The sequence below is a fragment of the Schistocerca gregaria genome, unplaced genomic scaffold (assembly GCF_023897955.1).
Source record: "Schistocerca gregaria isolate iqSchGreg1 unplaced genomic scaffold, iqSchGreg1.2 ptg000280l, whole genome shotgun sequence".
In the NCBI taxonomy this organism is placed as follows: Eukaryota; Metazoa; Arthropoda; class Insecta; order Orthoptera; family Acrididae; genus Schistocerca; species Schistocerca gregaria.
Window position 1 is genome coordinate 314,104 of NW_026061773.1, and position 72,089 is coordinate 386,192.

The following is a 72,089-nucleotide window of genomic DNA, read 5'->3' on the forward strand; positions in this document are numbered from 1 at the left end:
GAAACGAGGACTAGCAGCCGAGTTGCACGGGAGAATGTGAAAAGTGTTCATATGTATTAAAAACCTGAGAAATCCGTTCGTTTTCGTCATTTGTTATCGAATCGACTCGAAGCCAAATCGTCACATTGGTCGCTCTCCTCTCTGAAACGGTTGTACTTATCGTCTGCATAGCTATGTCGCGTGCTGCGGTATGCGGAGACACTAAAATCACCATAGTGGAACACAGATGAAGCTTCTAAGTTGATGTAATAGCCAGTAAGAAGTAGTACAATTCAAGTTTTAGGTATCGATTATTGACTTTTTAGCTGGCTTTGGTGCCTTGGTCATGAGCTATGTCCTTAAGATTCAGCATGAAAGGAGGACTAGCAGCCGAGTTGCATGGGAGAATGTGAAAAGTGTTCATTGTAGTAAAAACCTGAGAAATCCGTCCGTTTTCGTCATTTGTTATCGAATCAACTTGAAGCCAGATCGTCACATTGGCCGCTCTTCTCTCTGAAACGGTTGTACTTATCGTCTGCAAAGCTATGTCGCGTGCTGCGGAATGCGGAGACACTAAAAGCACCATAGTAGAACACAGATTAAGCTTCTAAGTTGATGTAATAGCCAGTAAGGAGTAGTACAATTCACGTTTTAGGTATCGAATATTGACTTTTTAGATGGCTTTGGTGCCTTGGACATGAGCTAGGACCTTAAGACTCTGCATGAAAGGAGGACTAGCAGCCGAGTTGCACGGGAGGATGCGAAAAGTGTTCATATGTAGTAAAAACCTGAGAAATCCGTCCGTTTTCGTAATTTATTATCGAATCGACTTAAAGCAGTGCGTCACATTGGCCGCTCTTCTCTCTGAAACGGTTGTACTTATCGTCTGCAAAGCTATGTCGCGTGCTGCGGTATGCGGAGACACTGAAAGCACCATAGTAGAACACAGATGAAGCTTCAAAGTTAATGTAATAGCCAGTAAGAAGTAGTACAATTCAAGATTTAGGTATCGATTATTAACTTTTTTGCTAGCTTTGGTGCCTTGGACATGAGCTAGGACATTACGATTCTGCTTAAAAGGAGGACTAGCAGCCGAGTTGCACGGGAGAATGTAAATAGTGTTCATATGTAGTAAAAACCTGAGAAATCCGTCCGTTTTCGTCATTTGTTATCGAATCGACTTAAAGCCAGATCATCACATTGGCCCCTCTCCTCTCTGAAACGGTTGTACTTATCGTCTGCAAAGCTATGTCGCATGCTGCAGTATGCGGAGACACTAAAAGCACCATAGTAGAACACAGATGAAGCTTCTATGTTGATGTGATAGCCAGTGAGAAGTAGTACAATTCAAGTTTTAGGTATCGATTATTGACTTTGTAGCTGGCTTTGGTGCCTTGGACATGAGCTAGGACCTTAATATTCTGCATGAAAGGAGGACTAGCAGCCGAGTTGCACGGGAGAAAGTAAAAATTGTTCATATGTAGTAGAAAACTGAGAAATCCGTCCGCTTTCGTCATTTGTTATCGAATCGACTTAAAGCCAGATCGTTACATTGGCCGCTCTTCTCTCTGAAACGGTTGTACTTATCGTCTGCAAAGCTATGTCGTGTGCTGCGGTATGCGGAGATACATAAAGCACCATAGTAGAACACAGATGAAGCTTCTAAGTTGATGGAATAGCCAGTAAGAAGTAGTACAATTCAAGATTTAGGTATCGATTATTGACTTTTTACCCTTCTTTGGTGCCTTGGACATGAGCTGGGGCCTTAAGATTCTGCATGAAACGAGGACCAGCAGCCGAGTTGCACGGGAGAATGTGAAAAGTGTTCATATGTATTAAAAACCTGAGAAATCTGTTCGTTTTCGTCATTTGTTATCGAGTCGACTCAAAGTCAAATCGTCACATTGGTCGCTCTCCTCTCTGAAACGGTTGTACTTATCGTCTGCAAAGCTATGTCGCGTGCTGCGGTATGCGGAGACACTAAAATCACCATAGTAGAACACAGATGAAGCTTCTATGTTGATGTAATAGCCAGTAAGAAGTAGTACAATTCAAGATTTAGGTATCGATTATTGACTTTTTTGCTGGCTTTGGTGCCTTGGACATGAGCTAGGACCTTACGATTCTGCATGAAAGAAGGACTAGCAGCCGAGTTGCACGGGAGAAAGTAAAAATTGTTCATATGTCGTAGAAAACTGAGAGATCCGTCCGTTTTCGTCATTTGTTATCGAATCGACTTAAAGCCAGATCGTTACATTGGCCGCTCTTCTCTCTGAAACGGTTGTACTTATCGTCTGCAAAGCTATGTCGTGTGCTGCGGTATGCGGAGATACATAAAGCACCATAGTAGAACACAGATGAAGCTTCTAAGTTGATGTAATAGCCAGTAAGAAGTAGTACAATTCAAGATTTAGGTATCGATTATTGACTTTTTACCCTTCTTTGGTGCCTTGGACATGAGCTGGGGCCTTAAGATTCTGCATGAAACGAGGACTAGCAGCCGAGTTGCACGGGAGGATGCGAAAAGTGTTCCTATGTAGTAAAAACCTGAGAAATCCGTCCGTTTTCGTAATTTATTATCGAATCGACTTAAAGCAGTGCGTCACATTGGCCGCTCTTCTCTCTGAAACGGTTGTACTTATCGTCTGCAAAGCTATGTCGCGTGCTGCGGTATGCGGAGACACTAAAATCACCATAGTGGAACACAGATGAAGCTTCTAAGTTGATGTAATAGCCAGTAAGAAGTAGTACAATTCAAGTTTTAGGTATCGATTATTGACTTTGTAGCTGGCTTTGGTGCCTTGGTCATGAGCTATGTCCTTAAGATTCAGCATGAAAGGAGGACTAGCAGCCGAGTTGCATGGGAGAATGTGAAAAGTGTTCATATGTAGTAAAAACCTGAGAAATCCGTCCGTTTTCGGCATTTGTTATCGAATCAACTTGAAGCCAGATCGTCACATTGGCCGCTCTTCTCTCTGAAACGGTTGTACTTATCGTCTGCAAAGCTATGTCGCGTGCTGCGGAATGCGGAGACACTAAAAGCACCATAGTAGAACACAGATTAAGCTTCTAAGTTGATGTAATAGCCAGTAAGGAGTAGTACAATTAACGTTTTAGGTATCGAATATTGATTTTTAGATGGCTTTGGTGCCTTGGACATGAGCTAGGACCTTAAGACTCTGCATGAAAGGAGGACTAGCAGCCGAGTTGCACGGGAGGATGCGAAAAGTGTTCAAATGTAGTAAAAACCTGAGAAATCCGTCCGTTTTCGTAATTTATTATCGAATCGACTTAAAGCAGTGCGTCACATTGGCCGCTCTTCTCTCTGAAACGGTTGTACTTATCGTCTGCAAAGCTATGTCGCGTGCTGCGGTATGCGGAGACACTAAAAGCACCATAGTAGAACACAGATGAAGCTTCAAAGTTAATGTAATAGCCAGTAAGGAGTAGTACAATTCAAGATTTAGGTATCGATTATTAACTTTTTTGCTAGCTTTGGTGCCTTGGACATGAGCTAGGACATTACGATTCTGCATAAAAGGAGGACTAGCAGCCGAGTTGCACGGGAGAATGTAAATAGTGTTCATATGTAGTAAAAACCTGAGAAATCCGTCCGTTTTCGTCATTTGTTATCGAATCGACTTAATGCCAGATCATCACATTGGCCCCTCTCCTCTCTGAAACGGTTGTCCTTATCGTCTGCAAAGCTATGTCGTGTGCTGCGGTATGCGGAGATACATAAAGCACCATAGTAGAACACAGATGAAGCTTCTAAGTTGATGTAATAGCCAGTAAGAAATAGTACAATTCAAGATTTAGGTATCGATTATTGACTTTTTACCCTTCTTTGGTGCCTTGGACATGAGCTGGGGCCTTAAGATTCTGCATGAAACGAGGACTAGCAGCCGAGTTGCACGGGAGAATGTGAAAAGTGTTCATATGTATTAAAAAGCTGAGAAATCCGTTCGTTTTCGTCATTTGTTATCGAATCGACTCAAAGCCAAATCGTCACATTGGTCGCTCTCCTCTCTGAAACGGTTGTACTTATCGTCTGCAAAGCTATGTCGCGTGCTGCGGTATGCGGAGACACTAAAATCACCATAGTGGAACACAGATGAAGCTTCTAAGTTGATGTAATAGCCAGTAAGAAGTAGTACAATTCAAGTTTTAGGTATCGATTATTGACTTTGTAGCTGGCTTTGGTGCCTTGGTCATGAGCTATGTCCTTAAGATTCAGCATGAAAGGAGGACTAGCAGCCGAGTTGCATGGGAGAATGTGAAAAGTGTTCATATGTAGTAAAAACCTGAGAAATCCGTCCGTTTTCGTCATTTGTTATCGAATCAACTTGAAGCCAGATCGTCACATTGGCCGCTCTTCTCTCTGAAACGGTTGTACTTATCGTCTGCAAAGCTATGTCGCGTGCTGCGGAATGCGGAGACACTAAAAGCACCATAGTAGAACACAGATTAAGCTTCTAAGTTGATGTAATAGCCAGTAAGGAGTAGTACAATTAACGTTTTAGGTATCGATTATTGACTTTTTAGATGGCTTTGGTGCCTTGGACATGAGCTAGGACCTTAAGACTCTGCATGAAAGGAGGACTAGCAGCCGAGTTGCACGGGAGGATGCGAAAAGTGTTCATATGTAGTAAAAACCTGAGAAATCCGTCCGTTTTCGTAATTTATTATCGAATCGACTTAAAGCAGTGCGTCACATTGGCCGCTCTTCTCTCTGAAACGGTTGTACTTATCGTCTGCAAAGCTATGTCGCGTGCTGCGATATGCGGAGACACTAAAAGCACCATAGTAGAACACAGATGAAGCTTCAAAGTTAATGTAATAGCCAGTAAGAAGTAGTACAATTCAAGATTTAGGTATCGATTATTAACTTTTTTGCTAGCTTTGGTGCCTTGGACATGAGCTAGGACATTACGATTCTGCATAAAAGGAGGACTAGCAGCCGAGTTGCACGGGAGAATGTAAATAGTGTTCATATGTAGTAAAAACCTGAGAAATCCGTCTGTTTTCGTCATTTGTTATCGAATCGACTTAAAGCCAGATCATCACATTGGCCCCTCTCCTCTCTGAAACGGTTGTACTTATCGTCTGCAAAGCTATGTCGCGTGCTGCAGTATGCGGAGACACTAAAAGCACCATAGTAGAATACAGATGAAGCTTCTAAGTTGATGTGATAGCCAGTGAGAAGTAGTACAATTCAAGTTTTAGGTATCGATTATTGACTTTGTAGCTGGCTTTGGTGCCTTGGACATGAGCTAGGACCTTAATATTCTGCATGAAAGGAGGACTAGTAGCAGCGTTGCACGGGAGTATGTGAAAAGTGTTCATATGTAGTGAAAACCTGAGGAATCCGTCCGTTTTCGTCATTTGTTACCGAATCAACTTGAAGCCTGATCGTCACATTGGCCGCTCTTCTCTCTGAAACGGTTGTACTTATCGTCTGCAAAGCTATGTCGCGTGCTGCGGTATGCGGAGACACTAAAAGCACCATAGTAGAACACAGATTAAGCTTCTAAGTTGATGTAATAGCCAGTAAGGAGTAGTACAATTCAAGTTTTAGGTATCGAATATTGAGCTTTTAGCTGGCTTTCGTGCCCTGGACATGAGCTAGGACCTTAAGATTCTGCATGAAAGGAAGACTAGCAGCCGAGTTGCACGGGAGGATGCGAAAAGTGTTCATATGTAGTAAAAACCTGAGAAATCCGTCCGTTTTCGTAATTTATTATCGAATCGACTTAAAGCAGTGCGTCACATTGGCCGCTCTTCTCTCTGAAACGGTTGTACTTATCGTCTGCAAAGCTATGTCGCGTGCTGCGGTATGCGGAGACACTAAAATCACCATAGTGGAACACAGATGAAGCTTCTAAGTTGATGTAATAGCCAGTAAGAAGTAGTACAATTCAAGTTTTAGGTATCGATTATTGACTTTGTAGCTGGCTTTGGTGCCTTGGTCATGAGCTATGTCCTTAAGATTCAGCATGAAAGGAGGACTAGCAGCCGAGTTGCATGGGAGAATGTGAAAAGTGTTCATATGTAGTAAAAACCTGAGAAATCCGTCCGTTTTCGTCATTTGTTATCGAATCAACTTGAAGCCAGATCGTCACATTGGCCGCTCTTCTCTCTGAAACGGTTGTACTTATCGTCTGCAAAGCTATGTCGCGTGCTGCGGAATGCGGAGACACTAAAAGCACCATAGTAGAACACAGATTAAGCTTCTAAGTTGATGTAATAGCCAGTAAGGAGTAGTACAATTAACGTTTTAGGTATCGAATATTGATTTTTAGATGGCTTTGGTGCCTTGGACATGAGCTAGGACCTTAAGACTCTGCATGAAAGGAGGACTAGCAGCCGAGTTGCACGGGAGGATGCGAAAAGTGTTCATATGTAGTAAAAACCTGAGAAATCCGTCCGTTTTCGTAATTTATTATCGAATCGACTTAAAGCAGTGCGTCACATTGGCCGCTCTTCTCTCTGAAACGGTTGTACTTATCGTCTGCAAAGCTATGTCGCGTGCTGCGGTATGCGGAGACACTAAAAGCACCATAGTAGAACACAGATGAAGCTTCAAAGTTAATGTAATAGCCAGTAAGAAGTAGTACAATTCAAGATTTAGGTATCGATTATTAACTTTTTTGCTAGCTTTGGTGCCTTGGACATGAGCTAGGACATTACGATTCTGCATAAAAGGAGGACTAGCAGCCGAGTTGCACGGGAGAATGTAAATAGTGTTCATATGTAGTAAAAACCTGAGAAATCCGTCCGTTTTCGTCATTTGTTATCGAATCGACTTAATGCCAGATCATCACATTGGCCCCTCTCCTCTCTGAAACGGTTGTACTTATCGTCTGCAAAGCTATGTCGTGTGCTGCGGTATGCGGAGATACATAAAGCACCATAGTAGAACACAGATGAAGCTTCTAAGTTGATGTAATAGCCAGTAAGAAGTAGTACAATTCAAGATTTAGGTATCGATTATTGACTTTTTACCCTTCTTTGGTGCCTTGGACATGAGCTGGGGCCTTAAGATTCTGCATGAAACGAGGACTAGCAGCCGAGTTGCACGGGAGAATGTGAAAAGTGTTCATATGTATTAAAAAGCTGAGAAATCCGTTCGTTTTCGTCATTTGTTATCGAATCGACTCAAAGCCAAATCGTCACATTGGTCGCTCTCCTCTCTGAAACGGTTGTACTTATCGTCTGCAAAGCTATGTCGCGTGCTGCGGTATGCGGAGACACTAAAATCACCATAGTGGAACACAGATGAAGCTTCTAAGTTGATGTAATAGCCAGTAAGAAGTAGTACAATTCAAGTTTTAGGTATCGATTATTGACTTTGTAGCTGGCTTTGGTGCCTTGGTCATGAGCTATGTCCTTAAGATTCAGCATGAAAGGAGGACTAGCAGCCGAGTTGCATGGGAGAATGTGAAAAGTGTTCATATGTAGTAAAAACCTGAGAAATCCGTCCGTTTTCGTCATTTGTTATCGAATCAACTTGAAGCCAGATCGTCACATTGGCCGCTCTTCTCTCTGAAACGGTTGTACTTATCGTCTGCAAAGCTATGTCGCGTGCTGCGGAATGCGGAGACACTAAAAGCACCATAGTAGAACACAGATTAAGCTTCTAAGTTGATGTAATAGCCAGTAAGGAGTAGTACAATTAACGTTTTAGGTATCGAATATTGACTTTTTAGATGGCTTTGGTGCCTTGGACATGAGCTAGGACCTTAAGACTCTGCATGAAAGGAGGACTAGCAGCCGAGTTGCACGGGAGGATGCGAAAAGTGTTCATATGTAGTAAAAACCTGAGGAATCCGTCCGTTTTCGTAATTTATTATCGAATCGACTTAAAGCAGTGCGTCACATTGGCCGCTCTTCTCTCTGAAACGGTTGTACTTATCGTCTGCAAAGCTATGTCGCGTGCTGCGATATGCGGAGACACTAAAAGCACCATAGTAGAACACAGATGAAGCTTCAAAGTTAATGTAATAGCCAGTAAGAAGTAGTACAATTCAAGATTTAGGTATCGATTATTAACTTTTTTGCTAGCTTTGGTGCCTTGGACATGAGCTAGGACATTACGATTCTGCATAAAAGGAGGACTAGCAGCCGAGTTGCACGGGAGAATGTAAATAGTGTTCATATGTAGTAAAAACCTGAGAAATCCGTCTGTTTTCGTCATTTGTTATCGAATCGACTTAAAGCCAGATCATCACATTGGCCCCTCTCCTCTCTGAAACGGTTGTACTTATCGTCTGCAAAGCTATGTCGCGTGCTGCAGTATGCGGAGACACTAAAAGCACCATAGTAGAATACAGATGAAGCTTCTAAGTTGATGTGATAGCCAGTGAGAAGTAGTACAATTCAAGTTTTAGGTATCGATTATTGACTTTGTAGCTGGCTTTGGTGCCTTGGACATGAGCTAGGACCTTAATATTCTGCATGAAAGGAGGACTAGTAGCAGAGTTGCACGGGAGTATGTGAAAAGTGTTCATATGTAGTGAAAACCTGAGGAATCCGTCCGTTTTCGTCATTTGTTACCGAATCAACTTGAAGCCTGATCGTCACATTGGCCGCTCTTCTCTCTGAAACGGTTGTACTTATCGTCTGCAAAGCTATGTCGCGTGCTGCGGTATGCGGAGACACTAAAAGCACCATAGTAGAACACAGATGAAGCTTCTAAGTTGATGTAATAGCCAGTAAGGAGTAGTACAATTCAAGTTTTAGGTATCGAATATTGAGCTTTTAGCTGGCTTTCGTGCCCTGGACATGAGCTAGGACCTTAAGATTCTGCATGAAAGGAAGACTAGCAGCCGAGTTGCACGGGAGGATGCGAAAAGTGTTCATATGTAGTAAAAACCTGAGAAATCCGTCCGTTTTCGTAATTTATTATCGAATCGACTTAAAGCAGTGCGTCACATTGGCCGCTCTTCTCTCTGAAACGGTTGTACTTATCGTCTGCAAATCTATGTCGCGTGCTGCGGTATGCGGAGACACTAAAAGCACCATAGTAGAAAACAGATGAAGCTTCAAAGTTGATGTAATAGCCAGTAAGAAGTAGTACAATTCAAGATTTAGGTATCGATTATTGACTTTTTTGCTGGATTTGGTGCCTTGGTCAAGAGCTAGGACCTTACGATTCTGCATGAAAGGAGGACTAGCAGCCGAGTTGCACGGGAGAATGTAAAAAGTGTTCGTATGTAGTAAAAACCTAAGGAATCCGTCCGTTTTCGTCATTTGTTATCGAATCGACTTAAAGCCAGATCGTCACATTGGCCCATCTCCTCGCTGAAACGGTTGTACTTATCGTCTGCAAAGCTATGTAGCGTGCTGCGGAATGCGGAGACACTAAAAGCACCATAGTAGAACACAGATTAAGCTTCTAAGTTGATGTAATAGCCAGTAAGAAGTAGTACAATTCAAGTTTTAGGTATCGATTATTGACTTTTTAGCTGGCTTTGGTGCCTTGGCTATGAGCTAGGACTTTACGATTCTGCATGAAAGGAGGACTAGCAGCCGGGTTGCATGGGAGAATGTGAAAAGTGTTCATATGTAGTAAAAACCTGAGAAATCCGTCCGTTTTCGTCATTTGTTATCGAATCGACTTAAAGCCAGATCGTCACATTGGCCCCTCTTCTCTCTGAAACGGTTGTACGTATCGTCTGCAAAGCTATGTAGCGTGCTGTAGTATGCGGAGACACTAAAAGCACCATAGTATAACACAGATTAAGCTTCTAAGTTGATGTAATAGCCAGTAAGAAGTAGTACAATTCAAGTTTTAGGTATCGATTATTGACTGTTTAGCTGGCTTTGGTGCCTTGGATATGAGCTAGGACCTTAAGATTCCGCATGAAAGGAGGACTAGCAGCCGCGTTGCACGGGAGTATGTGAAAAGTGTTCATATGTAGTAAAAACCTGAGAACTCCGTCCATTTTCGTCATTTTTTTTTGAATCGACTTAAAGCCAGATCGTCACATTGGCCGCTCTACTCTCTGAAACGGTTGTACTTATCGTCTGCACAGCTATGTCGCCTGCTGCGGTATGCGGAGACACTAAAAGCACCATAGTAGAACACAGATTAAGCTTCTAAGTTGATGTAATAGCAAGTAAGAAGTAGTACAATTCAAGTTTTAGGTATCGATTATTGACTTTTTCGCTGGCTTTGGTGCATTGGACATGAGCTAGGACCTTAAGATTCTGCATGAAAGGAGGACTAGCAGCCGAGTTGCACGGGAGGATGCGAAAAGTGTACATATGTAGTAAAAACGTGAGGAATCCGTCCGTTTTCGTAATTTATTATCGAATCGACTTCAAGCAGTGCGTCACATTGGCCGCTCTTCTCTCTGAAACGGTTGTACTTATCGTCTGCAAAGCTATGTCGCGTGCAGCAGTATGCGGAGACACTAAAAGCACCATAGTAGAACACAGATGAAGCTTCTAAGTTGATGTGATAGCCAGTAAGGAGTAGTACAATTCAAGTTTTAGGTGTCGAATATTGACTTTTTAGCTGGCTTTGGTACCTTGGACATGAGCTAGGACCGTAAGATTCTGCATGAAAGGAGGACTAGCAGCCGAGTTGCACGGGAGGATGCGAAAAGTGTTCATATGTAGTAAGAACCTGAGAAATCCGTCCGTTTTCGTAATTTATTATCGAATCGACTTAAACCAGTGCGTCACATTGGCCGCTCTTCTCTCTGAAACGGTTGTACTTAACGTCTGCAAAGCTATGTCGCGTGCTGCGGTATGCGGAGACACTAAAAGCACCATAGTAGAACACAGATTAAGCTTCTAAGTTGATGTAATACCCAGTAAGAAGTAGTACAATTCAAGTTTTAGGTATCGATTATTGACTTTTTAGCTGGCTTTGGTGCCTTGGACATGAGCTAGGACCTAATGATTCTGCATGAAAGGAGGACTAGCAGCCGAGTTGCATGGGAGAATGTGAAAAGTGTTCATATGTAGTAATAACCTGAGAAATCCGTCCGTTTTCGTCATTTGTTATCAATCGACTTAAAGCCAGATCGTCACATTGGCCGCTCTTCTCTGTGAAACGGTTGTACTTATCGTTTGCAAAGCTGTGACGCGTGCTGCGGGATGCGGAGACACTGAAAGCACCATAGTAGAACACAGATGAAGCTTCAAAGTTGATGTAATAGCCAGTAAGAAGTAGTACAATTCAAGATTTAGGGATCGATTATTGACTTTTTAGCTGGCTTTGGTGCCTTGGATATGAGCTAGGACCTTAAGATTCGGCATGAAAGGAGGACTAGCAGCCGAGTTGCACGGGAGGATGCGAAAAGTGTTCATATGTAGTAAAAACCTGAGAAATCCGTCCGTTTTCGTAATTAATTATCGAATCGACATAAAGCAGTGCGTCACATTGGCCGCTCTTCTCTCTGAAACGGTTGTACTTATCGTCTGCAAAGCTATGTCGCGTGCTGCGGTATGCGGAGACACTAAAAGCACCATAGTAGAACAAAGATTAAGCTTCTACGTTGATGTAATAGCCAGTAAGAAGTAGTACAACTCAAGTTTTAGGTATCGATTATTGACTTTGTAGCTGGCTTTGGTGCCTTGGACATGAGCTAGGACCTTAAGATTCCGCATGAAAGGAGGACTAGCAGCCGCGTTGCACGGGAGTATGTGAAAAGTGTTCATATGTAGTAAAAACCTGAGAAATCCGTCCATTTTCGTCATTTGTTATCGAATCAACTTAAAGCCAGATCGTCACATTGGCCGCTCGTCTATCTGAAACGGTTGTACTTATCGTCTGCACAGCTATGTCGCGTGCTGCGGTATGCGGAGACACTAAAAGCACCATAGTAGAACACAGATGAAGCTTCTATGTTGATGTAATAGCCAGTAAGAAGCAGTACAATTCAAGTTTTAGGTATCGATTGTTGACTTTTTAGCTGGCTTTGGTGCCTTTGGCATGAGCTAGGTCCTTATGATTCTGCATGAAAGGAGGACTAGCAGCCGAGTTGCATGGGAGAATGTGAAAAGTGTTCATATGTAGTAAAAACCTGAGAAATCCATCCGTTTTCGTCATTTGTTATCGAATCGACTTAAAGCCAGATCGTCACATTGGCCGCTCTTCTCTCTGAAACGGTTGTACTTATCGTCTGCAAAGCTATGTCGCGTGCTGCGGTATGCGGAGACACTAAAAGCACCATAGTAGAACACAGATTAAGCTTCTAAGTTGATGTAATAGCCAGTAAGAAGTAGTACAATTCAAGTTTTTGGTATCGATTATGGACTTTTTGCTGGCTTTGGTGCCTTGGACATGAGCTAGGACCTTAAGATTCTGCATGAAAGGAGGACTAGCAGCTGCGTTGGACGGGAGTATGTGAAAAGTGTTCATATGTAGTAAAAACCTGAGAAATCCGTCCATTTTAGTCATTTGTTATCGAATCGACTTAAAGCAGGATCGTCACCTTGGCCCCTCTTCTCTCTGAAACGGTTGTACTTATCGTCTGCAAAGCTATGTCGCGTGCTGCGGTATGCGGAGTCACTAAAATCACCATAGCGGAACACAGATGAAGCCTCTAAGTTGATGTAATAGCCAGTAAGAAGTAGTACAATTCAAGTTTTAGGTATCGATTATTGACTTTTTAGCTGGCTTTAGTGCCTTGGACATGAGCCAGGACCTTAAGATTCTGCATGATAGGAGGACTAGCAGCCGAGTTGCACGGGAGTACGTGAAAAGTGTTTATATGTAGTAAAAACCTGAGAAATCCGTCCATTTTCGTCATTTGTTATCGAATCGACTTAAAGCCAGATCGTCACATTGGCCGCTCTTCTCTCTGAAACGGTTGTACTTATCGTCTGCAAAGCTATGTCGCGTGCTGCGGTATGCGGAGACACTAAAATCACCATAAATGAACACAGATGAAGCTTCTAAATTGATGTAATAGCCAGTAAGAAGTAGTACAATTCAAGTTTTAGGTAACGATTATTGACTTTGTAGCTGGCTTTGGTGCCTTGGACATGAGCTAGGACCTTAAGATTCTGCATGAAAGGAGGACTAGCAGCCGAGTTGAACGGGAGAATGCGAAAAGTGTTCATGTGTAGTAAAAACCTGAGAAATCATTCCGTTTTCGCAATTTATTATCGAATCGACTTAAAGCCAGATCGTCACATTGGCCGCTCTTCTCTCTGAAACGGTTGTACTTATCGTCTGCAAAGCTATGTCGCGTGCTGCGGTATGCGGAGACACTAAAATCACCATAGTGGAACACAGATGAAGCTTCTAAGTTGATGTAATAGCCAGTAAGAAGTAGTACAATTCAAGTTTTAGGTATCGATTATTGACTTTTTAGCTGGCCTTGGTGACTTGGACATGAGCTAGGACCTTAAGATTCTGCATAAAAGGAGGACTAGCAGCTGCGCTGTACGGGAGTATGTGAAAAGTGTTCATATGTAGTAAAAACCTGAGAAATCCGTCCATTTTCGTCATTTGTTATCGAATCGACTTAAAGCCAGATCGTCACATTGGCCGCTCTTCTCTCTGAAACGGTTGTACTTATCGTCTGCAAAGCTATGTCGCGTGCTGCGGAATGCGGAGACACTAAAATCACCATAGTGGAACACAGATGAAGCTTCTAAGTTGATGTAATAGCCAGTAAGAAGTAGTACAATTCAAGTTTAAGTATCGATTATTTACTTTTTAGCTGGCTTTGGTGCCTTGGACATGAGCTATGTCCTTAAGATTCTCCATGAAAGGAGGCCTAGCAGCCGAGTTGCATGGGAGAATGTGAAAAGTGTTCATATGTAGTAAAAACCTGAGAAATCCGTCCGTTTTCGTAATTTATTATCGAATCGCCTTAAAGCAGTGCGTCACATTGGCCGCTCATCTCTCTGAAACGGTTGTACTTATCGTCTGCAAAGCTATGTCGTGTGCTGCGGTATGCGGAGACACTAAAAGCACCATAGTAGAACACAGATAAAGCTTCTAAGTTGATGTAATAGCCAGTAAGGAGTAGTACAATTCAAGTTTTAGGTATCGATTATTGACTTTTTAGCTGGCTTTGGTGCCTTGGACATGAACTATGTCCTTAAGATTCTGCATGAAAGGAGGACTAGCAGCCGAGTTGCATGGGAGAATTTGGAAAGTGTTCATATGTAGTAAAAATCTGAGAAGTCCGTCCGTTATCGTCATTTGTTATCGAATCAACTTGAAACCAGATCGTCACATTGCACGCTCTTCTCTCTGAAACGGATGTACGTATCGTCTGCAAAGCTATGTCGCGTGCTGCGGTATGCGGAGACACTAAAAGCACCATAGTAGAACACAGATGAAGCTTCTAAGTTGATGTAATAGCCAGTAAGGAGTAGTACAATTCAAGTTTTAGGTATCGATTGTTGACTTTGTAGCTGGCTTTGGTGCCTTGGACATGAGCTAGGACCTTAAGATTCCGCATGAAAGGAGGACTAGCAGCCGCGTTGCACGGGAGTATGTGAAAAGTGTTCATATGTAGTAAAAACCTGAGAAATCCGTCCTTTTTCGTCATTTGTTATCGAATCGACTTAAAGCCAGATCGTCACATTGGCCCCTCTTCTCTCTGAAACGGTTGTACTTATCGTCTGCAAAGCTATGTCGCGTGCTGCGGTATGCGGAGTCACTAAAATCACCATAGCGGAACACAGATGAAGCCTCTAAGTTGATGTAATAGCCAGTAAGAAGTAGTACAATTCAAGTTTTAGGTATCGATTATTGACTTTTTAGCTGGCTTTGGTGCCTTGGACATGAGCTAGGACCTTAAGATTCTGCATGATAGGAGGACTAGCAGCCGAGTTGCACGGGAGTACGTGAAAAGTGTTTATATGTAGTAAAAACCTGAGAAATCCGTCCATTTTCGTCATTTGTTATCGAATCGACTTAAAGCCAGATCGTCACATTGGCCGCTCTTCTCTCTGAAACGGTTGTACTTATCGTCTGCAAAGCTATGTCGTGTGCTGCGGTATGCGGAGACACTAAAAGCACCATAGTAGAACACAGATAAAGCTTCTAAGTTGATGTAATAGCCAGTAAGGAGTAGTACAATTCAAGTTTTAGGTATCGATTATTGACTTTTTAGCTGGCTTTGGTGCCTTGGACATGAACTATGTCCTTAAGATTCTGCATGAAAGGAGGACTAGCAGCCGAGTTGCATGGGAGAATTTGGAAAGTGTTCATATGTAGTAAAAATCTGAGAAGTCCGTCCGTTATCGTCATTTGTTATCGAATCAACTTGAAACCAGATCGTCACATTGCAAGCTCTTCTCTCTGAAACGGATGTACGTATCGTCTGCAAAGCTATGTCGCGTGCTGCGGTATGCGGAGACACTAAAAGCACCATAGTAGAACACAGATGAAGCTTCTAAGTTGATGTAATAGCCAGTAAGGAGTAGTACAATTCAAGTTTTAGGTATCGAATAAAGAATTTTTAGCTGGCTTTGGTGCCTTGGACATGAGCTAGGACCTTACGATTCTGCATGAAAGGAGGACTAGCAGCCGAGTTGCACGGGAGAATGCGAAAAGTTTTCATATGTATTAAAAACCTGAGAAATCCGTCCGTTTTCGTAATTTATTATCGAATCGACTTAAAGCAGTGCGTCACATTGGCCGCTCTTCTCTCTGAAACGGTTGTACTTATCGTCTGCAAAGCTATGTCGCGTGCTGCGGTATGCGGAGACACTAAAAGCACCATAGTAGAACACAGATTAAGCTTCTAAGTTGTAATAGCCAGTAAGAAGTAGTACAATTCAAGTTTTAGGTATCGATTATTGACTTTTTAGCTGGCTTTGGTGCCTTGGCTATGAGCTAGGACTTTACGATTCTGCATGAAGGGAGGACTAGCAGCCGGGTTGCATGGGAGAATGTGAAAAGTGTTCATATGTAGTAAAAACCTGAGAAATCCGTCCGTTTTCGTCATTTGTTATCGAATCGACTTAAAGCCAGATCGTCACATTGGCCCCTCTTCTCTCTGAAACGGTTGTACGTATCGTCTGCAAAGCTATGTAGCGTGCTGTAGTATGCGGAGACACTAAAAGCACCATTGTATAACACAGATTAAGCTTCTAAGTTGATGTAATAGCCAGTAAGAAGTAGTACAATTCAAGTTTTAGGTATCGATTATTGACTGTATAGCTGGCTTTGGTGCCTTGGATATGAGCTAGGACCTTAAGATTCCGCATGAAAGGAGGACTAGCAGCCGCGTTGCACGGGAGTATGTGAAAAGTGTTCATATGTAGTAAAAACCTGAGAACACCATCCATTTTCGTCATTTTTTTTTGAATCGACTTAAAGCCAGATCGTCACATTGGCCGCTCTACTCTCTGAAACGGTTGTACTTATCGTCTGCACAGCTATGTCGCCTGCTGCGGTATACGGAGACACTAAAAGCACCATAGTAGAACACAGATTAAGCTTCTAAGTTGATGTAATAGCAAGTAAGAAGTAGTACAATTCAAGTTTTAGGTATCGATTATTGACTTTTTCGCTGGCTTTGGTGCATTGGACATGAGCTAGGACCTTAAGATTCTGCATGAAAGGAGGACTAGCAGCCGAGTTGCACGGGAGGATGCGAAAAGTGTACATATGTAGTAAAAACGTGAGGAATCCGTCCGTTTTCGTAATTTATTATCGAATCGACTTCAAGCAGTGCGTCACATTGGCCGCTCTTCTCTCTGAAACGGTTGTACTTATCGTCTGCAAAGCTATGTCGCGTGCTGCGGTATGCGGAGTCACTAAAATCACCATAGCGGAACACAGATGAAGCCTCTAAGTTGATGTAATAGCCAGTAAGAAGTAGTACAATTCAAGTTTTAGGTATCGATTATTGACTTTTTAGCTGGCTTTGGTGCCTTGGACATGAGCTAGGACCTTAAGATTCTGCATGATAGGAGGACTAGCAGCCGAGTTGCACGGGAGTACGTGAAAAGTGTTTATATGTAGTAAAAACCTGAGAAATCCGTCCATTTTCGTCATTTGTTATCGAATCGACTTAAAGCCAGATCGTCACATTGGCCGCTCTTCTCTCTGAAACGGTTGTACTTATCGTCTGCAAAGCTATGTCGTGTGCTGCGGTATGCGGAGACACTAAAAGCACCATAGTAGAACACAGATAAAGCTTCTAAGTTGATGTAATAGCCAGTAAGGAGTAGTACAATTCAAGTTTTAGGTATCGATTATTGACTTTTTAGCTGGCTTTGGTGCCTTGGACATGAACTATGTCCTTAAGATTCTGCATGAAAGGAGGACTAGCAGCCGAGTTGCATGGGAGAATTTGGAAAGTGTTCATATGTAGTAAAAATCTGAGAAGTCCGTCCGTTATCGTCATTTGTTATCGAATCAACTTGAAACCAGATCGTCACATTGCAAGCTCTTCTCTCTGAAACGGATGTACGTATCGTCTGCAAAGCTATGTCGCGTGCTGCGGTATGCGGAGACACTAAAAGCACCATAGTAGAACACAGATGAAGCTTCTAAGTTGATGTAATAGCCAGTAAGGAGTAGTACAATTCAAGTTTTAGGTATCGAATAAAGAATTTTTAGCTGGCTTTGGTGCCTTGGACATGAGCTAGGACCTTACGATTCTGCATGAAAGGAGGACTAGCAGCCGAGTTGCACGGGAGAATGCGAAAAGTTTTCATATGTAGTAAAAACCTGAGAAATCCGTCCGTTTTCGTAATTTATTATCGAATCGACTTAAAGCAGTGCGTCACATTGGCCGCTCTTCTCTCTGAAACGGTTGTACTTATCGTCTGCAAAGCTATGTCGCGTGCTGCGGTATGCGGAGACACTAAAAGCACCATAGTAGAACACAGATTAAGCTTCTAAGTTGTAATAGCCAGTAAGAAGTAGTACAATTCAAGTTTTAGGTATCGATTATTGACTTTTTAGCTGGCTTTGGTGCCTTGGCTATGAGCTAGGACTTTACGATTCTGCATGAAAGGAGGACTAGCAGCCGGGTTGCATGGGAGAATGTGAAAAGTGTTCATATGTAGTAAAAACCTGAGAAATCCGTCCGTTTTCGTCATTTGTTATCGAATCGACTTAAAGCCAGATCGTCACATTGGCCCCTCTTCTCTCTGAAACGGTTGTACGTATCGTCTGCAAAGCTATGTAGCGTGCTGTAGTATGCGGAGACACTAAAAGCACCATTGTATAACACAGATTAAGCTTCTAAGTTGATGTAATAGCCAGTAAGAAGTAGTACAATTCAAGTTTTAGGTATCGATTAATGACTGTATAGCTGGCTTTGGTGCCTTGGATATGAGCTAGGACCTTAAGATTCCGCATGAAAGGAGGACTAGCAGCCGCGTTGCACGGGAGTATGTGAAAAGTGTTCATATGTAGTAAAAACCTGAGAACACCGTCCATTTTCGTCATTTTTTTTTGAATCGACTTAAAGCCAGATCGTCACATTGGCCGCTCTACTCTCTGAAACGGTTGTACTTATCGTCTGCACAGCTATGTCGCCTGCTGCGGTATGCGGAGACACTAAAAGCACCATAGTAGAACACAGATTAAGCTTCTAAGTTGATGTAATAGCAAGTAAGAAGTAGTACAATTCAAGTTTTAGGTATCGATTATTGACTTTTTCGCTGGCTTTGGTGCATTGGACATGAGCTAGGACCTTAAGATTCTGCATGAAAGGAGGACTAGCAGCCGAGTTGCACGGGAGGATGCGAAAAGTGTACATATGTAGTAAAAACGTGAGGAATCCGTCCGTTTTCGTAATTTATTATCGAATCGACTTCAAGCAGTGCGTCACATTGGCCGCTCTTCTCTCTGAAACGGTTGTACTTATCGTCTGCAAAGCTATGTCGCGTGCAGCAGTATGCGGAGACACTAAAAGCACCATAGTAGAACACAGATGAAGCTTCTAAGTTGATGTGATAGCCAGTAAGGAGTAGTACAATTCAAGTTTTAGGTGTCGAATATTGACTTTTTAGCTGGCTTTGGTGCCTTGGACATGAGCTAGGACCGTAAGATTCTGCATGAAAGGAGGACTAGCAGCCGAGTTGCACGGGAGGATGCGAAAAGTGTTCATATGTAGTAAGAACCTGAGAAATCCGTCCGTTTTCGTATTTTATTATCGAATCGACTTAAACCAGTGCGTCACATTGGCCGCTCTTCTCTCTGAAACGGTTGTACTTATTGTCTGCAAAGCTATGTCGCGTGCTGCGGTATGCGGAGACACTAAAAGCACCATAGTAGAACACAGATTAAGCTTCTAAGTTGATGTAATACCCAGTAAGAAGTAGTACAATTCAAGTTTTAGGTATCGATTATTGACTTTTTAGCTGGCTTTGGTGCCTTGGACATGAGCTAGGACCTAATGATTCTGCATGAAAGGAGGACTAGCAGCCGAGTTGCATGGGAGAATGTGAAAAGTGTTCATATGTAGTAATAACCTGAGAAATCCGTCCGTTTTCGTCATTTGTTATCAATCGACTTACAGCCAGATCGTCACATTGGCCGCTCTTCTCTGTGAAACGGTTGTACTTATCGTTTGCAAAGCTATGACGCGTGCTGCGGGATGCGGAGACACTAAAAGCACCATAGTAGGACACAGATGAAGCTTCTAAGATGATGAAATAGCCAGTAAGAATTAGTACAATACCAGTTTTAGGTATCGATTATTGACTTTTTAGCAGGCTTTGGTGCCTTGGACATGAGCTAGGACCTTAAGATTCTGCATGAAAGGAGGACTAGCAGCCGAGATGCACGGGAGAATGTGAAAAGTGTTCATATGTAGTAAAAACCTGAGAAATCCGTCCGTTTTCGTCATTTGTTATCGAATCGACTTAAAGCCAGGTCGTCACATTGTCCGCTCTTCTCTCTGAAACGGTTGTACATATCGTCTGCAAAGCTATGTCACGTGTTGCGGTATGTGGAGACTCTAAAAGCACCATAGTAGAACACAGATGATGCTTGTAAGTTGATGTAATAGCCAGTAAGAACTAGTACAACTCAAGTTCTAGGTATCGATTATTGACTTTTTAGCTGGCTTTGGTGCCTTGGACATGAGCTAGCACCATAAGATTGTGCATGAAAGGAGGTCTAGCAGCCGAGTTGCACGGGAGAATGTGAAAAGTGTTCATATGTAGTAGAAACCGGAGAAATCCGTCCGTTTTCGTCATTTGTTATCGAATCGACTTAAAGCCAGATCGTCACATTGGCCACTCTTCTCTCTGAAACGGTTGTACTTTTCGTCTGCAAAGCTATGTCGCGTGCTGCGATATGCGGGGACACTAAAATCACCATAGTAGAACATTGATGAAGCTTCTAAGTTGATGTAATAGCTAGTAAGAATTAGTACAATACCAGATTTAGGCATCGATTATTGACTTTTTAGCTGGATTTGGTGCCTTGGACATGAGCTAGGACCTTAAGATTCTGCATGTAAGGAGGACTAGCAGCCGAATTGCACGCGAGATTGTGAAAAGTGTTCATATGTAGTAAAAACCTGAGAAATCCGTCTGTATTCGTAATTAATTATCGAATCGTCATAAAGCAGTGCGTCACATTGGCCGCTCTTCTCTCTGAAACGGTTGTACTTATCGTCTGCAAAGCTATGTCGCGTGCTGCGGTATGCGGAGACACTAAAAGCACCATAGTAGAACAAAGATTAAGCTTCTACGTTGATGTAATAGCCAGTAAGAAGTAGTACAACTCAAGTTTTAGGTATCGATTATTGACTTTGTAGCTGGCTTTGGTGCCTTGGACATGAGCTAGGACCTTAAGATTCCGCATGAAAGGAGGACTAGCAGCCGCGTTGCACGGGAGTATGTGAAAAGTGTTCATATGTAGTAAAAACCTGAGAAATCCGTCCATTTTCGTCATTTGTTATCGAATCAACTTAAAGCCAGATCGTCACATTGGCCGCTCTTCTCTCTGAAACGGTTGTACTTATCGTCTGCACAGCTATGTCGCGTGCTGCGGTATGCGGAGACACTAAAAGCACCATAGTAGAACACAGATGAAGCTTCTATGTTGATGTAATAGCCAGTAAGAAGCAGTACAATTCAAGTTTTAGGTATCGATTGTTGACTTTTTAGCTGGCTTTGGTGCCTTTGGCATGAGCTAGGTCCTTATGATTCTGCATGAAAGGAGGACTAGCAGCCGAGTTGCATGGGAGAATGTGAAAAGTGTTCATATGTAGTAAAAACCTGAGAAATCCATCCGTTTTCGTCATTTGTTATCGAATCGACTTAAAGCCAGATCGTCACATTGGCCGCTCTTCTCTCTGAAACGGTTGTACTTATCGTCTGCAAAGCTATGTCGCGTGCTGCGGTATGCGGAGACACTAAAAGCACCATAGTGGAACACAGATTAAGCTTCTAAGTTGATGTAATAGCCAGTAAGAAGTAGTACAATTCAAGTTTTTGGTATCGATTATGGACATTTTGCTGGCTTTGGTGCCTTGGACATGAGCTAGGACCTTAAGATTCTGCATGAAAGGAGGACTAGCAGCTGCGTTGGACGGGAGTATGTGAAAAGTGTTCATATGTAGTAAAAACCTGAGAAATCCGTCCATTTTAGTCATTTGTTATCGAATCGACTTAAAGCCAGATCGTCACATTGGCCCCTCTTCTCTCTGAAACGGTTGTACTTATCGTCTGCAAAGCTATGTCGCGTGCTGCGGTATGCGGAGTCACTAAAATCACCATAGCGGAACACAGATGAAGCCTCTAAGTTGATGTAATAGCCAGTAAGAAGTAGTACAATTCAAGTTTTAGGTATCGATTATTGACTTTTTAGCTGGCTTTGGTGCCTTGGACATGAGCCAGGACCTTAAGATTCTGCATGATAGGAGGACTAGCAGCCGAGTTGCACGGGAGTACGTGAAAAGTGTTTATATGTAGTAAAAACCTGAGAAATCCGTCCATTTTCGTCATTTGTTATCGAATCGACTTAAAGCCAGATCGTCACATTGGCCGCTCTTCTCTCTGAAACGGTTGTACTTATCGTCTGCAAAGCTATGTCGTGTGCTGCGGTATGCGGAGACACTAAAAGCACCATAGTAGAACACAGATAAAGCTTCTAAGTTGATGTAATAGCCAGTAAGGAGTAGTACAATTCAAGTTTTAGGTATCGATTATTGACTTTTTAGCTGGCTTTGGTGCCTTGGACATGAACTATGTCCTTAAGATTCTGCATGAAAGGAGGACTAGCAGCCGAGTTGCATGGGAGAATTTGGAAAGTGTTCATATGTAGTAAAAATCTGAGAAGTCCGTCCGTTATCGTCATTTGTTATCGAATCAACTTGAAACCAGATCGTCACATTGCAAGCTCTTCTCTCTGAAACGGATGTACGTATCGTCTGCAAAGCTATGTCGCGTGCTGCGGTATGCGGAGACACTAAAAGCACCATAGTAGAACACAGATGAAGCTTCTAAGTTGATGCAATAGCCAGTAAGGAGTAGTACAATTCAAGTTTTAGGTATCGAATAAAGAATTTTTAGCTGGCTTTGGTGCCTTGGACATGAGCTAGGACCTTACGATTCTGCATGAAAGGAGGACTAGCAGCCGAGTTGCACGGGAGAATGCGAAAAGTTTTCATATGTAGTAAAAACCTGAGAAATCCGTCCGTTTTCGTAATTTATTATCGAATCGACTTAAAGCAGTGCGTCACATTGGCCGCTCTTCTCTCTGAAACGGTTGTACTTATCGTCTGCAAAGCTATGTCGCGTGCTGCGGTATGCGGAGACACTAAAAGCACCATAGTAGAACACAGATTAAGCTTCTAAGTTGTAATAGCCAGTAAGAAGTAGTACAATTCAAGTTTTAGGTATCGATTATTGACTTTTTAGCTGGCTTTGGTGCCTTGGCTATGAGCTAGGACTTTACGATTCTGCATGAAAGGAGGACTAGCAGCCGGGTTGCATGGGAGAATGTGAAAAGTGTTCATATGTAGTAAAAACCTGAGAAATCCGTCCGTTTTCGTCATTTGTTATCGAATCGACTTAAAGCCAGATCGTCACATTGGCCCCTCTTCTCTCTGAAACGGTTGTACGTATCGTCTGCAAAGCTATGTAGCGTGCTGTAGTATGCGGAGACACTAAAAGCACCATTGTATAACACAGATTAAGCTTCTAAGTTGATGTAATAGCCAGTAAGAAGTAGTACAATTCAAGTTTTAGGTATCGATTATTGACTGTATAGCTGGCTTTGGTGCCTTGGATATGAGCTAGGACCTTAAGATTCCGCATGAAAGGAGGACTAGCAGCCGCGTTGCACGGGAGTATGTGAAAAGTGTTCATATGTAGTAAAAACCTGAGAACACCGTCCATTTTCGTCATTTTTTTTTGAATCGACTTAAAGCCAGATCGTCACATTGGCCGCTCTACTCTCTGAAACGGTTGTACTTATCGTCTGCACAGCTATGTCGCCTGCTGCGGTATGCGGAGACACTAAAAGCACCATAGTAGAACACAGATTAAGCTTCTAAGTTGATGTAATAGCAAGTAAGAAGTAGTACAATTCAAGTTTTAGGTATCGATTCTTGACTTTTTCGCTGGCTTTGGTGCATTGGACATGAGCTAGGACCTTAAGATTCTGCATGAAAGGAGGACTAGCAGCCGAGTTGCACGGGAGGATGCGAAAAGTGTACATATGTAGTAAAAACGTGAGGAATCCGTCCGTTTTCGTAATTTATTATCGAATCGACTTCAAGCAGTGCGTCACATTGGCCGCTCTTCTCTCTGAAACGGTTGTACTTATCGTCTGCAAAGCTATGTCGCGTGCAGCAGTATGCGGAGACACTAAAAGCACCATAGTAGAACACAGATGAAGCTTCTAAGTTGATGTGATAGCCAGTAAGGAGTAGTACAATTCAAGTTTTAGGTGTCGAATATTGACTTTTTAGCTGGCTTTGGTGCCTTGGACATGAGCTAGGACCGTAAGATTCTGCATGAAAGGAGGACTAGCAGCCGAGTTGCACGGGAGGATGCGAAAAGTGTTCATATGTAGTAAGAACCTGAGAAATCCGTCCGTTTTCGTATTTTATTATCGAATCGACTTAAACCAGTGCGTCACATTGGCCGCTCTTCTCTCTGAAACGGTTGTACTTATTGTCTGCAAAGCTATGTCGCGTGCTGCGGTATGCGGAGACACTAAAAGCACCATAGTAGAACACAGATTAAGCTTCTAAGTTGATGTAATACCCAGTAAGAAGTAGTACAATTCAAGTTTTAGGTATCGATTATTGACTTTTTAGCTGGCTTTGGTGCCTTGGACATGAGCTAGGACCTAATGATTCTGCATGAAAGGAGGACTAGCAGCCGAGTTGCATGGGAGAATGTGAAAAGTGTTCATATGTAGTAATAACCTGAGAAATCCGTCCGTTTTCGTCATTTGTTATCAATCGACTTAAAGCCAGATCGTCACATTGGCCGCTCTTCTCTGTGAAACGGTTGTACTTATCGTTTGCAAAGCTATGACGCGTGCTGCGGGATGCGGAGACACTAAAAGCACCATAGTAGGACACAGATGAAGCTTCTAAGATGATGAAATAGCCAGTAAGAATTAGTACAATACCAGTTTTAGGTATCGATTATTGACTTTTTAGCAGGCTTTGGTGCCTTGGACATGAGCTAGGACCTTAAGATTCTGCATGAAAGGAGGACTAGCAGCCGAGTTGCACGGGAGAATGTGAAAAGTGTTCATATGTAGTAAAAACCTGAGAAATCCGTCCGTTTTCGTCATTTGTTATCGAATCGACTTAAAGCCAGGTCGTCACATTGTCCGCTCTTCTCTCTGAAACGGTTGTACATATCGTCTGCAAAGCTATGTCACGTGTTGCGGTATGTGGAGACTCTAAAAGCACCATAGTAGAACACAGATGATGCTTGTAAGTTGATGTAATAGCCAGTAAGAACTAGTACAACTCAAGTTCTAGGTATCGATTATTGACTTTTTAGCTGGCTTTGGTGCCTTGGACATGAGCTAGCACCATAAGATTGTGCATGAAAGGAGGTCTAGCAGCCGAGTTGCACGGGAGAATGTGAAAAGTGTTCATATGTAGTAGAAACCGGAGAAATCCGTCCGTTTTCGTCATTTGTTATCGAATCGACTTAAAGCCAGATCGTCACATTGGCCACTCTTCTCTCTGAAACGGTTGTACTTTTCGTCTGCAAAGCTATGTCGCGTGCTGCGATATGCGGGGACACTAAAATCACCATAGTAGAACATTGATGAAGCTTCTAAGTTGATGTAATAGCTAGTAAGAATTAGTACAATACCAGATTTAGGCATCGATTATTGACTTTTTAGCTGGATTTGGTGCCTTGGACATGAGCTAGGACCTTAAGATTCTGCATGTAAGGAGGACTAGCAGCCGAATTGCACGCGAGATTGTGAAAAGTGTTCATATGTAGTAAAAACCTGAGAAATCCGTCTGTATTCGTAATTAATTATCGAATCGTCATAAAGCAGTGCGTCACATTGGCCGCTCTTCTCTCTGAAACGGTTGTACTTATCGTCTGCAAAGCTATGTCGCGTGCTGCGGTATGCGGAGACACTAAAAGCACCATAGTAGAACAAAGATTAAGCTTCTACGTTGATGTAATAGCCAGTAAGAAGTAGTACAACTCAAGTTTTAGGTATCGATTATTGACTTTGTAGCTGGCTTTGGTGCCTTGGACATGAGCTAGGACCTTAAGATTCCGCATGAAAGGAGGACTAGCAGCCGCGTTGCACGGGAGTATGTGAAAAGTGTTCATATGTAGTAAAAACCTGAGAAATCCGTCCATTTTCGTCATTTGTTATCGAATCAACTTAAAGCCAGATCGTCACATTGGCCGCTCTTCTCTCTGAAACGGTTGTACTTATCGTCTGCACAGCTATGTCGCGTGCTGCGGTATGCGGAGACACTAAAAGCACCATAGTAGAACACAGATGAAGCTTCTATGTTGATGTAATAGCCAGTAAGAAGCAGTACAATTCAAGTTTTAGGTATCGATTGTTGACTTTTTAGCTGGCTTTGGTGCCTTTGGCATGAGCTAGGTCCTTATGATTCTGCATGAAAGGAGGACTAGCAGCCGAGTTGCATGGGAGAATGTGAAAAGTGTTCATATGTAGTAAAAACCTGAGAAATCCATCCGTTTTCGTCATTTGTTATCGAATCGACTTAAAGCCAGATCGTCACATTGGCCGCTCTTCTCTCTGAAACGGTTGTACTTATCGTCTGCAAAGCTATGTCGCGTGCTGCGGTATGCGGAGACACTAAAAGCACCATAGTGGAACACAGATTAAGCTTCTAAGTTGATGTAATAGCCAGTAAGAAGTAGTACAATTCAAGTTTTTGGTATCGATTATGGACTTTTTGCTGGCTTTGGTGCCTTGGACATGAGCTAGGACCTTAAGATTCTGCATGAAAGGAGGACTAGCAGCTGCGTTGGACGGGAGTATGTGAAAAGTGTTCATATGTAGTAAAAACCTGAGAAATCCGTCCATTTTAGTCATTTGTTATCGAATCGACTTAAAGCCAGATCGTCACATTGGCCCCTCTTCTCTCTGAAACGGTTGTACTTATCGTCTGCAAAGCTATGTCGCGTGCTGATGTATGCGGAGTCACTAAAATCACCATAGCGGAACACAGATGAAGCCTCTAAGTTGATGTAATAGCCAGTAAGAAGTAGTACAATTCAAGTTTTAGGTATCGATTATTGACTTTTTAGCTGGCTTTGGTGCCTTGGACATGAGCCAGGACCTTAAGATTCTGCATGATAGGAGGACTAGCAGCCGAGTTGCACGGGAGTACGTGAAAAGTGTTTATATGTAGTAAAAACCTGAGAAATCCGTCCATTTTCGTCATTTGTTATCGAATCGACTTAAAGCCAGATCGTCACATTGGCCGCTCTTCTCTCTGAAACGGTTGTACTTATCGTCTGCAAAGCTATGTCGCGTGCTGCGGAATGCGGAGACACTAAAATCACCATAGTGGAACACAGATGAAGCTTCTAAGTTGATGTAATAGCCAGTAAGAAGTAGTACAATTCAAGTTTAAGTATCGATTATTTACTTTTTAGCTGGCTTTGGTGCCTTGGACATGAGCTATGTCCTTAAGATTCTCCATGAAAGGAGGCCTAGCAGCCGAGTTGCATGGGAGAATGTGAAAAGTGTTCATATGTAGTAAAAACCTGAGAAATCCGTCCGTTTTCGTAATTTATTATCGAATCGCCTTAAAGCAGTGCGTCACATTGGCCGCTCATCTCTCTGAAACGGTTGTACTTATCGTCTGCAAAGCTATGTCGTGTGCTGCGGTATGCGGAGACACTAAAAGCACCATAGTAGAACACAGATAAAGCTTCTAAGTTGATGTAATAGCCAGTAAGGAGTAGTACAATTCAAGTTTTAGGTATCGATTATTGACTTTTTAGCTGGCTTTGGTGCCTTGGACATGAACTATGTCCTTAAGATTCTGCATGAAAGGAGGACTAGCAGCCGAGTTGCACGGGAGTATGTGAAAAGTGTTTATATGTAGTAAAAACCTGAGAAATCCGTCCATTTTCGTCATTTGTTATCGAATCGACTTAAAGCCAGATCGTCACATTGGCCGCTCTTCTCTCTGAAACGGTTGTACTTATCGTCTGCAAAGCTATGTCGTGTGCTGCGGTATGCGGAGACACTAAAAGCACCATAGTAGAACACAGATGAAGCTTCTAAGTTGATGTAACAGCCAGTAAGGAGTAGTACAATTCAAGTTTTAGGTATCGATTGTTGACTTTGTAGCTGGCTTTGGTGCCTTGGACATGAGCTAGGACCTTAAGATTCCGCATGAAAGGAGGACTAGCAGCCGCGTTGCACGGGAGTATGTGAAAAGTGTTCATATGTAGTAAAAACCTGAGAAATCCGTCCATTTTCGTCATTTGTTATCGAATCGACTTAAAGCCAGATCGTCACATTGGCCCCTCTTCTCTCTGAAACGGTTGTACTTATCGTCTGCAAAGCTATGTCGCGTGCTGCGGTATGCGGAGTCACTAAAATCACCATAGCGGAACACAGATGAAGCCTCTAAGTTGATGTAATAGCCAGTAAGAAGTAGTACAATTCAAGTTTTAGGTATCGATTATTGACTTTTTAGCTGGCTTTGGTGCCTTTGACATGAGCTAGGACCTTAAGATTCTGCATGATAGGAGGACTAGCAGCCGAGTTGCACGGGAGTACGTGAAAAGTGTTTATATGTAGTAAAAACCTGAGAAATCCGTCCATTTTCGTCATTTGTTATCGAATCGACTTAAAGCCAGATCGTCACATTGGCCGCTCTTCTCTCTGAAACGGTTGTACTTATCGTCTGCAAAGCTATGTCGTGTGCTGCGGTATGCGGAGACACTAAAAGCACCATAGTAGAACACAGATAAAGCTTCTAAGTTGATGTAATAGCCAGTAAGGAGTAGTACAATTCAAGTTTTAGGTATCGATTATTGACTTTTTAGCTGGCTTTGGTGCCTTGGACATGAACTATGTCCTTAAGATTCTGCATGAAAGGAGGACTAGCAGCCGAGTTGCATGGGAGAATTTGGAAAGTGTTCATATGTAGTAAAAATCTGAGAAGTCCGTCCGTTATCGTCATTTGTTATCGAATCAACTTGAAACCAGATCGTCACATTGCAAGCTCTTCTCTCTGAAACGGATGTACGTATCGTCTGCAAAGCTATGTCGCGTGCTGCGGTATGCGGAGACACTAAAAGCACCATAGTAGAACACAGATGAAGCTTCTAAGTTGATGTAATAGCCAGTAAGGAGTAGTACAATTCAAGTTTTAGGTATCGAATAAAGAATTTTTAGCTGGCTTTGGTGCCTTGGACATGAGCTAGGACCTTACGATTCTGCATGAAAGGAGGACTAGCAGCCGAGTTGCACGGGAGAATGCGAAAAGTTTTCATATGTAGTAAAAACCTGAGAAATCCGTCCGTTTTCGTAATTTATTATCGAATCGACTTAAAGCAGTGCGTCACATTGGCCGCTCTTCTCTCTGAAACGGTTGTACTTATCGTCTGCAAAGCTATGTCGCGTGCTGCGGTATGCGGAGACACTAAAAGCACCATAGTAGAACACAGATTAAGCTTCTAAGTTGTAATAGCCAGTAAGAAGTAGTACAATTCAAGTTTTAGGTATCGATTATTGACTTTTTAGCTGGCTTTGGTGAATTGGCTATGAGCTAGGACTTTACGATTCTGCATGAAAGGAGGACTAGCAGCCGGGTTGCATGGGAGAATGTGAAAAGTGTTCATATGTAGTAAAAACATGAGAAATCCGTCCGTTTTCGTCATTTGTTATCGAATCGACTTAAAGCCAGATCGTCACATTGGCCCCTCTTCTCTCTGAAACGGTTGTACGTATCGTCTGCAAAGCTATGTAGCGTGCTGTAGTATGCGGAGACACTAAAAGCACCATAGTATAACACAGATTAAGCTTCTAAGTTGATGTAATAGCCAGTAAGAAGTAGTACAATTCAAGTTTTAGGTATCGATTATTGACTGTTTAGCTGGCTTTGGTGCCTTGGATATGAGCTAGGACCTTAAGATTCCGCATGAAAGGAGGACTAGCAGCCGCGTTGCACGGGAGTATGTGAAAAGTGTTCATATGTAGTAAAAACCTGAGAACTCCGTCCATTTTCGTCATTTTTTTTTGAATCGACTTAAAGCCAGATCGTCACATTGGCCGCTCTACTCTCTGAAACGGTTGTACTTATCGTCTGCACAGCTATGTCGCCTGCTGCGGTATGCGGAGACACTAAAAGCACCATAGTAGAACACAGATTAAGCTTCTAAGTTGATGTAATAGCCAGTAAGGAGTAGTACAATTCAAGTTTTAGGTATCGATTGTTGACTTTGTAGCTGGCTTTGGTGCCTTGGACATGAGCTAGGACCTTAAGATTCCGCATGAAAGGAGGACTAGCAGCCGCGTTGCTCGGGAGTATGTGAAAAGTGTTCATATGTAGTAAAAACCTGAGAAATCCGTCCATTTTCGTCATTTGTTATCGAATCGACTTAAAGCCAGATCGTCACATTGGCCCCTCTTCTCTCTGAAACGGTTGTACTTATCGTCTGCAAAGCTATGTCGCGTGCTGCGGTATGCGGAGTCACTAAAATCACCATAGCGGAACACAGATGAAGCCTCTAAGTTGATGTAATAGCCAGTAAGAAGTAGAACAATTCAAGTTTTAGGTATCGATTATTGACTTTTTAGCTGGCTTTGGTGCCTTTGACATGAGCTAGGACCTTAAGATTCTGCATGATAGGAGGACTAGCAGCCGAGTTGCACGGGAGTACGTGAAAAGTGTTTATATGTAGTAAAAACCTGAGAAATCCGTCCATTTTCGTCATTTGTTATCGAATCGACTTAAAGCCAGATCGTCACATTGGCCGCTCTTCTCTCTGAAACGGTTGTACTTATCGTCTGCAAAGCTATGTCGTGTGCTGCGGTATGCGGAGACACTAAAAGCACCATAGTAGAACACAGATAAAGCTTCTAAGTTGATGTAATAGCCAGTAAGGAGTAGTACAATTCAAGTTTTAGGTATCGATTATTGACTTTTTAGCTGGCTTTGGTGCCTTGGACATGAACTATGTCCTTAAGATTCTGCATGAAAGGAGGACTAGCAGCCGAGTTGCATGGGAGAATTTGGAAAGTGTTCATATGTAGTAAAAATCTGAGAAGTCCGTCCGTTATCGTCATTTGTTATCGAATCAACTTGAAACCAGATCGTCACATTGCAAGCTCTTCTCTCTGAAACGGATGTACGTATCGTCTGCAAAGCTATGTCGCGTGCTGCGGTATGCGGAGACACTAAAAGCACCATAGTAGAACACAGATGAAGCTTCTAAGTTGATGTAATAGCCAGTAAGGAGTAGTACAATTCAAGTTTTAGGTATCGAATAAAGAATTTTTAGCTGGCTTTGGTGCCTTGGACATGAGCTAGGACCTTACGATTCTGCATGAAAGGAGGACTAGCAGCCGAGTTGCACGGGAGAATGCGAAAAGTTTTCATATGTAGTAAAAACCTGAGAAATCCGTCCGTTTTCGTAATTTATTATCGAATCGACTTAAAGCAGTGCGTCACATTGGCCGCTCTTCTCTCTGAAACGGTTGTACTTATCGTCTGCAAAGCTATGTCGCGTGCTGCGGTATGCGGAGACACTAAAAGCACCATAGTAGAACACAGATTAAGCTTCTAAGTTGTAATAGCCAGTAAGAAGTAGTACAATTCAAGTTTTAGGTATCGATTATTGACTTTTTAGCTGGCTTTGGTGAATTGGCTATGAGCTAGGACTTTACGATTCTGCATGAAAGGAGGACTAGCAGCCGGGTTGCATGGGAGAATGTGAAAAGTGTTCATATGTAGTAAAAACATGAGAAATCCGTCCGTTTTCGTCATTTGTTATCGAATCGACTTAAAGCCAGATCGTCACATTGGCCCCTCTTCTCTCTGAAACGGTTGTACGTATCGTCTGCAAAGCTATGTAGCGTGCTGTAGTATGCGGAGACACTAAAAGCACCATAGTATAACACAGATTAAGCTTCTAAGTTGATGTAATAGCCAGTAAGAAGTAGTACAATTCAAGTTTTAGGTATCGATTATTGACTGTTTAGCTGGCTTTGGTGCCTTGGATATGAGCTATGACCTTAAGATTCCGCATGAAAGGAGGACTAGCAGCCGAGTTGCACGGGAGGATGCGAAAAGTGTACATATGTAGTAAAAACGTGAGGAATCCGTCCGTTTTCGTAATTTATTATCGAATCGAATTCAAGCAGTGCGTCACATTTTCCGCTCTTCTCTCTGAAACGGTTGTACTTATCGTCTGCAAAGCTATGTCGCGTGCAGCAGTATGCGGAGACACTAAAAGCACCATAGTAGAACACAGATGAAGCTTCTAAGTTGATGTGATAGCCAGTAAGGAGTAGTACAATTCAAGTTTTAGGTGTCGAATATTGACATTTTAGCTGGCTTTTGTGCCTTGGACATGAGCTAGGACCGTAAGATTCTGCATGAAAGGAGGACTAGCAGCTGAGTTGCACGGGAGGATGCGAAAAGTGTTCATATGTAGTAAGAACCTGAGAAATCCGTCCGTTTTCGTAATTTATTATCGAATCGACTTAAACCAGTGCGTCACATTGGCCGCTCTTCTCTCTGAAACGGTTGTACTTATTGTCTGCAAAGCTATGTCGCGTGCTGCGGTATGCGGAGACACTAAAAGCACCATAGTAGAACACAGATTAAGCTTCTAAGTTGATGTAATACCCAGTAAGAAGTAGTACAATTCAAGTTTTAGGTATCGATTATTGACTTTTTAGCTGGCTTTGGTGCCTTGGACATGAGCTAGGACCTAATGATTCTGCATGAAAGGAGGACTAGCAGCCGAGTTGCATGGGAGAATGTGAAAAGTGTTCATATGTAGTAATAACCTGAGAAATCCGTCCGTTTTCGTCATTTGTTATCAATCGACTTAAAGCCAGATCGTCACATTGGCCGCTCTTCTCTGTGAAACGGTTGTACTTATCGTTTGCAAAGCTATGACGCGTGCTGCGGGATGCGGAGACACTGAAAGCACCATAGTAGAACACAGATGAAGCTTCAAAGTTGATGTAATAGCCAGTAAGAAGTAGTACAATTCAAGATTTAGGTATCGATTATTGACTTTTTAGCTGGCTTTGGTGCCTTGGATATGAGCTAGGACCTTAAGATTCGGCATGAAAGGAGGACTAGCAGCCGAGTTGCACGGGAGGATGCGAAAAGTGTTCATATGTAGTAAAAACCTGAGAAATCCGTCCGTTTTCGTAATTAATTATCGAATCGACATAAAGCAGTGCGTCACATTGGCCGCTCTTCTCTCTGAAACGGTTGTACTTATCGTCTGCAAAGCTATGTCGCGTGCTGCGGTATGCGGAGACACTAAAAGCACCATAGTAGAACAAAGATTAAGCTTCTACGTTGATGTAATAGCCAGTAAGAAGTAGTACAACTCAAGTTTTAGGTATCGATTATTGACTTTGTAGCTGGCTTTGGTGCCTTGGACATGAGCTAGGACCTTAAGATTCCGCATGAAAGGAGGACTAGCAGCCGCGTTGCACGGGAGTATGTGAAAAGTGTTCATATGTAGTAAAAACCTGAGAAATCCGTCCATTTTCGTCATTTGTTATCGAATCAACTTAAAGCCAGATCGTCACATTGGCCGCTCTTCTCTCTGAAACGGTTGTACTTATCGTCTGCACAGCTATGTCGCGTGCTGCGGTATGCGGAGACACTAAAAGCACCATAGTAGAACACAGATGAAGCTTCTATGTTGATGTAATAGCCAGTAAGAAGCAGTACAATTCAAGTTTTAGGTATCGATTGTTGACTTTTTAGCTGGCTTTGGTGCCTTTGGCATGAGCTAGGTCCTTATGATTCTGCATGAAAGGAGGACTAGCAGCCGAGTTGCATGGGAGAATGTGAAAAGTGTTCATATGTAGTAAAAACCTGAGAAATCCATCCGTTTTCGTCATTTGTTATCGAATCGACTTAAAGCCAGATCGTCACATTGGCCGCTCTTCTCTCTGAAACGGTTGTACTTATCGTCTGCAAAGCTATGTCGCGTGCTGCGGTATGCGGAGACACTAAAAGCACCATAGTGGAACACAGATTAAGCTTCTAAGTTGATGTAATAGCCAGTAAGAAGTAGTACAATTCAAGTTTTTGGTATCGATTATGGACTTTTTGCTGGCTTTGGTGCCTTGGACATGAGCTAGGACCTTAAGATTCTGCATGAAAGGAGGACTAGCAGCTGCGTTGGACGGGAGTATGTGAAAAGTGTTCATATGTAGTAAAAACCTGAGAAATCCGTCCATTTTAGTCATTTGTTATCGAATCGACTTAAAGCCAGATCGTCACATTGGCCCCTCTTCTCTCTGAAACGGTTGTACTTATCGTCTGCAAAGCTATGTCGCGTGCTGCGGTATGCGGAGACACTAAAATCACCATAAATGAACACATATGAAGCTTCTAAATTGATGTAATAGCCAGTAAGAAGTAGTACAATTCAAGTTTTAGGTAACGATTATTGACTTTGTAGCTGGCTTTGGTGCCTTGGACATGAGCTAGGACCTTAAGATTCTGCATGAAAGGAGGACTAGCAGCCGAGTTGAACGGGAGAATGCGAAAAGTGTTCATGTGTAGTAAAAACCTGAGAAATCATTCCGTTTTCGCAGTTTATTATCGAATCGACTTAAAGCCAGATCGTCACATTGGCCGCTCTTCTCTCTGAAACGGTTGTACTTATCGTCTGCAAAGCTATGTCGCGTGCTGCGGTATGCGGAGACACTAAAATCACCATAGTGGAACACAGATGAAGCTTCTAAGTTGATGTAATAGCCAGTAAGAAGTAGTACAATTCAAGTTTTAGGTATCGATTATTGACTTTTTAGCTGGCCTTGGTGCCTTGGACATGAGCTAGGACCTTAAGATTCTGCATAAAAGGAGGACTAGCAGCTGCGCTGTACGGGAGTATGTGAAAAGTGTTCATATGTAGTAAAAACCTGAGAAATCCGTCCATTTTCGTCATTTGTTATCGAATCGACTTAAAGCCAGATCGTCACATTGGCCGCTCTTCTCTCTGAAACGGTTGTACTTATCGTCTGCAAAGCTATGTCGCGTGCTGCGGAATGCGGAGACACTAAAATCACCATAGTGGAACACAGATGAAGCTTCTAAGTTGATGTAATAGCCAGTAAGAAGTAGTACAATTCAAGTTTAAGTATCGATTATTTACTTTTTAGCTGGCTTTGGTGCCTTGGACATGAGCTATGTCCTTAAGATTCTCCATGAAAGGAGGCCTAGCAGCCGAGTTGCATGGGAGAATGTGAAAAGTGTTCATATGTAGTAAAAACCTGAGAAATCCGTCCGTTTTCGTAATTTATTATCGAATCGCTTTAAAGCAGTGCGTCACATTGGCCGCTCATCTCTCTGAAACGGTTGTACTTATCGTCTGCAAAGCTATGTCGTGTGCTGCGGTATGCGGAGACACTAAAAGCACCATAGTAGAACACAGATAAAGCTTCTAAGTTGATGTAATAGCCAGTAAGGAGTAGTACAATTCAAGTTTTAGGTATCGATTATTGACTTTTTAGCTGGCTTTGGTGCCTTGGACATGAACTATGTCCTTAAGATTCTGCATGAAAGGAGGACTAGCAGCCGAGTTGCATGGGAGAATTTGGAAAGTGTTCATATGTAGTAAAAATCTGAGAAGTCCGTCCGTTATCGTCATTTGTTATCGAATCAACTTGAAACCAGATCGTCACATTGCACGCTCTTCTCTCTGAAACGGATGTACGTATCGTCTGCAAAGCTATGTCGCGTGCTGCGGTATGCGGAGACACTAAAAGCACCATAGTAGAACACAGATGAAGCTTCTAAGTTGATGTAATAGCCAGTAAGGAGTAGTACAATTCAAGTTTTAGGTATCGATTGTTGACTTTGTAGCTGGCTTTGGTGCCTTGGACATGAGCTAGGACCTTAAGATTCCGCATGAAAGGAGGACTAGCAGCCGCGTTGCACGGGAGTATGTGAAAAGTGTTCATATGTAGTAAAAACCTGAGAAATCCGTCCATTTTCGTCATTTGTTATCGAATCGACTTAAAGCCAGATCGTCACATTGGCCGCTCTTCTCTCTGAAACGGTTGTACTTATCGTCTGCAAAGCTATGTCGTGTGCTGCGGTATGCGGAGACACTAAAAGCACCATAGTAGAACACAGATAAAGCTTCTAAGTTGATGTAATAGCCAGTAAGGAGTAGTGCAATTCAAGTTTTAGGTATCGATTATTGACTTTTTAGCTGGCTTTGGTGCCTTTGACATGAACTATGTCCTTAAGATTCTGCATGAAAGGAGGACTAGCAGCCGAGTTGCATAGGAGAATTTGGAAAGTGTTCATATGTAGTAAAAATCTGAGTAGTCCGTCCGTTATCGTCATTTGTTATCGAATCAACTTGAAACCAGATCGTCACATTGCAAGCTCTTCTCTCTGAAACGGATGTACGTATCGTCTGCAAAGCTATGTCGCGTGCTGCGGTATGCGGAGACACTAAAAGCACCATAGTAGAACACAGATGAAGCTTCTAAGTTGATGTAATAGCCAGTAAGGAGTAGTACAATTCAAGTTTTAGGTATCGAATAAAGAATTTTTAGCTGGCTTTGGTGCCTTGGACATGAGCTAGGACCTTACGAGTCTGCATGAAAGGAGGACTAGCAGCCGAGTTGCACGGGAGAATGCGAAAAGTTTTCATATGTAGTAAAAACCTGAGAAATCCGTCCGTTTTCGTAATTTATTATCGAATCGACTTAAAGCAGTGCGTCACATTGGCCGCTCTTCTCTCTGAAACGGTTGTACTTATCGTCTGCAAAGCTATGTCGCGTGCTGCGGTATGCGGAGACACTAAAAGCACCATAGTAGAACACAGATTAAGCTTCTAAGTTGTAATAGCCAGTAAGAAGTAGTACAATTCAAGTTTTAGGTATCGATTATTGACTTTTTAGCTGGCTTTTGTGCCTTGGACATGAGCTAGGACCTTATGATTCCGCATGGAAGGAGGACTAGCAGCCGAGTTGCATGGGAGAATGTGAAAAGAGTTCATATGTAGTAAAAACCTGAGAAATCCGTCCGTTTTCGTCATTTGTTATCGAATCGACTTAAAGCCAGGTCGTTACATTGGCCGCTCTTCTCTCTGAAACGGTTGTACTTATCGTCTGCAAAGCTATGTCGCGTGCTGCGGTATGCGGAGACACTAAAATCACCATAGTAGAACACAGATGAAGCTTCTATGTTGATGTAATAGCCAGTAAGAAGTAGTACAATTCAAGATTTAGGTATCGATTATTGACTTTTTTGCTGGCTTTGGTGCCTTGGACATGAGCTAGGACCTTACGATTCTGCATGAAAGAAGGACTAGCAGCCGAGTTGCACGGGAGAAAGTAAAAATTGTTCATATGTAGTAGAAAACTGAGAAATCCGTCCGTTTTCGTCATTTGTTATCGAATCGACTTAAAGCCAGATCGTTACATTGGCCGCTCTTCTCTCTGAAACGGTTGTACTTATCGTCTGCAAAGCTATGTCGTGTGCTGCGGTATGCGGAGATACATAAAGCAACATAGTAGAACACAGATGAAGCTTCTAAGTTGATGTAATAGCCAGTAAGAAGTAGTACAATTCAAGATTTAGGTATCGATTATTGACTTTTTACCCTTCTTTGGTGCCTTGGACATGAGCTGGGGCCTTAAGATTCTGCATGAAACGAGGACTAGCAGCCGAGTTGCACGGGAGAATGTGAAAAGTGTTCATATGTATTAAAAACCTGAGAAATCCGTTCGTTTTCGTCATTTGTTATCGAATCGACTCAAAGCCAAATCGTCACATTGGTCGCTCTCCTCTCTGAAACGGTTGTACTTATCGTCTGCAAAGCTATGTCGCGTGCTGCGGTATGCGGAGACACTAAAATCACCATAGTGGAACACAGATGAAGCTTCTAAGTTGATGTAATAGCCAGTAAGAAGTAGTACAATTCAAGTTTTAGGTATCGATTATTGACTTTTTAGCTGGCTTTGGTGCCTTGGTCATGAGCTATGTCCTTAAGATTCAGCATGAAAGGAGGACTAGCAGCCGAGTTGCATGGGAGAATGTGAAAAGTGTTCATATGTAGTAAAAACCTGAGAAATCCGTCCGTTTTCGTCATTTGTTATCGAATCAACTTGAAGCCAGATCGTCACGTTGGCCGCTCTTCTCTCTGAAACGGTTGTACTTATCGTCTGCAAAGCTATGTCGCGTGCTGCGGAATGCGGAGACACTAAAAGCACCATAGTAGAACACAGATTAAGCTTCTAAGTTGATGTAATAGCCAGTAAGGAGTAGTACAATTAACGTTTTAGGTATCGAATATTGACTTTTTAGATGGCTTTGGTGCCTTGGAATTGAGCTAGGACCTTAAGACTCTGCATGAAAGGAGGACTAGCAGCCGAGTTGCACGGGAGGATGCGAAAAGTGTTCATATGTAGTAAAAACCTGAGAAATCCGTCCGTTTTCGTAATTTATTATCGAATCGACTTAAAGCAGTGCGTCACATTGGCCGCTCTTCTCTCTGAAACGGTTGTACTTATCGTCTGCAAAGCTACGTCGCGTGCTGCGGTATGCGGAGACACTAAAAGCACCATAGTAGAACACAGATGAAGCTTCAAAGTTAATGTAATAGCCAGTAAGAAGTAGTACAATTCAAGATTTAGGTATCGATTATTAACTTTTTTGCTAGCTTTGGTGCCTTGGACATGAGCTAGGACATTACGATTCTGCATAAAAGGAGGACTAGCAGCCGAGTTGCACGGGAGAATGTAAATAGTGTTCATATGTAGTAAAAACCAGAGAAATCCGTCCGTTTTCGTCATTTGTTATCGAATCGACTTAAAGCCAGATCATCACATTGGCCCCTCTCCTCTCTGAAACGGTTGTACTTATCGTCTGCAAAGCTATGTCGCGTGCTGCAGTATGCGGAGACACTAAAATCACCATAGTAGAACACAGATGAAGCTTCTATGTTGATGTGATAGCCAGTGAGAAGTTGTACAATTCAAGTTTTAGGTATCGATTATTGACTTTGTAGCTGGCTTTGGTGCCTTGGACATGAGCTAGGACCTTAATATTCTGCATGAAAGGAGGACTAGCAGCCGAGTTGCACGGGAGAAAGTAAAAATTGTTCATATGTAGTAGAAAACTGAGAAATCCGTCCGTTTTCGTCATTTGTTATCGAATCGACTTAAAGCCAGATCGTTACATTGGCCGCTCTTCTCTCTGAAACGGTTGTACTTATCGTCTGCAAAGCTATGTCGTGTGCTGCGGTATGCGGAGATACATAAAGCACCATAGTAGAACACAGATGAAGCTTCTAAGTTGATGTAATAGCCAGTAAGAAGTAGTACAATTCAAGATTTAGGTATCGATTATTGACTTTTTACACTTCTTTGGTGCCTTGGACATGAGCTGGGGCCTTAAGATTCTGCATGAAACGAGGACTAGCAGCCGAGTTGCACGGGAGAATGTGAAAAGTGTTCATATGTATTAAAAACCTGAGAAATCCGTTCGTTTTCGTCATTTGTTATCGAATCGACTCAAAGCCAAATCGTCACATTGGTCGCTCTCCTCTCTGAAACGGTTGTACTTATCGTCTGCAAAGCTATGTCGCGTGCTGCGGTATGCGGAGACACTAAACGCACCATAGTAGAACACAGATGAAGCTTCTAAGTTGATGTAATAGCCAGTAAGGAGTAGTACAATTCAAGATTTAGGTATCGAATATTGACCTTTTAGCTGGCTTTCGTGCCCTGGACATGAGCTAGGACCTTAAGATTCTGCATGAAAGGAGGACTAGCAGCCGAGTTGCACTGGAGGATGCGAAAAGTGTTCATATGTAGTAAAAACCTGAGAAATCCTTACGTTTTCTTAATTTCTTATCGAATCGACTTAAAGCAGTGCTCCACATTGGCAGCTCTTCTCTCTGAAACGGTTGTACTTATCGTCTGCAAAGCTATGTCGCGTGCTGCGGTATGCGGAGACACTAAAAGCACCGTAGTAGAACACAGATGAAGCTTCTAAGTTGATGTAATAGCCAGTAAGAAGTAGTACAATTCAAGTTTTAGGTATCGATTATTACTTTTCAGCTTGCATTTTTGCCTTGGACATGAGCTATCACCTAATGATTCTGCATGAAAGGAGGACTAGCTGCCGAGTTGCATGTGAGAATGTGAAAAGTGTTCATATATAGTAAAAACCTGAGAAATCCGTCCGTTTTAGTCATTTGTTATCGAATCGACTTAAAGCCAGATCGTCACATTGGCCGCTCTTCAATCTGAAACGGTTGTACTTATCGTCTGCAAAGCTATGTCGCGTGCTGCGGTATGCGGAGACACTAAAAGCACCATAGTAGAACACAGATGAAGCTTCAAAGTTGATGTAATAGCCAGTAAGAAGTAGTAAAATTCAAGATTTAGGTATCGATTATTGACTTTTTAGCTGGCTTTGGTGCCTTGGACATGAGCTAGGACCTTATGATTCTGCATGAAAGGAGGACTAGCAGCCGAGTTGCACTCGAGGATGCGAAAAGTGTTCATATGTAGTAAAAACCTGAGAATCCGTCCGTTTTCGTAATTTATTATCGAATCGACTTAAAGCAGTGCGTCACATTGGCCGCTCTTCTCTCTGAAACGGTTGTACTTATCGTCTGCAAAGCTATGTCGCGTCCTGCAGTAGGCGGAGACACTAAAAGCACCATAGTAGAACACAGCTGAAGCTTCTAAGTTGATGTAATAGCCAGTAAGGAGTAGTACAATTCAAGTTTTAGGTGTCGAATATTGACTTTTTAGCTGGCTTTGGTGCCTTGGACATGAGCTAGGACCTTATGATTATGCATGAAAGGAGGACTAGCAGCCGAGTTGCACTCGAGGATGCGAAAAGTGTTCATATGTAGTAAAAACCTGAGAAATCCGTCCGTTTTCGTAATTTATTATCGAATCGACTTAAAGCAGTGCGTCACATTGGCCGCTCTTCTCTCTGAAACGGTTGTACTTATCGTCTGCAAAGCTATGTCGCGTGCTGCGGTATGCGGAGACACTAAAAGCACCATAGTAGAAAACAGATGAAGCTTCAAAGTTGATGTAATAGCCAGTAAGAAGTAGTACAATTCAAGATTTAGGTATCGATTATTGACTTTTTTGCTGGATTTGGTGCCTTGGTCAAGAGCTAGGACCTTACGATTCTGCATGAAAGGAGGACTAGCAGCCGAGTTGCACGGGAGAATGTAAAAAGTGTTCGTATGTAGTAAAAACCTGAGAAATCCGTCCGTTTTCGTCATTTGTTATCGAATCGACTTAAAGCCAGATCGTCACATTGGCCCCTCTCCTCGCTGAAACGGTTGTACTTATCGTCTGCAAAGCTATGTAGCGTGCTGCAGTATGCGGAGACACTAAAAGCACCATAGTAGAACACAGATGAAGCTTCTAAGTTGATGTGATAGCCAGTGAGAAGTAGTACAACTCAAGTTTTAGGTATCGAATATTGACTTTTTATCTGGCTTTTGTGCCTTGGACATGAGCTAGGACCTTAAGATTCCGCATGAAAGGAGGAGTAGCAGCCGCGTTGCACGGGAGTATGTGAAAAGTGTTCATATGTAGTAAAAACCTGAGAAATCTGTCCATTTTCGTCATTTGTTATCGAATCGACTTAAAGCAGTGCGTCACATTGGCCGCTCTTCTCTCTGAAACGGTTGTACTTATCGTCTGCAAAGCTATGTCGCGTGCTGCGGTATGCGGAGACACTAAAAGCACCATAGTAGAACACAGATGAAGCTTCTAAGTTGATGTAATAGCCAGTAAGAAGAAGTACAATTCAAGTTTTAGGTATCGATTATTGACTTTTTAGCTGGCTTTGGTGCCTTTGGCATGAGGTAGGTCCTTATGATTCTGCATGAAAGGAGGACTAGCAGCCGAGTTGCATGGGAGAATGTGAAAAGTGTTCATATGTAGTAAAAACCTGAGAAATCCATCCGTTTTCGTCATTTGTTATCGAATCGACTTAAAGCCAGATCGTCACATTGGCCGCTCTTCTCTCTGAAACGGTTGTACTTATCGTCTGCAAAGCTATGTCGCGTGCTGCGGTATGCGGAGACACTAAAAGCACCATAGTAGAACACAGATTAAGCTTCTAAGTTGATGTAATAGCCAGTAAGAAGTAGTACAATTCAAGTTTTCGGTATCGATTATGGACTTTTTGCTGGCTTTGGTGCCTTGGACATGAGCTAGGACCTCAAGATTCTGCATGAAAGGAGGACTAGCAGCTGCGTTGGACGGGAGTATGTGAAAAGTGTTCATATGTAGTAAAAACCTGAGAAATCCGTCCATTTTAGTCATTTGTTATCGAATCGACTTAAAGCCAGATCGTCATATTGGCCCCTCTTCTCTCTGAAACGGTTGTACTTATCGTCTGCAAAGCTATGTCGCGTGCTGCGGTATGCGGAGTCACTAAAATCACCATAGCGGAACACAGATGAAGCCTCTAAGTTGATGTAATAGCTAGTAAGAAGTAGTACAATTCAAGTTTTAGGTATCGATTATTGACTTTTTAGCTGGCTTTGGTGCCTTGGACATGAGCTAGGACCTTAAGATTCTGCATGATAGGAGGACTAGCAGCCGAGTTGCACGGGAGTACGTGAAAAGTGTTTATATGTAGTAAAAACCTGAGAAATCGGTCCATTTTCGTCATTTGTTATCGAATCGACTTAAAGCCAGATCGTCACATTGGCCGCTCTTCTCTCTGAAACGGTTGTACTTATCGTCTGCAAAGCTATGTCGCGTGCTGCGGTATGCGGAGACACTAAAATCACCATAAATGAACACAGATGAAGCTTCTAAATTGATGTAATAGCCAGTAAGAAGTAGTACAATTCAAGTTTTAGGTAACGATTATTGACTTTGTAGCTGGCTTTGGTGCCTTGGACATGAGCTAGGACCTTAAGATTCTGCATGAAAGGAGGACTAGCAGCCGAGTTGAACGGGAGAATGCGAAAAGTGTTCATGTGTACTAAAAACCTGAAAAATCATTCCGTTTTCGCAATTTATTATCAAATCGACTTAAAGCCAGATCGTCACATTGGCCGCTCTTCTCTCTGAAACGGTTGTAGTTATCGTCTGCAAAGCTATGTCGCGTGCTGCGGTATGCGGAGACACTAAAAGCACCATAGTAGAAAACAGATGAAGCTTCAAAGTTGATGTAATAGCCAGTAAGAAGTAGTACAATTCAAGATTTAGGTATCGATTATTGACTTTTTTGCTGGATTTGGTGCCTTGGTCAAGAGCTAGGACCTTACGATTCTGCATGAAAGGAGGACTAGCAGCCGAGTTGCACGGGAGAATGTAAAAAGTGTTCGTATGTAGTAAAAACCTGAGAAATCCGTCCGTTTTCGTCATTTGTTATCGAATCGACTTAAAGCCAGATCGTCACATTGGCCCCTCTCCTCGCTGAAACGGTTGTACTTATCGTCTGCAAAGCTATGTAGCGTGCTGCAGTATGCGGAGACACTAAAAGCACCATAGTAGAACACAGATGAAGCTTCTAAGTTGATGTGATAGCCAGTGAGAAGTAGTACAACTCAAGTTTTAGGTATCGAATATTGACTTTTTATCTGGCTTTTGTGCCTTGGACATGAGCTAGGACCTTAAGATTCCGCATGAAAGGAGGAGTAGCAGCCGCGTTGCACGGGAGTATGTGAAAAGTGTTCATATGTAGTAAAAACCTGAGAAATCTGTCCATTTTCGTCATTTGTTATCGAATCGACTTAAAGCAGTGCGTCACATTGGCCGCTCTTCTCTCTGAAACGGTTGTACTTATCGTCTGCAAAGCTATGTCGCGTGCTGCGGTATGCGGAGACACTAAAAGCACCATAGTAGAACACAGATGAAGCTTCTAAGTTGATGTAATAGCCAGTAAGAAGAAGTACAATTCAAGTTTTAGGTATCGATTATTGACTTTTTAGCTGGCTTTGGTGCCTTTGGCATGAGGTAGGTCCTTATGATTCTGCATGAAAGGAGGACTAGCAGCCGAGTTGCATGGGAGAATGTGAAAAGTGTTCATATGTAGTAAAAACCTGAGAAATCCATCCGTTTTCGTCATTTGTTATCGAATCGACTTAAAGCCAGATCGTCACATTGGCCGCTCTTCTCTCTGAAACGGTTGTACTTATCGTCTGCAAAGCTATGTCGCGTGCTGCGGTATGCGGAGACACTAAAAGCACCATAGTAGAACACAGATTAAGCTTCTAAGTTGATGTAATAGCCAGTAAGAAGTAGTACAATTCAAGTTTTCGGTATCGATTATGGACTTTTTGCTGGCTTTGGTGCCTTGGACATGAGCTAGGACCTCAAGATTCTGCATGAAAGGAGGACTAGCAGCTGCGTTGGACGGGAGTATGTGAAAAGTGTTCATATGTAGTAAAAACCTGAGAAATCCGTCCATTTTAGTCATTTGTTATCGAATCGACTTAAAGCCAGATCGTCATATTGGCCCCTCTTCTCTCTGAAACGGTTGTACTTATCGTCTGCAAAGCTATGTCGCGTGCTGCGGTATGCGGAGTCACTAAAATCACCATAGCGGAACACAGATGAAGCCTCTAAGTTGATGTAATAGCCAGTAAGAAGTAGTACAATTCAAGTTTTAGGTATCGATTATTGACTTTTTAGCTGGCTTTGGTGCCTTGGACATGAGCTAGGACCTTAAGATTCTGCATGATAGGAGGACTAGCAGCCGAGTTGCACGCGAGTACGTGAAAAGTGTTTATATGTAGTAAAAACCTGAGAAATCCGTCCATTTTCGTCATTTGTTATCGAATCGACTTAAAGCCAGATCGTCACATTGGCCGCTCTTCTCTCTGAAACGGTTGTACTTATCGTCTGCAAAGCTATGTCGCGTGCTGCGGTATGCGGAGACACTAAAATCACCATAAATGAACACAGATGAAGCTTCTAAATTGATGTAATAGCCAGTAAGAAGTAGTACAATTCAAGTTTTAGGTAACGATTATTGACTTTGTAGCTGGCTTTGGTGCCTTGGACATGAGCTAGGACCTTAAGATTCTGCATGAAAGGAGGACTAGCAGCCGAGTTGAACGGGAGAATGCGAAAAGTGTTCATGTGTACTAAAAACCTGAAAAATCATTCCGTTTTCGCAATTTATTATCAAATCGACTTAAAGCCAGATCGTCACATTGGCCGCTCTTCTCTCTGAAACGGTTGTACTTATCGTCTGCAAAGCTATGTCGCGTGCTGCGGTATGCGGAGACACTAAAAGCACCATAGTAGAACACAGATTAAGCTTCTAAGTTGATGTAATAGCCAGTAAGAAGTAGTATAATTCAAGTTTTAGGTATCGATTATTGACTTTTTGCTGGCTTTGGTGCCTTGGACATGAGGTAGGACCTTAAGATTCTGCATGAAAGGAGGGCTAGCTGCCGAGTTGTAAGGGAGAATGTTAAAAGTGTTCATATGTAGTAAAAACCTGAGAAATCCGTTCGTTTTCGTCATTTGTTATCGAATCGACTTAAAGCCAGATCGTCACATTGGCCACTCTTATCTCTGAAACGGTTGTACTTATCGTCTGCAAAGCTATGTCGCGTGCTGTGGTATGCGGAGACACTAAAAGCACCATAGTAGAACATAGATGAAGCTTCTAAGTTGATGTAATAGCCAGTCAGAAGTAGTATAATTCAAGTTTTAGGTATCGATTATTGACTTTTTAGCTGGCTTTGGTGCCCTGGACCTGAGCTAGGACCTTAAGATTCTGCATGAAAGGAGGACTAGCAGCCGAGTTGATCGGGAGTATGTGAAAAGTGTTCATATGTAGTAAAAACCTGAGAAATCCGTTCGTTTTCGTCATTTGTTATCGAATCGACTTAAAGCCAGATCGTCACATTGGACGCTCTTCTCTCTGAAACGGTTGTACTTATCGTCTGCAAAGCTATGTCGCGTGCTTCGGTATGCGGAGACACTAAAAGCACTATAGTAGAACACAGATGAAGCTTCTAAGTTGACGTAATGGCCAATAAGGAGTAGTACAATTCAAGTTTTAGGTATCGATTATTGACATTTTAGCTGGCATTGGTACATTGGACATGAGCTAGGACCTTAAGATTCTGCATGAAAGGAGGACTAGCAGCCGCGTTGCACGGGAGTATGTGATAAGTGTTTATATGTAGTAAAAACCTGAGAAATCCGTCCATTTTCGTCATTTGTTATCGAATCGACTTAAAGCCAGATCGTGACATTGGGCGCTCCCCTATCTGAAACGGTTGTACTTATCGTCTGCAAAGCTATGTCGCGTGATGCGGTATGCGGAGACACTAAAAGCACCATAGTAGATCACAGATGAAGCACCTAAGTTGATAGGATAGCCAGTAAGGAGTAGTACAATTCAAGTTTTAGTTATCGAATATTGACTTTTTAGCTGGCTTTGGAGCCTTGGACATGAGCTAGGACCTTAAGATTCTGCATGAAAGGAGGACTAGCAGCCGAGTTGAACGGGAGAATGCGAAAGTGTTCATATGTAGTAAAAACCTGAGAAATCCGTACGTTTTCGTCATTTGTTAGCGAATCGACTTAAAGCCAGATCGTCACATTGGCCGCTCTTCTCTCTGAAACGGTTGTACTTATCGTCTGCAAAGCTATGTCGCGTGCTGCGGTATGCGGAGACACTAAAAGCACCATAGTAGAACACAGATGAAGCTTCTAAGTTGATGTAATAGCCAGTAACAAGTAGTACAGTTCAAGTTTTAGGTATCGATTATTGACTATTTTGCTGGCTTTTGTGCCTTGGACATGAGCTAGGAGCTTAAGATTATGCATGAAAGGAGGACTAGCAGCCGAGTTGCACGGGAGGATGCGAAAAGTGTTCATATGTAGTAAAAACCTGAGAAATCCGTCCGTTTTCGTAATTTATTATCGAATCGACTTAAAGCAGTGCGTCACATTGGCCGCTCTTCTCTCTGAAACGGTTGTACTTATCGTCTGCAAAGCTATGTCGCTTGCTGTGGTATGCGTAGACACTAAAAGCACCATAGTAGAACACAGATTAAGCTTCTAAGTTGATGTAATAGCCAGTAAGAAGTAGTATAATTCAAGTTTTAGGTATCGATTATTGACTTTTTGCTGGCTTTGGTGCCTTGGACATAAGGTAGGACCTTAAGATTCTGCATGAAAGGAGGGCTAGCAGCCGAGGTGCAAGGGAGAATGTTAAAAGTGTTCATATGTAGTAAAAACCTGAGAAATCCGTTCGTTTTCGTCATTTGTTATCGAATCGACTTAAAGCCAGATCGTCACATTGGCCAGTCTTCTCTCTGAAACGGTTGTACTTATCGTCTGCAAAGCTATGTCGCGTGCTGCGGTATGCGGAGACACTAAAAGCACCATAGTAGAACATAGATGAAGCTTCTAAATTGATGTAATAGCCAGTCAGAAGTAGTACAATTCAAGTTTTAGGTATCGATTATTGACTTTTTAGCTGGCTTTGGTGCCCTGGACCTGAGCTAGGACCTTAAGATTCTGCATGAAAGGACTAGCAGCCGAGTTGATCGGGAGTATGTGAAAAGTGTTCATATGTAGTAAAAACCTGAGAAATCCGTCCGTTTTCGTAATTTATTATAGAATCGACTTAAAGCAGTGCGTCACATTGGCCGCTCTTCTCTCTGAAACGGTTGTACTTATCGTCTGCAAAGCTATGTCGCGTGCTGTGGTATGCGGAGACACTAAAAGCACCATAGTAGAACACAGATTAAGCTTCTAAGTTGATGTAATAGATAGTAAGAAGTAGTACAATTCAGGTTTTAGGTATCGATTATGGACTTTTTGCTGGCTTTGGTGCCTTGGACATGAGCTAGGACCTTAGGATTCAGTATGAAAGGAGGACTAGCAGCCGAGTTGCAAGGGACAATGTTAAAAGTGTTCATATGTAGTAAAAACCTGAGAAATCCGTTCGTTTTTGTCATTTGTTATCGAATCGACTTAAAGCCAGATCGTCACATTTGCCCCTCTTCTCTCTGAAACGGTTGTACTTATCGTCTGCAAAGCTATGTCGCGTGCTGCGGTATGCGGAGACACTAAAAGCACCATAGTAGAACACAGATTAAGCTTCTAAGTTGATGTAATACCCAGTAAGAAGTAGTACAATTCAAGTTTTAGGTATCAATTATTTACTTTTTAGCTGGCTTTTCTGCCTTGGACATGAGCTAGGACCTTAAGATTCTGCATGAAAGGAGGACTAGCAGCCGAGTTGCACGGGAGGATACGAAAAGTGTTCATATGTAGTAAAAACCTGAGAAATCGGTCCGTTTTCGTAATTTATTATCGAATCGACTTAAAGCAGTGCGTCACATTGGCCGCTCTTCTCTCTGAAACGGTTGTACTTATCGTCTGCAAAGCTATGTCGCGTGCTGCGGTATGCGGAGACACTAAAAGCACCATAGTAGAACACAGATGAAGCTTCTAAGATGATGTGATAGCCAGTGAGAAGTAGTACAATTCAAGTTTTAGGTATCGATTATTGACTTTTTAGCTAGCTTTGGTGTCTTGGACATGAGCTAGGACCTTACGATTTCGCATGAAAGGAGGACTAGCAGCCGCGTAGCACGGGAGTATGTGAAAAGTGTTCATATGTAGTAAAACCCTGAGAAATCCGTCCATTTTCGTCATTTGTTATCGAATCGACTGAAAGCCAGATCGTCACATTGGCCGCTCTTCTCTCTGAAACGGTTGTACTTATCGTCTGCAAAGCTATGTCGCGTGCTGCGGTATGCGGAGACACTAAAAGCACTATAGTAGAACACAGATTAAGCTTCTAAGTTGATGTAATAGCCAGTAAGAAGTAGTACAATTCAAGTTTTAGGTATCGATTATTGACTTTTTAGCTGGCTTTGGTGCCTTGGACATGAGCTAGGTCTTTAAGATTCTGCATGAAAGGAGGACTAGCAGCCGAGTTGCATGGGAGAATGTGAAAAGTGTTCATATGTAGTAAAAACCTGAGAAATCCGTCCGTTTTCGTCATTTGTTATCGAATCAACTTGAAGCCAGTGCGTCACATTGGCCGCTCTTCTCTCTGAAACGGTTGTACTTATCGTCTGCAAAACTATGTCACGTGCTCCGGTATGCGGAGGCACTAAAATAACCATAGTGGAACACAGATGAAGCTTCTAAGTTGATGTAATAGCAAGTTTGAAGTAGTACAATTCAAGTTTTAGGTATCGATTATTGACTTTTTAGCTGGCTTTGGTGCCTTGGACACGAGCTATTTCCTTAAGATTCTGCATGAAAGGAGGACTAGCAGCCGAGTTGCAAGGGAGAATGTGAAAAGTGTTCATATGTAGTAAAAACGTGCGGAACCCGTCCGTTTTCGTAATTTATTATCGAATCGACTTCAAGCAGTGCGTCACATTGGCCGCTCTTCTCTCTGAAACGGTTGTACTTATCGTCTGCAAAGCTATGTCGCGTGCTGCGGTATGCGGAGACACTAAAAGCACCATAGTAGAACACAGATTAAGCTTCTAAGTTGATGTAATAGCCAGTAAGAAGTAGTACAATTCAAGTTTTAGGTATCAATTATTGACTTTTTAGCTGGCTTTGGTGCCTTGGACATGAGCTAGGACCTTAAGATTCTGCATGAAAGGAGGACTAGCAGCCGAGTTGCACGGTAGGATGTGAAAAGTGTTCATATGTAGTAAAAACCTGAGAAATCCGACCGTTTTCGTAATTTATTATCGAATCGACTTAAAGCAGTGCGTCACATTGGCCGCTCTTCTCTCTGAAACGGTTGTACTTATCGTCTGCAAAGCTATGTCGCGTGCTGCGGTATGCGGACACACTAAAAGCACTATAGTAGAACACAGATTAAGCTTTTAAGTTGATGAAATAGCCAGTAAGAAGTAGTACAATTCAAATTTTAGGTATCGATTATGGACTTTTTGCTGGCTTTGGTGCCTCTGACACAGGCTAGGACCTTAAGATTCTGCATGCATGGAGGACTAGCAGCCGAGTTGCAAGGGAGAATGTGAAAAGTGTTCATATGTAGTAAAAACGTGAGGAATCCGTCCGTTTTCGTAATTTATTATCGAATCGACTTCAAGCAGCGCGTCACATTGGCCGCTCTTCTCTCTGAAACGGTTGTACTTATCGTCTGCAAAGCTATGTCGCGTGCTGCGGTATGCGGAGACACTTAAAGCACCATAGTAGAACACAGATTAAGCTTCTAAGTTGATGTAATAGCCAGTCAGAAATAGTACAATTCAAGTTTTAGGTATCGATTATTGACTTTTTAGCTGGCTTTGGTGCCTTGGACCTGAGCTAGGACCTTAAGATTCTGCATGAAAGGAGGACTAGCAGCCGAGTTGATCGGGAGTATGTGAAAAGTGTTCATATGTAGTAAAAACCTGAGAAATCCGTCCGTTTTCGTCATTTGTTATCGAATCAACTTGAAGCCAGATCGTCACATTGGCCGCTCTTCTCTCTGAAACGGTTGTACTTATCGTCTGCAAAGCTATATCGCGTGCTGCGATATGCGGAGACACTAAAAGCACCATAGTAGAACACAGAAGAAGCTTCTAAGTTGATTTAATAGCCAGTAAGGAGTAGTACAATTCAAGTTTTAGGTATCGAATATTGACTTTTTAGCTGGCTTTGGTGCCTTGGACATGAGCTAGGACCTTAAGATTCTGCATGAAAGGAGGACTAGCAGCCGAGTTGCACGGGAGGATACGAAAAGTGTTCATATGTAGTAAAAACCTGAGAAATCCGTCCGTTTTCGTAATTTATTATCGAATCGACTTAAAGCAGTGCGTCACATTGGCCGCTCTTCTCTCTGAAACGGTTGTACTTATCGTCTGCAAAGCTAAGTCGCGTGCTGCAGTATTCAGAGACACTGAAAGCACCATAGTAGAACACAGATGAAGCTTCAGAGTTGATGTAATAGCCAGTAAGAAGTAGTACAATTCAAGTTTTAGATATCGATTATTGACTTTTTAGCTGGCTTTGGTGCCTTGGACATGAGCTATGTCCTTAAGATTCTGCATGAAAGGAGGACTAGCAGCCGAGTTGCATGGGAGAATGTGAAAAGTGTTCATATGTAGTAAAAACCTGAGAAATCCGTCCGTTTTCGTCATTTGTTATCGAATCAACTTGAAGCCAGATCGTCACATTGCCCGCTCTTCTCTCTGAAACGGTTGTACTTATCGTCTGCAAAGCTATGTCGCGTGCTGCGGTATGCGGAGACACTAAAAGCACCATAGTAGAACACAGATGAAGCTTCTAAGTTGATGTGATAGCCAGTGAGAAGTAGTACAACTCAAGTTTTAGGTATCGATTATTGACTTTTTAGCTGGCTTTGGTGCCTTGGACATAAGCTAGGACCTTAAGATTTCGCATGAAAGAAGGACTAGCAGCCGCGTTGCACGGGAGTATGTGAAAAGTGTTCATATGTAGTAAAAACCTGAGAAATCCGTCCGTTTTCGTCATTTGTTATCGAATCGACTTAAAGCCAGATCGTCACATTGGCCGCTCTTCTCTCTGAAACGGTTGTACTTATCGTCTGCAAAGCTATGTCGCGTGCTGCGGTATGCGGAGACACTAAAAGCACCATAGTAGAACGCAGATTAAGCTTCTAAGTTGATGTAATAGCAAGTAAGAAGTAGTACAATTAAAGTTTTAGGTATCGATTATGTACTTTTTGCTGGCTTTGGTGCCTTGGACATGAGCTAGGACCTTAAGATTCTGCATGAAAGGAGGACTAGCAGCCGAGTTGCACGGGAGGATGTGAAAAGTGTTCATATGTAGTAAAAACCTGAGAAATCCGACCATTTTCGTAATTTATTATCGAATCGACTTAAAGCAGTGCGTCACATTGGCCGCTCTTCTCTCTGAAACGGTTGTACTTATCGTCTGCAAAGCTATGTCGCGTGCTGCGGTATGCGGAGACACTAAAAGCACTATAGTAGAACACAGATTAAGCTTTTAAGTTGATGAAATAAACAGTAAGAAGTAGTACAATTCAAGTTTTAGGTATCGATTATGGACTTTTTGCTGGCTTTGGTGCCTTGGACACAGGCTAGGACCTTAAGATTCTGCATGAAAGGAGGACTAGCAGCCGAGTTGCAAGGGAGAATGTGAAAAGTGATCATATGTAGTAAAAACGTGAGGAATCCGTCCGTTTTCGTAATTTATTATCGAATCGACTTCAAGCAGCGCGTCACATTGGCCGCTCTTCTCTCTGAAACGGTTGTACTTATCGTCTGCAAAGCTATGTCGCGTGCTGCGGTTTGTGGAGACACTAAAAGCACCATAGTAGAACACAGATGAAGCTTCTAAGATGATGTAATAGCCAGTAAGAAGAAGTACAATTCAAGTTTTAAGTGTCGATTATTGACTTTTTAGCTGGCATTGGTGCCTTGGACATGAGCTAGGACCTTAAGATTCTGCATGAAAGGAGGACTAGCAGCCGAGTTGCACGGGAGGATGTGAAAAGTGTTCATATGTAGTAAAAACCTGAGAAATCCGTCCGTTTTCGTCATTTGTTATCGAATCGACTTAAAACCAGATCGTCACATTGGCCGCTCTTCGCTCTGAAACGGTTGTACTTATCGTCTGCAAAGCTATGTCGCGTGCTGCGGTATGCGGAGACACTAATAGCACCATAGTAAAACAGAGATGAAGCTTTTAAGTTGATGTAATAGCCAGTAAGAAGTAGTACAATTCAAGTTTTAGGTATCGATTATGGACTTTTTAGCTGGCTTTGGTGCATTGGACGTGAGCTAGGACCTTAAGATTCTGCATGAAAGGAGGACTAGCAGCCGAGTAGTAAGGGAGAATGTGAAAGGTGTTCATATGTAGTAAAAACCTGAGAAATCCGTCCGTTTTCGTCATTTGTTATCGAATCGACTTAAAGCCAGATCGTCACATTGGCCGCTCTTCTCTCTGAAACGGTTGTACTTATCGTCTGCAAAGCTATGTCGCGTGCTGCGGTATGCGGAGACACTAAAAGCACCATAGTAGAACGCAGATTAAGCTTCTAAGTTGATGTAATAGCAAGTAAGAAGTAGTACAATTCAAGTTTTAGGTATCGATTATGTACTTTTTGCTGGCTTTGGTGCCTTGGACATGAGCTAGGACCTTAAGATTCTGCATGAAAGGAGGACTAGCAGCCGAGTTGCACGGGAGGATGTGAAAAGTGTTCATATGTAGTAAAAACCTGAGAAATCCGACCATTTTCGTAATTTATTATCGAATCGACTTCAAGCAGCGTGTCACATTGGCCGCTCTTCTCTCTGAAACGGTTGTACTTATCGTCTGCAAAGCTATGTCGCGTGCTGCGGTTTGTGGAGACACTAAAAGCACCATAGTAGAACAGAGATGAAGCTTTTAAGTTGATGTAATAGCCAGTAAGAAGTAGTACAATTCAAGTTTTAGGTATCGATTATTTACTTTTTAGCTGGCTTTGTTGCATTGGACGTGAGCTAGGACCTTAAGATTCTGCATGAAAGGAGGACTAGCAGCCGAGTAGTAAGGGAGAATGTGAAAAGTGTTCATATGTAGTAAAAACCTGAGAAATCCGTCCGTTTTCGTCAATTGTTATCGAATCGACTGAAAGCCAGATCGTCACATTAGCCGCTCTTCTCTCTGAAACGGTTGTACTTATCGTCTGAAAGCTATGTCGCGTGCTGCGGTATGCGGGGACACTAGAAGCACCATAGTAGAACACAGATGAAGCTTCTAAGATGATGTAATAGCCAGTAAGAGTTAGTACAATACCAGTTTTAGGTATCGATTATTGACTTTTTAGCTGGCTTTGGTGCCTTGGAAATAGCTAGGACCATAAGATTCTGCATGAAAGGAGGACTAGCATCCGAGTTGCACGGGAGAATGTGAAAAGTGTTCATATGTAGTAAAAACCTGAGAAATCCGTCCGTTTCCGTCATTTGTTATCGAATCGACTTAAAGCCAGATCGTCACATTGGCCGCTCTCCTCTCTGAAACGGTTGTACTTATCGTCTGAAAGCTATGTCGCGTGCTGCGGTATGCGGAGACACTAAAAGCACCATAGTAGGACACAGATGAAGCTTCTAAGATGATGAAATAGCCAGTAAGATGTAGTACAATTCTAGTTTTAAGTATCGATTATTGACTTTTTAGTTGGCTTTGGTGCCTTGGACATGAGCTAGGACCTTAAGATTCTGCATGAAAGGAGGACTAGCAGCCGATTTGCAAGGGAGGATGTGAAAAGTGTTCATATGTAGTAAAAACCTAAGAAATCCGTCCATTTTCGTCATTTGTTACCGAATCGACTTAAAGCCGGATCGTCACGCTGACCGCTCTTCTCTCTGAAACGGTTGTACTTATCGTCTGCAAAGCTATGTCGCGTGCTGCGGTATGTGGAGACACTAAAAGCACCATAGTAGAACACAGATGAAGCTTCTAAGTTGATGTAATAGCCAGTAAGAAGTAGTACAACTCAAGTTTTAGGTATCGATTATTGACTTTTTAGCTGGCTTTGGTGCCTTGGACATAGCTAGGACCATAAGATTCTGCATGAAAGGAGGACTAGCAGCCGAGTTGCACGGGAGAATGTGAAAAGTGTTCATATGTAGTAAAAACCTGAGAAATCCGTCCGTTTTCGTCATTTGTTATCGAATCGACTTAAAGCCAGATCGTCACATTGGCCACTCTTCTCTCTGAAACGGTTGTACTTATCGTCTGAAAGCTATGTCGCGTGCTGCGGTATGCGGAGACACTAAAAGCACCATAGTAGGACACAGATGAAGCTTCTAAGTTGATGAAATAGCCAGTAAGAATTAGTACAATACCAGTTTTAAGTATCGATTATTGACTTTTTAGCAGGCTTTGGTGCCTTGGACATGAGGTAGGACCTTAAGATTCTGCATGAAAGGAGGACTAGCAGCCGAGTTACACGGGAGGATGTGAAAAGTGTTCATATGTAGTAAAAACCTTCGAAATCCGTCCGTTTTCGTCGTTTGTTATCGAATCGACTTAAAGCCAGGTCGTCACATTGGCCGCTCTTCTCTCTGAAACGGTTGTACATATCGTCTGCAAAGCTATGTCGCGTGTTTGCGGTATGTGGAGACTCTAAAAGCACCATAGTAGAACACAGATGATGCTTGTAAGTTGATGTAATAGCCAGTAAGAAGTAGTACAACTCAAGTTCTAGGTATCGATTATTGACTTTTTAGCTGGCTTTGGTGCCATGGACATGAGCTAGGACCATAAGATTCTGCATGAAAGGAGGACTAGCAGCCGATTTGATCGGGAGAATGAGAAAAGTGTTCATATGTAGTAAAAACCTGAGTAATCCGTCCGTTTTCGTCATTTGTTACGGAATCGACTTCAAGCCAGGTCGTCACATTGGTCGCTCTTCTCTCTGAAACGGTTGTACTTATCGTCTGCAAAGCTATGTCGCGTGCTGCGGTATGCGGAGACACTAAAAGCACTATAGTAGAACACAGATGAAGATTCTAAGATGATGTAATAGCCAGTAAGATGTAGTACAATTCAAGTTTTAAGTATCGATTATTGACTTTTTGGCTGGCTTTGGTGCCTTGGACATGAGCTAGGACCTTAAGATACTGCATGAAAGGAGGACTAGCAGCCGAGTTGCCCGGGAGGATGTGAAAGGTGTTCATATGTAGTAAAAACCTGAGAAATCCGCCCATTTTCGTCATTTGTTATCGAATCGACTTAAAGCCGGATCGTCACATTGGCAACTCAACTCTCTGAAACGGTTGTACTTATCGTCTGCAAAGCTATGTCGCGTGCTGCGGTATGTGGAGACACTAAAAGCACAATAGTAGAACACAGATGAAGCTTCCAAGTTGATGTAATAGCCAGTAAGAAGTAGTACAACTCAAGTTTTAGGTATCGATTATTGACTTTTTAGCTGGCTTTGGTGCCTTGGACATAGCTAGGACCATAAGATTCTGCATGAAAGGAGGACTAGCAGCCGAGTTGCATGGGAGAATGTGAAAAGTGTTCATATGTAGTAAAAACCTGAGAAATCCGTCCGTTTTCGTCATTTGTTATCGAATCGACTTAAAGCCAGATCGTCACGTTGGCCGCTCTCCTCTCTGAAACGGTTGTACTTATCGTCTGAAAGCTATGTCGCGTGCTGCGGTATGCGGAGACACTAAAAGCACCATAGTAGGACACAGATGAAGCTTCTAAGATGATGATATAGCCAGTAAAAATTAGTACAATACCAGTTTTAGGTATCGATTATTGACTTTTTAGCAGGCTTTGGTGCCTTGGACATGAGCTAGGACATTAAGGTTCTGCATGAAAGGAGGACTAGCAGCCGATTTGCACGCGAGATTGTGAAAAGTGTTCATATGTAGTAAAAACCTGAGAAATCCGTCTGTATTCGTCATTTGGTATGGAATCGACTTAAAGCCACATCGTCACATTGGCCGCTCTTCTCTCTGAAACGGTTGTACTTATCGTCTGCAAAGCTATGTCGCGTGCTGCGGTTTATGGAGACACTAAAAGCACCATAGTAGAACACAGATGAAGCTTCTAAGTTGATGTAATAGCCAGTAAGAAGTAGTACAATTCAAGTTTTAGGTATCGATTATTGACTTTTTAGCTGGCCTTGGTGCATTGGACGTGAGCTAGGACCTTAAGAGTCTGCATGAAAGGAGGACTAGCAGCCGAGTTGCATGGGAGAATGTGAAACGTGTTCATATGTATTAAAAACCTGAGAAATCCGTCCGTTTTCGTCATTTGTTATCGAATCGACTTAAAGCCAGATCGTCGCATTGGCCGCTCTTCTCTCTGAAACGGTTGTACTTATCGTCTGAAAGCTATGTCGCGTGCTGCGGTATGCGGAGACTCTAAAAGCACCATAGTAGAACACAGATGATGCTTGTAAGTTGATGTAATAGCCAGTAAGAAGTAGTACAACTCAAGTTCTAGGTATCGATTATTGACTTTTTAGCTGGCTTTGGTGCCATGGACATGAGCTAGGACCATAAGATTCTGCATGAAAGGAGGACTAGCAGCCGAGTTGATCGGGAGAATGAGAAAAGTGTTCATATGTAGTAAAAACCTGAGTAATCCGTCCGTTTTCGTCATTTGTTACGGAATCGACTTCAAGCCAGGTCGTCACATTGGCCACTCTTCTCTCTGAAACGGTTGTACTTATCGTCTGAAAGCTATGTCGCGTGCTGCGGTATGCGGAGACACTAAAAGCACCATAGTACGACACAGATGAAGCTTCTAAGATGATGAAATAGCCAGTAAGAATTAGTACAATACCAGTTTTAAGTATCGATTATTGACTTTTTAGCAGGCTTTGGTGCCTTGGACATAGCTAGGACCATAAGATTCTGCATGAAAGGAGGACTAGCAGCCGAGTTGCACGGGAGAATGTGAAAAGTGTTCATATGTAGTAAAAACCTGAGAAATCCGTCCGTTTTCGTCATTTGTTATCGAATCGACTTAAAGCCAGATCGTCACATTGGCCACTCTTATCTCTGAAACGGTTGTACTTATCGTCTGAAAGCTATGTCGCGTGCTGCGGTATGCGGAGACACTAAAAGCACCATAGTACGACACAGATGAAGCTTCTAAGATGATGAAATAGCCAGTAAGAATTAGTACAATACCAGTTTTAAGTATCGATTATTGACTTTTTAGCAGGCTTTGGTGCCTTGGACATGAGGTAGGACCTTAAGATTCTGTATGAAAGGAGGACTAGCAGCCGAGTTACACGGAAGGATGTGAAAAGTGTTCATATGTAGTAAAAACGTGCGAAATCCGTCCGTTTTCGTCATTTGTTATCGAATCGACTTAAAGCCAGGTCGTCACATTGGCCGCTCTTCTCTCTGAAACGGTTGTACATATCGTCTGCAAAGCTATGTCGCGTGTTTGCGGTATGTAGAGACTCTAAAAGCACCATAGTAGAACACAGATGATGCTTGTAAGTTGATGTAATAGCCAGTAAGAAGTAGTACAACTCAAGTTCTAGGTATCGATTATTGACTTTTTAGCTGGCTTTGGTGCCATGGGCATGAGCTAGGACCATAAGATTCTGCATGAAAGGAGGACTAGCAGCCGAGTTGATCGGGAGAATGAGAAAAGTGTTCATATGTAGTAAAAACCTGAGTAATCCGTCCGTTTTCGTCAATTGTTACAGAATCGACTTAAAGCCAGGTCGTCACATTGGTCGCTCTTCTCTCTGAAATGGTTGTACTTATCGTCTGCAAAGCTATGTCGCGTGCTACGGTATGTGGAGACACTAAAAGCACTATAGTAGAACACAGATGAAGATTCTAAGATGATGTAATAGCCAGTAAGAAGTAGTACAATTCAAGTTTTAAGTATCGATTATTGACTTTTTAGCTGGCTTTGGTGCCTTGGACATGAGCTAGGACCTTAAGATTCTGCATGAAAGGAGGACTAGCAGCCGAGTGGCCCGGGGGGATGTGAAAAGTGTTCATATGTAGTAAAAACCTGAGAAATCCGCCCATTTTCGTCATTTGTTATCGAATCGACTTAAAGCCGGATCGTCACATTGGCAACTCAACTCTCCGAAACGGTTGTACTTATCGTCTGCAAAGCTATGTCGCGTGCTGCGGTTTGTGGAGACACTAAAAGCACCATAGTAGAACACAGATGAAGCTTCTAAGTTGATGTAATAGCCAGTAAGAAGTAGTACAACTCAAGTTTTAGGTATCGATTATTGACTTTTTAGCTGGCTTTGGTGCCTTGGACATAGCTAGGACCATAAGATTCTGCATGAAAGGAGGACTAGCAGCCGAGTTGCACGGGAGAATGTGAAAAGTGTTCATATGTAGTAAAAATCTGAGAAATCCGTCCGTTTTCGTCATTTGTTATCGAATCGACTTAAAGCCAGATCGTCGCATTGGCCGCTCTTCTCTCTGAAACGGTTGTACTTATCGTCTGAAAGCTATGTCGCGTGCTGCGGTATGCGGAGTCACTAAAAGCACCATAGCAGAACACATATGAAGCTTCTACGATAATGTAATAGCCAGTAAGAATTAGTACAATACCAGTTTTACGTATCGGTTATTGCCTTTTTAGCTGGCTTTGGTGCCTTGGACATGAGGTAGGACCTTAAGATTCTGCATGAAAGGAGGACTAGCAGCCGAATTGCACGGGAGAATGTGAAAAGTGTTCATATGTAGTAAAAACCTGAGAAATCCGTCCGTTTTCTTCATTTGTTACGGAATCGATTTAAAGCCAGGTCGTCACATTGTCCGCTCTTCTCTCTGAAACGGTTGTACATATCGTCTGCAAAGCTATGTCGCGTGCTGCGATATGCGGGGACACTAAAATCACCATAGTAGAACATTGATGAAGCTTCTAAGTTGATGTAATAGCTAGTAAGAATTAGTACAATACCAGATTTAGGCATCGATTATTGACTTTTTAGCTGGATTTGGTGCCTTGGACATGAGCTAGGACCTTAAGATTCTGCATGTAAGGAGGACTAGCAGCCGAATTGCACGCGAGATTGTGAAAAGTGTTCATATGTAGTAAAAACCTGAGAAATCCGTCTGTATTCGTCATTTGGTATGGAATCGACTTAAAGCCAGATCGTCACATTGGCCGCTCTTCTCTCTGAAACGGTTGTACTTATCGTCTGCAAAGCTATGTCGCATGCTGCGGTTTGTGGAGACACTAAAAGCACCATAGTAGAACACAGATGTAGCTTCTAAGTTGATGTAATAGCCAGTAAGAAGTAGTACAATTCAAGTTTCAGGTATCGATTATTAACTTTTTAGCTGGCCTTGGTGCATTGGACGTGAGCTAGGACCTTAAGACTCTGCATGAAACGAGGACTAGCTGCCGAGTTGCACAGGTGAATGTGAAAAGTGTTCAAATGTAGTAAAAACCTGAGACATCCGTCCGTTTTCGTCATTTGTTATCGAATCGCCTTAAAGACAGATCGTCATATTGGCCTCTTTTCGCTCTGAAACGGTTGTACTTATCGTCTGCAAAGCTATGTCGCGTGCTGCGGTATGCGGAGACACTAAAAGCACCATAGTAGAACACAGATGTAGCTTCTAAGTTGATGTAATAGCCAGTAAGAAGTAGTACATCTCAAGTTCTAGGTATCGATTATTGACTTTTTAGCTGGCTTTGGTGCCTTGGACATGAGCTAGGACCTTAAGATTCTGCATGAAAGGAGGACTAGCAGCCGAGTTTCACGGGAGGATGTGAAAAGTGTTCATATGTAGTAAAAACCTGAGAAATCCGTCCGTTTTCGTCATTTGTTATCGAATCGACTTAAAGCCAGATCGTCACATTGGCCGCTCGTCTCTCTGAAACGGTTGTACATATCGTCTGAAAGCTATGTCGCGTGCTGCGGTATGCGGAGACACTAAAAGCACCATAGTAGGACACAGATGAAGCTTCTAAGATGATGAAATAGCCAGTAAGAATTAGTACAATACCAGTTTTAGGTATCGATTATTGACTTTTTAGCAGGCTTTGGTGCCTTGGACATGAGCTAGGACCTTAAGATTCTGCATGAAAGGAGGACTAGCAGCCGAGTTGCACGGGAGAATGTGAAAAGTGTTCATATGTAGTAAAAACCTGAGAAATCCGTCCGTTTTCGTCATTTGTTATCGAATCGACTTAAAGCCAGGTCGTCACATTGGCCGCTCTTCTCTCTGAAACGGTTGTACATATCGTCTGCAAAGCTATGTCACGTGTTGCGGTATGTGGAGACTCTAAAAGCACCATAGTAGAACACAGATGATGCTTGTAAGTTGATGTAATAGCCAGTAAGAACTAGTACAACTCAAGTTCTAGGTATCGATTATTGACTTTTTAGCTGGCTTTGGTGCCTTGGACATGAGCTAGCACCATAAGATTCTGCATGAAAGGGGACTAGCAGCCGAGTTGCACGGGAGAATGTGAAAAGTGTTCATATGTAGTAAAAACCTGAGAAATCCGTCCGTTTTCGTCATTTGTTATCGAATCGACTTAAAGCCAGATCGTCACATTGGCCACTCTTCTCTCTGAAACGGTTGTACTTATCGTCTGAAAGCTATGTCGCGTGCTGCGGTATGCGGAGACACTAAAAGCACCATAGTAGGACACAGATGAAACTTCTAAGATGATGAAATAGCCAGTAAGAATTAGTACAATACCAGTATTAAGTATCGATTATTGACTTTTTAGCAGGCTTTGGTGCCTTGGACATGAGGTAGGACCTTAAGATTCTGCATGAAAGGAGGACTAGCAGCCGAGTTACACGGGAGGATGTGAAAAGTGTTCATATGTAGTAAAAACCTGCGAAATCCGTCCGTTTTCGTCATTTGTTATCGAATCGACTGAAAGCCAGTTCGTCACATTGGCCGATCTTCTCTCTGAAACGGTTGTACATATCGTCTGCAAAGCTATGTCGCGTGTTTGCGGTATGTGGAGACTCTAAAAGCACCATAGTAGAACACAGATAATGCTTGTAAGTTGATGTAATAGCCAGTAAGAAGTAGTACAACTCAAGTTCTAGGTATCGATTATTGACTTTTTAGCTGGCTTTGGTGCCATGGACATGAGCTAGGACCATAAGACTCTGCATGAAAGGAGGACTAGCAGCCGAGTTACATGGGAGGATGTGAAAAGTGTTCATATGTAGTAAAAACCTGAGAAATCCCTCCGTTTTCGTCATTTGTTACGGAATCGACTTAAAGCCAGGTCGTCACATTGGTCGCTCTTCTCTCTGAAACGGTTGTACTTATCGTCTGCAAAGCTATGTCGCGTGCTGCGGTATGCGGAGACACTAAAAGCACTATAGTAGAACACAGATGAAGATTCTAAGATGATGTAATAGCCAGTAAGAAGTAGTACAATTCAAGTTTTAAGTATCGATTATTGACTTTTTAGCTGGCTTTGGTGCCTTGGACATGAGCTACGACCTTAAGATTCTGCATGAAAGGAGGACTAGCAGCCGAGTTGCCCGGGAGGATGTGAAAAGTGTTCATGTGTAGTAAAAACCTGAGAAATCCGCCCATTTTCGTCATTTGTTATCGAATCGACTTAAAGCCGGATCGTCACATTGGCAACTCAACTCTCTGAAACGGTTGTACTTATTGTCTGCAAAGCTATGTCGCGTGCTGCGGTATGTGGAGACACTAAAAGCACCATAGTAGAACACAGATGAAGCTTCTAAGTTGATGTAATAGCCAGTAAGAAGTAGTACAACTCAAGTTTTAGGTATCGATTATTGACTTTTTAGCTGGCTTTGGTGCTTTGGTCATAGCTAGGACCATAAGATTCTGCAAGAACGGAGGACTAGCAGCCGAGTTGCACGGGAGAATGTGAAAAGTGTTCATATGTAGTAAAATCCTGAGAAATCCGTCCGTTTTCGTCATTTGTTATCGAATCGACTTAAAGCCAGATCGTCACATTGGCCGCTCTCCTCTCTGAAACGGTTGTACTTATCGTCTGAAAGCTATGTCGCGTGCTGCGGTATGCGGAGACACTAAAAGCACCATAGTAGGACACAGATGAAGCTTCTAAGATGATGAAATAGCCAGTAAGAATTAGTACAATACCAGTTTTAGGTATCGATTATTGACTTTTTAGCAGGCTTTGGTGCCTTGGACACGAGCTAGGACCTTAAGATTCTGCATGAAAGGAGGACTAGCAGCCGAGTTGCACGGGAGAATGTGAAAAGTGTTCATATGTAGTAAAAACCTGAGAAATCCGTCCGTTTTCGTCATTTGTTATCGAATCGACTTAAAGCCAGGTCGTCACATTGGCCGCTCTTCTCTCTGAAACGGTTGTACATATCGTCTGCAAAGCTATGTCACGTGTTGCGGTATGTGGAGACTCTAAAAGCACCATAGTAGAACACAGATGATGCTTGTAAGTTGATATAATAGCCAGTAAGAACTAGTACAACTCAAGTTCTAGGTATCGATTATTGACTTTTTAGCTGGCTTTGGTGCCTTGGACATGAGCTAGCACCATAAGATTGTGCATGAAAGGAGGTCTAGCAGCCGAGTTGCACGGGAGAATGTGAAAAGTGTTCATATGTAGTAGAAACCGGAGAAATCCGTCCGTTTTCGTCATTTGTTATCGAATCGACTTAAAGCCAGATCGTCACATTGGCCACTCTTCTCTCTGAAACGGTTGTACTTTTCGTCTGCAAAGCTATGTCGCGTGCTGCGATATGCGGGGACACTAAAATCACCATAGTAGAACATTGATGAAGCTTCTAAGTTGATGTAATAGCTAGTAAGAATTAGTACAATACCAGATTTAGGCATCGATTATTGACTTTTTAGCTGGATTTGGTGCCTTGGACATGAGCTAGGACCTTAAGATTCTGCATGTAAGGAGGACTAGCAGCCGAATTGCACGCGAGATTGTGAAAAGTGTTCATATGTAGTAAAAACCTGAGAAATCCGTCTGTATTCGTCATTTGGTATGGAATCGACTTAAAGCCAGATCGTCACATTGGCCGCTCTTCTCTCTGAAACGGTTGTACTTATCGTCTGCAAAGCTATGTCGCATGCTGCGGTTTGTGGAGACACTAAATGCACCATAGTAGAACACAGATGTAGCTTCTAAGTTGATGTAATAGCCAGTAAGAAGTAGTACAATTCAAGTTTCAGGTATCGATTATTGACTTTTTAGCTGGCCTTGGTGCATTGGACGTGAGCTAGGACCTTAAGACTCTGCATGAAACGAGGACTAGCTGCCGAGTTGCACAGGAGAATGTGAAAAGTGTTCATATGTAGTAAAAACCTGAGACATCCGTCCGTTTTCGTCATTTGTTGTCGAATCGCCTTAAAGAAAGATCGTCATATTGGCCTCTCTTCGCTCTGAAACGGTTGTACTTATCGTCTGCAAAGCTATGTCGCGTGCTGCGGTATGCGGAGACACTAAAAGCACCATAGTAGAACACAGATGAAGCTTCTAAGTTGATGTAATAGCCAGTAAGAAGTAGTACATCTCAAGTTCTAGGTATCGATTATTGACTTTTTAGCTGGCTTTGGTGCCTTTTACATGAGCTAGGACCTTAAGATTCTGCATGAAAGGAGGACTAGCAGCCGAGTTTCACGGGAGGATGTGAAAAGTGTTCATATGTAGTAAAAACCTGAGAAATCCGTCCGTTTTCGTCATTTGTTATCGAATCGACTTAAAGCCAGATCGTCACATTGGCCGCTCTTCTCTCTGAAACGGTTGTACATATCGTCTGAAAGCTATGTCGCGTGCTGCGGTATGCGGAGACACTAAAAGCACCATAGTAGGACACAGATGAAGCTTCTAAGATGATGAAATAGCCAGTAAGAATTAGTACAATACCAGTTTTAGGTATCGATTATTGACTTTTTAGCAGGCTTTGTTGGCTTGGACATGAGCTAGGACCTTAAGATTCTGCATGAAAGGAGGACTAGCAGCCGAGTTGCACGGGAGAATGTGAAAAGTGTTCATATGTAGTAAAAACCTGAGATATCCGTCCGTTTTCGTCATTTGTTATCGAATCGACTTAAAGCCAGGTCGTCACATTGGCCGCTCTTCTCTCTGAAACGGTTGTACATATCGTCTGCAAAGCTATGTCACGTGTTGCGGTATGTGGAGACTCTAAAAGCACCATAGTAGAACACAGATGATGCTTGTAAGTTGATGTAATAGCCAGTAAGAACTAGTACAACTCAAGTTCTAGGTATCGATTATTGACTTTTTAGCTGGCTTTGGTGCCTTGGACATGAGCTAGCACCATAAGATTGTGCATGAAAGGAGGACTAGCAGCCAAGTTGCACGGGAGAATGTGAAAAGTGTTCATATGTAGTAAAAACCTGAGATATCCGTCCGTTTTCGTCATTTGTTATCGAATCGACTTAAAGCCAGATCGTCACATTGGCCACTCTTCTCTCTGAAACGGTTGTACTTACCGTCTGAAAGCTATGTCGCGTGCTGCGGTATGCGGAGACACTAAAAGCACCATAGTAGGACACAGATGAAACTTCTAAGATGATGAAATAGCCAGTAAGAATTAGTACAATACCAGTTTTAAGTATCGATTATTGACTTTTTAGCAGGCTTTGGTGCCTTGGACATGAGGTAGGACCTTAAGATTCTGCATGAAAGGAGGACTAGCAGCCGAGTTACACGGGAGGATGTGAAAAGTGTTCATATGTAGTAAAAACCTGCGAAATCCGTCCGTTTTCGTCATTTGTTATCGAATCGACTGAAAGCCAGTTCGTCACATTGGCCGCTCTTCTCTCTGAAACGGTTGTACATATCGTCTGCAAAGCTATGTCGCGTGTTTGCGGTATGTGGAGACTCTAAAAGCACCATAGTAGAACACAGATAATGCTTGTAAGTTGATGTAATAGCCAGTAAGAAGTAGTACAACTCAAGTTCTAGGTATCGATTATTGACTTTTTAGCTGGCTTTGGTGCCATGGACATGAGCTAGGACCATAAGATTCTGCATGAAAGGAGGACTAGCAGCCGAGTTACATGGGAGGATGTGAAAAGTGTTCATATGTAGTAAAAACCTGAGAAATCCCTCCGTTTTCGTCATTTGTTATCGAATCGACTTAAAGCCAGATCGTCACATTGGCCGCTCTCCTCTCTGAAACGGTTGTACTTATCGTCTGAAAGCTATGTCGCGTGCTGCGGTATGCGGAGACACTAAAAGCACCATAGTAGGACACAGATGAAGCTTCTAAGATGATGAAATAGCCAGTAAGAATTAGTACAATACCAGTTTTAGGTATCGATTATTGACTTTTTAGCAGGCTTTGGTGACTTGGACATGAGCTAGGACCTTAAGATTCTGCATGAAAGGAGGACTAGCAGCCGAGTTGCACGGGAGAATGTGAAAAGTGTTCATATGTAGTAAAAACCTGAGAAATCCGTCCGTTTTCGTCATTTGTTATCGAATCGACTTAAAGCCAGGTCGTCACATTGGCCGCTCTTCTCTCTGAAACGGTTGTACATATCATCTGCAAAGCTATGTCACTTGTTGCGGTATGTGGAGACTCTAAAAGCACCATAGTAGAACACAGATGATGCTTGTAAGTTGATGTAATAGCCAGTAAGAACTAGTACAACTCAAGTTCTAGGTATCGATTATTGACTTTTTAGCTGGCTTTGGTGCCTTGGACATGAGCTAGCACCATAAGATTGTGCATGAAAGGAGGACTAGCAGCCAAGTTGCACGGGAGAATGTGAAAAGTGTTCATATGTAGTAAAAACCGGAGAAATCCGTCCGTTTTCGTCATTTGTTATCGAATCGACTTAAAGCCAGATCGTCACATTGGCCGCTCTTCTCTCTGAAACGGTTGTACATATCGTCTGCAAAGCTATGTCGCGTGTTTGCGGTATGTGGAGACTCTAAAAGCACCATAGTAGAACACAGATAATGCTTGTAAGTTGATGTAATAGCCAGTAAGAAGTAGTACAACTCAAGTTCTAGGTATCGATTATTGACTTTTTAGCTTGCTTTGGTGCCATGGACATGAGCTAGGACCATAAGATTCTGCATGAAAGGAGGACTAGCAGCCGAGTTACATGGGAGGATGTGAAAAGTGTTCATATGTAGTAAAAACCTGAGAAATCCCTCCGTTTTCGTCATTTGTTACGGAATCGACTTAAAGCCAGGTCGTCAAATTGGTCGCTCTTCTCTCTGAAACGGTTGTACTTATCGTCTGCAAAGCTATGTCGCGTGCTACGGTATGTGGAGACACTAAAAGCACTATAGTAGAACACAGATGAAGATTCTAAGATGATGTAATAGCCAATAAGAAGTAGTACAATTCAAGTTTTAAGTATCGATTATTGACTTTTTAGCTGGCTTTGGTGCCTTGGACATGAGCTAGCACCATAAGATTCTGCATGAAAGGAGGACTAGCAGCCGAGTTGCCCGGGAGGATGTGAAAAGTGTTCATGTGTAGTAAAATCCTGAGAAATCCGCCCATTTTCGTCATTTGTTATCGAATCGACTTAAAGCCGGATCGTCACATTGGCAACTCAACTCTCTGAAACGGTTGTACTTATTGTCTGCAAAGCTATGTCGCGTGCTGCGGTATGTGGAGACACTAAAAGCACCATAGTAGAACACAGATGAAGCTTCTAAGTTGATGTAATAGCCAGTAAGAAGTAGTACAACTCAAGTTTTAGGTATCGATTATTGACTTTTTAGCTGGCTTTGGTGCTTTGGACATAGCTAGGACCATAAGATTCTGCAAGAAAGGAGGACTAGCAGCCGAGTTGCATGGGAGAATGTGAAAAGTGTTCATATGTAGTAAAATCCTGAAAAATCCGTCCGTTTTCGTCATTTGTTGTCGAATCGACTTAAAGCCAGATCGTCACATTGGCCGCTCTCCTCTCTGAAACGGTTGTACTTATCGTCTGAAAGCTATGTCGCGTGCTGCGGTATGCGGAGACACTAAAAGCACCATAGTAGGACACAGATGAAGCTTCTAAGATGATGAAATAGCCAGTAAGAATTAGTACAATACCAGTTTTAGGTATCGATTATTGACTTTTTAGCAGGCTTTGGTGCCTTGGACATGAGCTAGGACCTTAAGATTCTGCATGAAAGGAGGACTAGCAGCCGAGTTGCACGGGAGGATGTGAAAAGTGTTCATATGTAGTAAAAACCTGAGAAATCCGTCCGTTTTCGTCATTTGTTATCGAATCGACTTAAAGCCAGATCGTCACATTGGCCGCTCTTCTCTCTTAAACGGTTGTACATATCGTCTGCAAAGCTATGTCACGTGTTGCGTTATGTGGAGACTCTAAAAGCACCATAGTAGAACACAGATGATGCTTGTAAGTTGATGTAATAGCCAGAAAGAAGTAGTACAACTCAAGTTCTAGGTATCGATTATTGACTTTTTAGCTGGCTTTGGTGCCTTGGACATGAGCTAGCACCATAAGATTCTGCATGAAAGGAGGACTAGCACCCGAGTTGCACGGGAGAATGTGAAAAGTGTTCATATGTAGTAAAAACCGGAGAAATCCGTCCGTTTTCGTCATTTGTTATCGAATCGACTTAAAGCCATATCGTCACATTGGCCGCTCTTCTCTCTGAAACGGTTGTACTTATCGTCTGAAAGCTATGTCGCGTGCTGCGGTATGCGGAGACACTAAAAGCACCATAGTAGAACACAGATGAAGATTCTAAGATGATGTAATAGCCAGTAAGAATTAGTACAATACCAGATTTAGGTATCGATTATTGAATTTTCAGCTGGATTTGGTGCCTTGGACATGAGCTAGGACCTTAAGATTCTGCATGAAAGGAGGACTAGCAGCCGAATTGCACGGGAGAATGTGAAAAGTGTTCATATGTAGTAAAAACCTGAGAAATCCGTCCGTTTTCTTCATTTGTTACTGAATCGATTTAAAGCCAGGTCGTCACATTGTCCGCTCTTCTCTCTGAAACGGTTGTACATATCGTCTGAAAGCTATGTCGAGTGCTGCGGTATGCGGAGACACTAAAAGCACCATAGTAGGACACAGATGAAGCTTCTAAGATGATGAAATAGCCAGTAAGAATTAGTACAATACCAGTTTTAGGTATCGATTATTGACTTTTTAGCAGGCTTTGGTGCCTTGGACATGAGCTAGGTCCTTAAGATTCTGCTTGAAAGGAGGACTAGCAGAAGAGTTGCACGGGAGGATGTGAAAAGTGTTAATATGTAGTAAAAACCTGAGAAATCCGTCCGTTTTCGTCATTTGTTATCGAATCGACTTAAAGCCAGGTCGTCACATTGGCCGCTCTTCTCTCTGAAACGGTTGTACATATCGTCTGCAAAGCTATGTCACGTGTTGCGGTATGTGGAGACTCTAAAAGCACCATAGTAGAACACAGATGATGCTTGTATGTTGATATAATAGCCAGTAAGAAGTAGTACAACTCAAGTTCTAGGTATCGATTATTGACATTTTAGCTGGCTTTGGTGCCTTGGACATGAGCTAGCACCATAAGATTCTGCATGAAAGGAGGACTAGCAGCCGAGTTGCACGGGAGAATGTGAAAAGTGTTCATATGTAGTAAAAACCTGAGAAATCCAGCCGTTTTCGTCATTTGTTATCGAATCGACTTAAGGCCAGATCGTCACATTGGCCGCTCTTCTCGCTGAAACGGTTGTACTTATCGTCTGAAAGCTATGTCGCGTGCTCCAGTATGCGGAGACACTAAAAGCACCTTAGTAGAACATAGATGATGCTTCCAAGATGATGTAATAGCCAGTAAGTATTAGTACAATACCAGTTTTAGGTATCGATTATTGACATTTTAGCTGGATTTGGTGCCTTGGACATGAGCTAGGACCTTAAGATTCTGCATGAAAGGAGGACTAGCAGCCGAATTGCAAGAAAGATTGTGAAAAGTGTTCATATGTAGTAAAAACCAGAGAAATCCGTCTGTATTCGTCATTTGGTATGGAATCGACTTAAAGCCAGATCGTCACATTGGCCGCTCTCCTCTCTGAAACGGTTGTACTTATCGTCTGCAAAGCTATGTCGCGTGCTGCGGTTTGTGGAGACACTAAAAGCACCATAGTAGAACACAGATGAAGCGTCTAAGATGGTGTAATAGCCAGTAAGAATTAGTACAATACCAGATTTAGGTATCGATTATTTAATTTTCAGCTGGATTTGGTGCCTTGGACATGAGCTAGGACCTTAAGATTCTGCATGAAAGGAGGACTAGCAGCCGAATTGCACGCGAGATTGTGAAAAGTGTTCATATGTTGTAAAAACCTGAGAAATCCGTCTGTATTCGTCATTTGGTATGGAATCGACTTAAAGCCAGATTGTCACATTCGCCGCTCTTCTCTCTGAAACGGTTGTACTTATCGTCTGCAAAGCTATGTCGCGTGCTGCGGTTTGTGGAGACACTAAAAGCACCATAGTAGAACACAGATGAAGCTTCTAAGATGATGTAATAGCCAGTAAGATGTAGTACAATTCAAGTGTTAGGTATCGATTATTGACTTTTTAGCTGGCTTTGGTGCCTTGGACATGAGCTAGGACCATAAGATTCTGCATGAAAGGAGGACTAGCTGCCGAGTTGCACGGGAGAATGTGAAAAGTGTTCATATGTAGTAAAAACCTGAGAAATCCGTCTGTATTCGTCATTTGGTATGGAATCGACTTAAAGCCAGATCGTCACATTGGCCGCTCTTCTCTCTGAAACGGTTGTACTTATCGTCTGCAAAGCTATGTCGCGTGCTGCGGTTTGTGGAGACACTAAAAGCACCATAGTAGAACACAGATGAAGCTTCTAAGTTGATGTAATAGCCAGTAAGAAGTAGTACAATCCAAGTTTCAGGTATCGATTATTGAATTTTTAGCTGGCCTTGGTGCATTGGACGTGAGCTAGGACCTTAAGACTCTGCATGAAAGGAGGACTAGCAGCCGAGTAGCAAGGGAGAATGTGAAAAGTGTTCATATGTATTAAAAAACTGAGAAATCCGTCCGTTTTCGTCATTTGTTATCGAATCGACTTAAAGCCAGATCGTCACATTGGCCGCTCTTCTCTCTGAAACGGTTGTACTTATCGTCTGCAAAGCTATGTCGCGTGCTGCGGTATGTGGAGACGCTAAAAGCACCATTGTCGAACACAGATGAAGCTTCTAAGTTGATGTAATAGTCAGTAAGAAGTAGTACAACTCGAGTTTTAGGTATCGATTATTAACTTTTTAGCTATATTTGGTGCCTTGGACATGAGCTAGGACCATAAGATTCTGCATGAAAGGAGGACTAGCAGCCGAGTGGCATGGGAGAATGTGAAACGTGTTCATATGTAGTAAAAACCTGAGAAATTCGTCCGTTTTCGTCATTTGTTAACGAATCGACTTAAAGCCAGATCGTCGCATTGGTCGCTCTTCTCTCTGAAACGGTTGTACTTATAGACTGAAAGCTATGTCGCGTGCTGCGGTATGCGGAGACACTAAAAGCACCATAGTAGAACACAGATGAAGCTTCTAAGATGATGTAATAGCCAGTAAGAATTAGTACAATACCAGATTTAGGTATCGATTATTGAATTTTCAGCTGGATTTGGTGCCTTGGAAATGAGCTAGGACCTTAAGATTCTGCATGAAAGGAGGACTAGCAGCCGAATTGCACGGGAGAAGGTGAAAAGTGTTCATATGTAGTAAAAACCTGAGAAATCCGTCCGTTTTCGTCATTTGTTATCGAATCGACTTAAAGCCAGATCGTCACATTGGCCGCTCTTCTCTCTGAAACGGTTGTACTTATCGTCTGCAAAGCTATGTCGCGTGCTGCGGTTTGTGGAGACACTAAAAGCACCATAGTAGAACACAGATGAAGCTTCTAAGATGATGTAATAGCCAGTAAGATGTAGTACAATTCAAGTGTTAGGTATCGATTATTGACTTTTTAGCTGGCTTTGGTGCCTTGGACATGAGCTAGGACCTTAAGATTCTGCATGAAAGGAGGACTAGCTGCCGAGTTGCACGGGAGAATATGAAAAGTGTTCATATGTAGTAAAAACCTGAGAAATACGTCCGTTTTCGTCATTTGTTATCGAATCGACTTAAAGCCAGATCGTCACATTGGCCGCTCTTCGCTCTGAAACGGTTGTACTTATCGTCTGCAAAGCTATGTCGCGTGCTGCAGTAAGCGGAGACACTAATAGCACCATAGTAGACCACAGATGAAGCTTCTAAGTTGATGTAATAGCCAGTAAGAAGTAGTACAATTCAAGTTTTAGGTATCGATTATTGACTTTTTAGCTGGCCTTGGTGCATTGGACGTGAGCTAGGACCTTAAGATTCTGCATGAAAGGAGGACTAGCAGCCGAGTAGCAAGGGAGAATGTGAAAAGTGTTCATATGTAGTGAAAACCTGAGAAATCCGTCCGTTTTCTTCATTTGTTATGGAATCGATTTTAAGCCAGGACGTCACATTGTCCGCTCTTCTCTCTGAAACGGTTGTACATATCGTCTGCAGAGCTATTTCGCGTGTTGCGATATGCGGGGACACTAAAATCACCATAGTAGAACAATGATGAAGCTTCTAAGTTGATGTAATAGCTAGTAAGAATTAGTACAATACCAGATTTAGGTATCGATTATTGACTTTTTAGCTGGATTTGGTGCCTTCGACATGAGCTAGGACCTTAATATCCTGCATGAAAGGAGGACTAGCAGCCGAATTGCACGCGAGATTGTGAAAAGTGTTCATATGTAGTAAAAACCTGAGAATTCCGTCCGTATACGTCATTTGTTATGGAATCGACTTAAAGCCAGATCATCACATTGGCCGCTCTTCTCTCTGAAACGGTTGTACTTATTGTCTGCAAAGCTATGTTGCGTGCTGCGGAATGCGGAGACACTAAAAGCACCATAGTAGAACAAAGATGAAGCTTCTAAGATGATGTAATAGCCAGTAAGAAGTAGTACAACACTAGTTCTAGGTATCGATTATTGACTTTTTAGCTTGCTTTGGTGCCTTGGACATGCGCTAGGACCATAAGATTCTGCATGAAAGGAGGACTAGCAGCCGAGTTGCATGGGAGAATGTGAAAAG